The sequence below is a fragment of the Cajanus cajan genome, chromosome 5 (assembly GCF_000230855.2).
Source record: "Cajanus cajan strain Asha chromosome 5, NIPB_CcT2T_4, whole genome shotgun sequence".
NCBI lineage: Eukaryota > Viridiplantae > Streptophyta > Magnoliopsida > Fabales > Fabaceae > Cajanus > Cajanus cajan.
This window is the reverse complement of record NC_138521.1, coordinates 50,115,798-50,187,886: the sequence shown is the minus strand read 5'-3', so window position 1 is coordinate 50,187,886 and position 72,089 is coordinate 50,115,798. Positions and strand designations below refer to the sequence as shown.

At 31.0% G+C, this 72,089-nt stretch overlaps 6 protein-coding genes across 10 annotated transcripts; 4 read left to right on the top strand and 2 right to left on the bottom strand.

Annotated features, from left to right (window-relative positions):
• The first annotated feature begins 22,148 nt into the window (after window positions 1–22,148).
• LOC145958054 (uncharacterized) lies at window positions 22,149–24,014 on the top strand. The gene is made up of 2 exons (XM_083074508.1): window positions 22,149–22,944; window positions 23,032–24,014. The coding sequence occupies exons 1-2, from the start codon at window positions 22,149–22,151 to the stop codon at window positions 24,012–24,014; spliced, it is 1,779 nt and encodes a 592-aa protein (XP_082930634.1).
• Window positions 24,015–24,942: 928 nt separating this feature from the next.
• Window positions 24,943–27,612, top strand: LOC145958354 (uncharacterized). Its single transcript, XM_083075320.1, has 3 exons — window positions 24,943–26,751; window positions 26,849–27,124; window positions 27,197–27,612. The coding sequence occupies exons 1-3, from the start codon at window positions 26,731–26,733 to the stop codon at window positions 27,332–27,334; spliced, it is 435 nt and encodes a 144-aa protein (XP_082931446.1). The 5' UTR covers window positions 24,943–26,730; the 3' UTR covers window positions 27,335–27,612.
• Window positions 27,613–36,359: 8,747 nt separating this feature from the next.
• On the top strand, window positions 36,360–37,455 carry LOC109818898 (uncharacterized). Its single transcript, XM_020384437.3, has 2 exons — window positions 36,360–36,964; window positions 37,229–37,455. The coding sequence occupies exons 1-2, from the start codon at window positions 36,428–36,430 to the stop codon at window positions 37,310–37,312; spliced, it is 621 nt and encodes a 206-aa protein (XP_020240026.2). The 5' UTR covers window positions 36,360–36,427; the 3' UTR covers window positions 37,313–37,455.
• Window positions 37,456–41,486: 4,031 nt separating this feature from the next.
• Window positions 41,487–44,554, top strand: LOC109818900 (mitochondrial ribosomal protein L51/S25/CI-B8 family protein). Of its 2 annotated transcripts, none has more exons than XM_020384440.3 (4): window positions 41,487–41,644; window positions 43,186–43,271; window positions 43,756–43,862; window positions 44,254–44,554. In XM_020384440.3, the coding sequence occupies exons 2-4, from the start codon at window positions 43,192–43,194 to the stop codon at window positions 44,424–44,426; spliced, it is 360 nt and encodes a 119-aa protein (XP_020240029.1). In that variant the 5' UTR covers window positions 41,487–41,644; window positions 43,186–43,191; the 3' UTR covers window positions 44,427–44,554. The 2 variants fall into 2 exon arrangements, with proteins under 2 accessions (XP_020240029.1, XP_020240030.1); XM_020384441.3 differs by having other exon boundaries at window positions 41,504–41,644; window positions 43,192–43,271.
• Window positions 44,555–46,038: 1,484 nt separating this feature from the next.
• On the bottom strand, window positions 46,039–52,456 carry LOC109818899 (aspartic proteinase 36). The gene is made up of 12 exons (XM_020384438.3): window positions 52,087–52,456; window positions 51,872–51,992; window positions 50,398–50,825; window positions 50,133–50,289; window positions 49,930–50,012; window positions 49,749–49,845; window positions 49,561–49,633; window positions 49,199–49,405; window positions 48,891–49,015; window positions 48,473–48,574; window positions 48,311–48,405; window positions 46,039–46,740 (listed from the first exon to the last, which is right to left on the bottom strand). The coding sequence occupies exons 1-12, from the start codon at window positions 52,449–52,451 to the stop codon at window positions 46,569–46,571; spliced, it is 2,025 nt and encodes a 674-aa protein (XP_020240027.2). The 5' UTR covers window positions 52,452–52,456; the 3' UTR covers window positions 46,039–46,568.
• A 9,836-nt stretch (window positions 52,457–62,292) lies between these two features.
• Window positions 62,293–65,472, bottom strand: LOC109818901 (FRIGIDA-like protein 3). Of its 4 annotated transcripts, none has more exons than XM_020384443.3 (5): window positions 65,373–65,448; window positions 65,219–65,285; window positions 63,531–64,578; window positions 63,141–63,316; window positions 62,293–63,026 (listed from the first exon to the last, which is right to left on the bottom strand). In XM_020384443.3, exons 3-5 carry the CDS (start codon window positions 64,552–64,554, stop codon window positions 62,559–62,561), a joined length of 1,668 nt encoding a protein of 555 aa, XP_020240032.1. In that variant the 5' UTR covers window positions 64,555–64,578; window positions 65,219–65,285; window positions 65,373–65,448; the 3' UTR covers window positions 62,293–62,558. The 4 variants fall into 4 exon arrangements, with proteins under 4 accessions (XP_020240032.1, XP_020240033.1, XP_020240031.1 ...); XM_020384444.3 differs by having other exon boundaries at window positions 63,531–64,565; window positions 65,373–65,444; XM_020384442.3 differs by having other exon boundaries at window positions 65,219–65,472.
• Between the last annotated feature and the right edge of the window lie 6,617 nt (window positions 65,473–72,089).

Here is a 72,089-nt window from a genome sequence, read left to right as displayed (position 1 = left end):
TTTTTATATAAATATATTTCATGTATTACAAGAGGTAATTTCGAGTTGATGCATGTTAAAACATGTACACTCTTCTAATATTTAATATTTAATATTTAATATTTAATACAATCGTATATTTAGAATTTTAACCGAAAGATATCACTGTTTAAATCGGAAATATACAAATTAATACTTGTCTTTCAATGTTTTTAGATATTATTAGCTGAGACTCAGTGTCTTGTTTGTCTCCATTTTTTATTTCGGAAATGCTAATTTGTTCGAAATAATTATCGTCACGTTTACTGGAATTGTGCGTTTTATATTCTCTTAACCTTTTAATTTTAAAAATGGATATCCTTCCGCAGTAAAAAATAAAATAAAATAAACCAAGATATCCTTCCACGTTAACATTCGTATATTTTCCTGCGATTCATTTCTTTTTTTTAATCAAAAACTAAGTCCATGCTTTTTATTCCGTTATATTTTATTTGACGTTTTAGTATTTTTTATTTGTTTTAATTTAACTTTTTTATATTAATTTAATATTAAATATGTTTTTTCTATCACACTCTTAATTATTATTGATTTATTTTTAATTATTGGCAAGTGTCCAAAAGATTTATATATGTATATATATATATATAATAAAGTTATCCAATTTATTTTATAAAATTAGTTATATTAATTGTATTTTTAATATAAATATATTTATTTAAAAAAGTATTTTGAATATACATATTATAGCATTATATTTATTAAATATGATAAATAATATTTTATCAAAAATACAGTTTATTTATATAGTTATCAAAATATTTTATTAATCACATCAATTAAATAATATCTTGATAATTATATATTTTATTTAATAAATATACTTAATACTATATAATAAAATACACTTTAATTTAAATATTTATAGAAATATTACATTAACTACATTGATTAAATACTATCTTAATTCTCATGTTTAATTTTATTATATTTATATGTATATATATCTTTTTATTTTAATAAACTTAAAAAAATGTAATAATAATAATTAAAAAATTAAAAATATATAATTAATTTTAATAAAATTTATAATAATTTTAAAATAATAATTAAATATATAAATTAAAAAATAAATTGATATAACGTAAGATATATGTACGGGAGGTAAAATAAGAAATAAGGAGTACAAATATATAGACATAGTTAAAGTACATGTTATTTTTATAATGAGATGATATAAAAAGGAAGAGGGTTCAAATCACACATGTATAAGTGTTATTTTTACTAAATATTACTAGTAAAAGTTACACCAATATCATTTGAACCCTCGTGTATAGAAAAGAATTATATCTTATAATAATGAAAAATAAATAAAATAAGCGCCAGCAAGTGACTCTGCTGAGTGTTCAGTCCGTGGGAGGCAAGTTGCTTCTTCAAACAAACGGATCCAAAGTTGAAGGAATTTGAAGTGAATGCTCCAAAGAGTCTTAGAATAAGGCCAAGAGAAATCAAATATTTAATGAAACCCTAAAGTCCAAAAAAAATGTGTTAATATGACAGATTAGCTGAACAAATGTGGTTCCGAAATAATTAATTGGGCCGAACTCTCCTTGCCTATTAATTGGGCCGAACTCTCCTTGCCTATTAATTGGGCCGAACATCATCTGTCACTTCCCAATGATTTTCCAAAAGGGCTAATCCATTAACATTCACCTTGTACAAAAGTAGAGATGACAATGAAATGAGTGGGAAGGGTAGTAACTTTCTCTCATCTATTCTATTTAGTAAAGGTATCTATTTAGTGGATGACTATAAAATTTTTATATTTCCATGGATATATATATATATATATATATATATATATATATATATATATATATATATATATTATATATATATATATATATATATGTGTGTGTGGATATTTGAGAAAATTTAAATTTTTAAATAAAAAATAGGAAATAAAATAAAACTAAAATTAAATAATTTTAAAACATATTTATATTAAAAACTTGTAACATATATTTATATTAAAATAAATAATTATGATACATATATTTAGTGTAAAAATAAATTAAATTAAACTATTTTATATATAATTAAGATTATTTTTATATTTTTAAAGTGTGAGTACCCACAAATATAAGTATTTTACTATCCGTGTCCAATCCATTATTAAGTGGAAAAGAGACTAAGGATAAAGAGAAAGAGAAATAAAGTGATTAAATATGATAAAAAATATGATAAAAATAATTATTTGATATATATTTTATTTTTAGAGTGTATATGTGATCGTACAATATTTTCTTTTGTTTTCTTTTTTATGCTTGCATTTTCTTTTGTCAATAAACATAATTTCATCGTATTTGAGGAAGGGACATTTTCCTCAATTAGAGACCTTTGAACTCATGTTGTAAGCCCTCTTATTTATGGTTTATGCTTAATTTTTTTATCAATCTTAAAGATCGATCATGAGAACAAATTGTAAACCAAAGAGTAAAGAATAGAAGAAAGTAAATGAAAGTAATTTTAGTTTATTTTTATATATATGTAAATACATTTTTAGACATATATCGCAAGTAATCAAATATAAAATTAAACATTTAAACAGGTAAATCATATAATGATAAGAAAGAAATATATTAAAAGAGAAGACATAATTGAAAAGAGAAATAGTGATAGAAAAATATGAAGATTTTATCGAAAGAAGACAAAATATAAAATCACTTGAAAGAAATGTAAATTATTGAAATTAAAATGGTGATTGAAAATGTTATAATAAAATTAACGTTATGAACCGCAAACGTCAGGGACATTTCTTGAAGGATTTATATGGGAGTAAAAGATTATTTTTATTTTCTAAAATTATTCAGCTAATAACATTGTTATTATTTTTATATTAATAGTATAGTTAATAAACATTGTTTTATATATGTATATAGTGTAAAATTATTATATTGTGATATTTGCGTTAAAAAAAGAGTAAAATATTAAATGAAGCAGATATAAAATTAATTGGTAGGTTGATTATGTTATTAAAGAAATTCATAAATATATTTTAGGTTAAAACCCTATTTTGGTCCCTTATAATCTTTTTTTTATTTTAATTTAGTCCCTCATTAATTTTTGGTCTCAATTTGGTCCCAAACTAATTAATTGGTTTCAATTTAATCCTAAATTAATTAATTAGTTTCAATGTGGGACTTTCCGTCCAAATTACTTTAACGGTGTTAACTTTTGGCCACGTGGACGCCACGTAGATGCATACGTGGCGTCCACGTGGATGAAATTTTTTTGAAAACACCTGGACCCAGAACGTCCCGTTCTGAAACCGGAACGGGCCGTTCTGGGTGCACTTATGGTGTGTTAATTTTGCATCCGGAACGGCCCGTTCCAAGTGCAAAATTAACACACCCAAAAATGCACCAGAACGGCCCGTTCCAGTTTCAGAACAGGCCGTTCCGGTTTTATTTTATTTTATTTATATATTAAATATTAATAATTTTATAAAATATATATTATTAATTATATTTTAATTATGTTATTATATCCAATAAAATAAATATATTAATATTTTTTTTATATTTTATTTTATTATGTTTATCTTATTAATTTTTATCATTTTATTCTTTTAATCTTAAATAAGTTGCAAAAAATTATAAAGTGATATTCCTTTTATCTTATTAATTATTATATTTTTTAATAAAATTAATTAAGAATATTGGTTTAATTGCATTTTTTATCCCTCAAGTATTACAATTGTGCAGTTTTGTGATCTCCAAGATTTTAATTGCATAATTTTAGTCCTTAAAGAATTGCAATTGCACGATTTTGGTCCTTCAATTTTTAATTGAACAATTTTAGTCCCTCAAATATCATAATAGTATGATTTTTTTTTCTCCCATTAAAAATTAATAATTTTAATATATATATATATAATGTTTTAAAATTAAATAATTATTTATCTATTCAAATTAACGTATATTATAATTTTTGATATTATATCAATAATATTATTAATATATTTATAGATAAACTAATAATTTGATAAATATAACTTATTATATATTAATATACTTTTACAAAAATATAAGTATATTAATTAGAAATATATATCTAATCTTATATATTTATATTTTTGTAAAAGTATATTAATATATATTAAGTTATATTTATCAAATTATTAGTTTATTTATAAAAAGGGTAAAAATATTATTGATATTAATTTATCAGTAATATTAAAATACTAATAATATATAAATTTTATTTATTTAGTAATAGTGAATATATATCATTTGATACATTAAAAAAAATAATATACGTTAATTTAAATAAACAAACAATTATATAGTTTTAAAACATTATATATATATATATATATATATTAAAATTTTAAAATTATTAAATTTTTAATGAGAAAGACTAAAACATTATATATATATATATATTGAATTTACAAAAAAGAAGTTATTTTTTATTTTTATATTTATAAATAGTTTCTACTACCAGCAAAGTGTAACACGACAAATAATTTTATTACTTAACACTACTAGATTTTAATTCTTTAGCAACATTTTCTTGTTTACATTTGTTAAAATGTTACTAAATATTAAATAAATAGGTTATTTTGTAACACTTTTTTTAAAAATGTCATTATAAATAGTGTAACGTAGTAAGTTATTTCAGAAGGCCCAAAACCCCAATATGGGTGATTTAGTAGCCTAGAACGGGTCGTTCCCAAACTGGAACGGACCATTCCAAACAACTAAATTGACTTGTAAATCATAGTTGAGAACGGGCCGTTCTGGAGGGAGAACGGGCCGTTCTGGATGGAGAACGGGCCGTTCTGGATGAGTCCCAGAACAGGCCGTTCTGATTTTAGAACGGGCCGTTCTGCATGTGATTTTTGTACGTGATGAAGGGGTGTAGAACAGGCCGTTCTGGATTCAGAACAGGCCATTCTGGCCACTCCGAAACTTCTATAAATAAGGGTTGTGTGGCTGAGGAGAAAGTGAAGTTTTTAGAGAGAAGTTTTAGAGAGAAGGACTCTGGGTCTGTGAGCTCCTTTCTCTCCCAAATTTCTCTGTGTGATTCCTTTTCTCCTCTAGATCACTAATGCCTTCTGTCTTTTCTTGAAATTCAGATTAGGAAGCTTGCTTTGGGAGGATTGAAGTTCCAGGTTGAGCTTCGGAAGGGAATTCTACTTCTTCTCAGTTATTGGCTATTTTGAGCTAATCTTCAGGTGAGGGAAGCTAGAATATTTGTTGTTTAGGTTGCATGTGAGTTTAGAAACTCAATTGATGCATGAATGTTGAGAATCCATAGATAGATTGAAGAAAATCTCATTTTTTGGGGTTTTGGGAAAAAAGGAGGATTTTGATGATTTTGATGCATAGGTTGGATGCATGTGAGATTTAAGTTTGTTTTGTGTTGTATGGAGCCTATGCATTGTGTTTTTGTGTTTGCATGTGGTTGGATTTGTTAGTTTGGATGAAAGTTTTTGAACTCTTTGACTGGGATTAGGTTAGGTGCAGGTTGAGCGCGCCAGGCGTGGAAGAACTTAGGGCTCTCGGGTTGGATGTTGGGCCAGACGTGATTTGGTTGCGTCAGGCGTGGAGACTCTTAGGAGTCTCTGTCTCAAGGACACCGAGCGTGAGTTGAACGCCCCGAGTGTGAATGAGTTTTAGGACTCTCAGGTTAGGATTAGGCTGGGCGAGCTCAGGCTACGCTAGGCGTGAATATGTTTATGAATGAAATGATGCTAATGCATGTTAAGTTGAAGTTTTGGATCATGTATATATGATATATGATGTATGGTGAGGTGTGATTCAAATGTATGCATAGTGATGATATATATGAATGTTTAAATATGATATGACATGTGTATATGTTCATATGAGTATGTTTATTGATCATGATGGTGGGTAGACCATGTATGATGTATGATGCATTATTGCATGTGATGTCTTAGGACATGTGTATGATTGTTGATCATGATGGTGGGCAAACCATGTATGATGTATGATGCATTATTACATGTGATGTCTTAGGACATGTGTATGATTGTTGATCATGATGGTGGGCAGACCATGTATGATGTGTGATGCATAATTTCATGTGATGCCTTATGACATGAGTCTAGCCTAGGACTTGAGGAGAGGAAAAATATTTTCGAACTGGAAGAGCTCACATAGAGTCTCTTGAGAGTGGTGCTTGGATAGGCCACTGATATATGAGAGTGGTGCTCAGGTAGGCCACTAGATTTGGGAGAGTGGTGCTCAGGTAGGCCACTGGGTTGGGTGAGTCTCCTCTAAGTCCTTAGCTAGTGTTGGAGCGGGGTATGAGGTCGAGGGTTATTCCCTTAACCAAGTACTCAAGAAGGTGCGTGGATCCTTGCGGATAGTCGGTGGGCGAACTCCACAATTGACTTGGTTATGCATGCCAAGGTCGTGGTAAGTCCGTACCCAGCTGTGCTATACCTGACGGTGGATCTGGACTTCCAATTGTGTATGTGACATCATCCGAGTAAACCCGAGTGAGGATTATATCCTGTTTAGCTGTGACCGAGCGGGCGCATTGGGCATGAAAACGGTTGGGGTGGTTTCGGTAGGATGGGATGTCACTTATACAACTCTATTGCTAGGGAGATCTCCTAGGTGTATGCATGACGACACATTAGATGATTGATATGCATTGATATCTGTCATGAGATGCATTTATTGCATGATTATTAATATGATGAAGTGTGGTGTTTGACTTCATGATTGGTGGATTGTATTTTATGCATGAGTAGTATTGGATAGAGTGTATGGCGTGACTCTATGAACATGATTGATAGTTGGATGATGTGTAGTATAGATTTTATTCTGTACTTGTATGATTGGTTTTGAACTCTAGCTTACCCTTCTGTTTCCATGTGATGGGACTGCGATGATCATATTTGGTATGGGAGCAAGTCAGGGCTAGCTTGGAGTTGAGGTGACCGCTACGAGACGGGGAGTTTGATTCTCGTGTTAGAGTTATCATTTTGGGTAACGGTTTCATCTGTGCTTGACCGACACTAGAGTCATATTAATTTTTGGATGACTGTATATATATGGTGTTCTATTTTATAACCAGAAACTTAGTTATTTTCATTCTTATTTATACCTGTATGTATGAATTATCCAGCTTAATATTTCTCTTAGTTCACTAGTAGTAGTGCGATTCCACTAAGTGTAGAGACCATGGCGGGTCGTTACAGATAGAGTAACACTTGTATTTTAATATTATTCTTTCTAATTGTTTTCAAAATCAAAGTCCCATATCGAGTAAAAAAATTTCACATAGGTTATTTTGCAACATTTTTTTGAAAAAATGTTACTATAATTGCTTCTAAAATCAAAGTCTCACATCAAGTAAAAAAAAAATATTTCTCTTATCTTTAATTATTATCCATAATTAAAGTCCCACATCGAATAGATTAATGACTCATAAAGAGTATATATAACCATATAGTTATACTTAAGATAAATGAAATTTGATATTTTATATATAATTAGTGGTAACTAATTAAGAATGTCTTCCCCAAAAAATAACTAAGAATTCCTAGGAGTTTAAGAGGCATAAAAATATAATAATTAATAGTAATATATCTAAATTAAAATTAATTATTATTTTATAAATCAACAAAATATTAGCAACATCATTAAAATTTTACAAAAGTACTACTTTGCTAACATTTGAAAAATATTACCTAATTATATAAAAATGTTATTAAAAAGTCTTTAGCAACATAGACTGTATTTAACATTTGACAATATGTTGCTAAAGCAAATTAGTAACATTTATACATAATTAAGTAACAATTTTCAAATGTTACTAAAAGCTATTTGTGTTGTAGTGTAATACATAGCCAACTATTTGATCTCTAATTAATTGATATGTATAGAAAAATATTTATAAAAAGAAGTCAAGTATTTCAATAGATATCAATGTATAAGAGATTAATTTTTGGTTAAAAGATACTTGATTTATAAATAAAAAATAATATAATAAATAGTTTTCTATTATTCAAACATTGTATTGACTTTATTATATGGGACCAAAAATTTACACGACATAAGATCAAATTATATATATATATATATATATATATATATATATATTTGAAAAATTAAATTACTTAATGGCTTTTTTATTCAAATTTTGAAAATTAAAGGTTGTCTTTTTTTTAATTCGTTTAATTGGTGTAATTTTACAATAATAAATATGGTGAATAATTAAACACATATCTCCAAAAGAAAAAATGGCGATTTGAAAGTTTAAACAAATCTTTCTTTCTTTCTTACAAGAGTTTAAACAAATCTTTTGATACAAGAATAATAATGCATATTAAATTATGATAGATTTACATGCATATAATTATATAAATGTGCATGAGATTTTCCTTCTACCAAAAGTATGGAATGTCAATCTTCACCAATATACAATGAATATGAAATTATAATCATTATCTTGGAGTTAAAGAAAGTGATGTGTACGTGTATATTTCTCACTCGCTCTTTGATCGTCTTCTTTATGTGCCTTAATAGCCAAGAAATGAAAAGCAGTGTCTGTAAGAAAGTGAAGTACCATAATACAATAGTGTGATTAAAAGCTTTCAACATTTCATAATTGACAACTTGTCACTAATACATGGCTGTAAAGCATTATATATCATTGCATTCTCCCTTTTATGTCTTTTCTCCCTCACCCTTTTCTTAATTATTACTCTTACTATTTACATTTGCTTTTCATTCCTTCACTCTTATTCGGAGGACACGTTTTAACTTTAAGAATAAGCGTAAAGCACTTACATTGAAGTGAGAAGAAGCAAAAAAACCTTTACTTGTTTTTCTTATTTAAATTGATAGTATTCAAGTAAATAGAAATAGTGTTATGCTCGTGTAACTTTTTGAAACTTTACCAATCCAATCATTCACCGTTCCATTTGTTTCACCGTAACATGGTTTAATGGTTAAGACTAAATATTGACAAAATGCAAAGTCAATGGTTGCTGTGTGTATCTTATAAACATTTAGCATACTTTTAAAATAAATGATTGCCATAAGAATATATAATATATATTTTCTAATATGAAGTGTAGGGAGGGAAATTACCCTTTCTGTAAACAATGATCATAGACAAAATTGAATTCAAATATCGAAGTGAATGTTATTTAATTCTATCAATTATTAGTTAATGTTTATTTATCATTTATATTTATGTATAAAAGAGATACGTCGGTTTGTAATTATTTTTCGTTATCACATATTTTTTTAAATGATTTTATTTTTAAATTTTTAAATAAAAAATAATAATATTGAAAGTTATTTTTATTTTTATCACTCAAATAAGTTAACCATCCATAACTATTCAAAACTTTAAATTATTAATTACTTATTTTATTATTTAATCATAAATTTTTTATTTTAAAATTTTAAATAAAATATAAAGATATAAAGTGATTTAATTCCACTAATTTGTTATAATGCTAATCGTCATTCGTTATAATGATAACTAATTTATAATTGTTTTATACATATTAAACTATTTTTTCATTAATTTAAATATAAATTAAACAATTATAATAAAAGAAATTAAATAACATAAGTATAAACCATTCAGAATTTTTACTGAATAAAAATCGATTATTGAGATTAAACTCATTAAAAGATAGATCAGTTTGTTCCAATATTATTCAAGTATATATTTAATTTTTTTTTATACAACATTTGAATATTATGCCATATATTTAGGTAATTTTAATTATGGGATCAATATAATATTTGTCTAGTTATTTAATTGTTTTGTTTAAAGAAAAATAAAAGTGTAAGAGATGAAAATAGGTATGAAATCATGAATGCATTTCTAAATTTAAAATAAACAATGTTTCGTCAAGGAAAGCCACATATTATGAGTATATATTAGTTTTTTATTATCAAATTTAAAATATTACGTGATCATTCTTCATCAAAAAATAAAATAAAATAAGCAACATATGTAACTTCAAGGAAATAATTGAATGGAATAAGATGGGATCTAATATCTCAAATATCAATTTTTTAAAAAATAATTTTTACATCCATTTAGTGTATAAAGAGGTTATAAATTGTAGCTAAAGCTTAAAACATACAATAACAAATCTATTAATTCTAAGGTTATATTCTTAAAGTTCTTGATATTAAAACAAAACATTCTTATTGTGTAAACAACACAATAAAAGATAAATATTTGCTTTCAAATTGTTAGAAAGAAAATAAAAAAAGGAATATTGTGGTGACAACCATTTTCTTGAAAGTAATTCAACAAATCCTTGGTACAACTTGATTCTCCCTTCTTATGATTTACAAAACATTGTGTTTAAACTCATGCAATCAATGTCAAAACATGTTGAAGCTTCACGAATAAGGATAGGTATATGGTCCAAGGTTCATGGACCAACCTGTTAAGCTCGTGGCTCACATAGATACATACCCATTTTTTTTTAAATTCATATGGTCATAACAATTTTTTGGCTTGATTTGTGAAGTTTGCAGACTTCGCAAACTTAATTTGCAAATCTTACAAACTAGTATGTTTCACACTATGATAATATTTCATGTTTATTTTTAAGACATTAAAACTTTGATATTTAATTGGTTTGTTTTAATTTTGAAGATTTTAAGACATAAGTTTTGATGTATTTGGACTTTCAAATTTTTAAGACATTTAGATTTTGATGTTTTTGTTAAAATGTACAACATTGATATGTTAATACTTTAATTTTTTATTTAAGATGTTTCATGTTGTTTGCAAATAAATTTATATCCTTTTTTAAGATGTATTTTTTTCTTTCTCGTGTTTCCACGGTTTACAAATTAAGGAAAGAAAAAAAAATCTCTTAAACTTGACAATTATTTCTAAAACAGTTCTAAATTTTCATTAGGCCTACGAATATGAGCTTTACGAGCCGGATGCAAGCCAAGATGTTTTGGATTGTTTATTTTGTGAATTAAACTTGTTTAGTCCCTTAAAAATGTTTGCTTCATGCGTCAGGCCTTACGACCAAATCTGTATACCCAATCCTACTCACGAACAATGTCAAGAGAAAATAAAGTATATTGTGTACATGCAATCAATCTATTAGCAAATGACTTATATGACATTAGAAATTTTGTATAACAAATGTGTCAACGATAATAAAACAATCAATATATCAATGTTCACATCGTGGTCAATTTAGAATAATGTATTTTCCTACATTTGGCACAAAAGCATATCTAGATAGTTTTTGACTTTTACATCCTATAAGCACATCTGTGGCAAACAATGTTGAACCAAACATGTTAGCACTGTGTTTGGCATAGTGAAAGTTGGATGGAGGGTGAGAGAAAAGGATGGGAGTGAGTGGGAGTTAACTTTGGGAGTGTGAGTAATTTTTTGTTTGTTCCATGTGAATTTTAATCTTGTTGAAATGAGAGGATTTGTGTGGAGGATTCTACCATTTTTGTGGAAAAAAGAGAGACACTAGAAGAATGTTGAATAGTATCAATAAAAAATTCAACATTTTTCGAAATAACAAAGTAGTAGCAAGACTGTAAGAGTGTAAACGAAAAGTTAAGTAAGAAGAACACACAATCTTTTTATATTGATTCGTCTCAATCACTAAGACTATGTCTAATTCTTGATTAACCCAATCAAGTTTCACTATCTTTCACAAAGATACAAGTATTATTTCAGAAGTCACTTCTAGCTCAATTTAAGTATTCTTTGATTTGCCGTTTCAAACAACTGTCCAAGTATTCTTTCAACACAAAATCTCTCCAGGCTTCAAACAATCAAGTATTCTTTTAACATAAAGTCTCTCCTTGCTTCAAACAACCAAATATTACTTTACAAACAAACCTCTCTAAGCTTAGAGCAATAAAAAAAAGTTAAATTGGGTAACAATAATATTGTTTCGTCTTACTATTAAAACATGATATGACCAAATAAGTACAAGGTTTTATTTTACCGAAAGAATGCAATGTACAATTATTTTTGTGTAAGTCTATGTTTGTTGGGTGGCATCATTTGACTAAACATGGATTATAATACCTATGATAAAGTCATTTTTTTGTTTAGTAAACTTTATTAGTGACGATTTTAAAATAAAAAGTAAACTTTGTAGACATTAGTGTCAATTTTTTTTGTGACAAACATATTTTGGTCACTATTACTAGAATTGTAGTGATGACTTATATTTTGTCACTATTATAAATAATATTAGTGACAAAATAAAATTTATTCACAAAAAATATATTATTAGTGACAAGTTTTACTTTCGTCACTATATTTTAGTCACTAAAAACCTTATTTGTTGTAGTGTGTGTTTGATTCCCAACAGGAGCAATTATTGAGGGGGATATTGTTTGTCGGGTGCATCAATTGTCCTATGATGGAAGCCTAGGTGGGTCAAGTCACAGTTGAAACACATGGTACTTGGACTGCTATGATTAAGTAGAAAAAGTTGAATCCTGACTATCAACTATAACCACTACTAGAAAAATTAATATTTGTGACGAATTTTGTGATGGAAAAAATAGCATCGCTAATAGTGACGCCTTTTGTGAGAGAATTTTAAGTTTTGTGACGGACTAGAATTTATTGAATTTTGTGACGGATTTTGTGACGGAATATATTCTGTCTCTAAAAATCCGTCACAAATTTCGTCACTAAATCAAAAAAAAAAATTTGTGACGGAAAAATTTTCGTCTCTAAAAATCCGTCACAAATTTCATCGCTAAATAAAAAAAAATGTTTGTGACGGATTTTGTGACGGAATGGACTTCGTCTCTAAAAAATCCGTCACAAATTTCGTCACTAAAATGAAAAAATTTAGTGACGGATTATTCCCTCTCAAAATTCCGTCACAAATAGGTTATTTAAGTTAACATATACTATAATTTTTATTAATGTAACAAATGATATATATTTATTATTACTAAATAAATAAAATTTATATATTATTAATAATTTAATATTGCTAATAAATTAATATCAATAATATTTTTAGTATATTTATAGATAAATTGATAATTTGATAAATATAACTTAGTATATATTAATATACTTTTACAAAAATATAAATATAGTAGATATATAAGATATGTATATTTATATTTTTGTAAAAGTATATTAATATATAATAAGTTATATTTATCAAATTATTAGTTTATGTATAAATATACTAATAATATTATTGATATTAATTTATGAATAATATTATAAAAATATAATATATATATATATATATATTTTATGTATTTATTAATAATAAATATATATCATTTGTGTGATACCCTATACCCCACATACCATAACACAAATAACAAAAATTGAATAACATAATCTTTTTCATAATTGAAATACCAAACATGTTTAATTCAAATCAAAACTCATGTATTTGTGGAATTAAATAGATATTGATACATCTCACGCAACAAGGAATACAACAGAACAATCAAAAAGTAAAATATAAACTTACATAGTTTATTTGTTTATCTCAGGTCCTCTTAAGAACCCACAGAGTACTCTAATCCATACAATAAACATCTTACTCATATAATTGTCTCTTACAATTGCATTCCCTTATGGTGTGTTTGGATGAGTAATTTTACAAATTCAAGGAATTTGAAATTCTTGATATTTGAATTACTTTGATTTCAATTTCTATCATTGTTAAAATATTTTGTTTGGATAAGTCAATTCAATTTTTTTTAAATTTTAAATTGTTAATTTGGATATGATAATATGATTCTATCATGATAAAATTGCTTTTAAAAAGATATTTATATGTTGAGATTTTTAAATAAAATTTTATAAAAAAAATGTTAACCAATTTTTAAATATTTAATAATTTTAAAAATTAATTTAGATAATTTTTAATAATTTTTAAAGTATTTTTGAATATTCAATAATTAAAAATATGAAGATATAAGATAAAATATATAAGTGAAATAAGGGGAAAAAAATATGAGGAATTTCAAATTGTTACATTTTTTGGAGAATTTGAAATTCTACTATTTCAAAGAATTTCACAAATGCTCTGGTAATCAATTACAACACATGGTAATCGATTACAACGGTTTAGTTTCAAAATGATTGGAACGTTGTAAAGTTTAAATTCAAATTTTGAAATTTTCATCTTCTGGTAATCGATTACATGGAACGGGTAATCGATTACCAGAGCACGTTTTAAAGAGTGACTTTGAACATATGAGATTCATCCTTTGGTAATCGATTACATGTAATGGTAATCGATTACCAGTCTCTTAAAAACAATAATTGTCTTATTAAAACTTAAAATATTGAAAACCTTTATTTTCAAAACCTTATTAATATAAATCATATTTGGGTTTTCTTTGAAATTCTTTATTTTAAATGGCCAAGAACTTTATGCAATATTTCTAAAGATTTCTTTTTACATATTAAGCTAGGTTGACAAGACTTATCTAAAATATTTTGAGATTTTTGTTTCTTGGTCACCTTGCTTTAACTTGACCTCTTGTTTTCTTTAACTTCTTTGGCATCATCAAAATCCTTTAGATACGTTCTTCCACATTCTCCGCCTTTTTGATGATGACAACATACTGTAGATGGAAAGAAACATAAAACAGTGTATATCGATCACTCCCCCTTAGTCTCCCCCTTAATAAATCATTGTTTGATGTTAATTTTTATATTGTAAAAATTTGACTTTAAATAAACAGTTGTAATGATCAGATTAAATTGTTCAATTCAAAATATCTAATATTTGATCAGGACCCTTCTTTCTTTTTCTCTCCCCCTTTGGCAACATCAAAAGGAATGAGACAATATATAAAAAAATTTGAATAAGATAAACAAACACCATTCAGAAACAAAAGTAAAATATGTCCTATGAGCAAAATAGTCAGAGTCAAGCGAGCAGAATTAATCTAAAACATACTAATCAAAGATCCAGAAATTGACTAAAAAATAGTCCAAAACATAAGATAAACTAAAATAGCAAATTACAGAATCAGAGTCAACTAGCTACTCGGAAGGGCGTCTAAGAGATTTTACTTCCTCCTCAAGACGAGTCATGCGAGTTTCAAGAGAATCAAAACGTTCACCAACATAGGGAGATCTCTAATTTCATTGAGAACATCCGAGAGAAGTGCTGATGAAGGATCTTGAGGAGGTGGTGACGGAGTTCGATCGTCAATGTCTACTGCTTGAAAATCCCGCTTCCTGACCCAGGTGTTGTCCAGTGTTTTCTTGTACCCAAAGGAAGCAATTGCATTTGCTCCAATCTCAAAGACCCTCTTAACTGGAACCCAGGTTTCATCTTCCAAAGGAACTTTAAAATGTTCCAAAATAGTAGTTACAAAATGTGGGTATGGAAGAGAAGCATTAACCCGCAAGGCCTTCTTCATTCGACTCCTAATCAGATGAGCTCAGCTAAATTCCCGGCCAGTGATTAGAGCCCATATCAAAATTAAGTCCTCTTCTGAAGCCTGTGCAAGGTTAGTCGTGCGTGGAAACAGTACCCGAACAATTATGTAATGCATGATTCTATAATCAAATTTCATTGAGCCAGCCAATAATCTTCCAGTCATGTCAACATTATCCACACAAATCATACTTCGGGCATTGGGATGGGAATATTCTGCTTTCCATGTATCTGGTATCATTCCCTCGAACAGAGTACCTTGATCTTTTAATTTTGATAAATCCCGGAACAGAGACTGATTTATCACTATTGGAATCTTTTTAACCTCACTGTAAAGACTCCATTCCTAATTTCCAAATTGCTGTAAAAGACCCTAACTAATTCTGGATAAACAGGGTTTTTCATAGCCATAAAATCCACTAACCCAGAATTCTTAAAAATCGTATAACACTCAAAAGATTCATCCTCAAAAAAATCAATACTGATATATTTGGGATCAACAATATTTCTCTCAGAAAATAATTGGTAGTACTTATCTCGTTGTTCGTCTGTGGAGAACAGAGCGAGAGCACGTCCAGTGTATGGAATGGGATTCGTAGGAGTAGGGGCGTCGTCGGAGGGAGGCTGTTGGCGGCGCCTGGCGGTGGTTGAACGTGACGAAGAACCCTTATGACGCTTGGATGATTCCGCCATTTGAGTGATTGTTTTGAAAAATGCAATCGGTAGAGTTGAAGAGACTTGAAAACGAAGAAGAATGGAACAAACGGGGCTCAATTTGGTTAAGATTTGAGGAAGATATGGGGATTTGAAGATGTTAGGGCGCGAAGGGTTTTGGGGATTTTTCGTGAGGAAGAAGACGAACTGCACGAATATAAGTGCAGATGCGTCGTGTAATCGATTACATGTATATCGTAATCGATTACACCTTTTCAGATTATGTGCATTTTGCCACTGGTAACCGATTACATGACATGGTAATCGATTACACTTTACCCAGATAAGTGAATTTGCATTGGTAATCGATTACACTACTCTGTAATCGATTACATATATCAGAACAAGCAAACACGCACTGGTAATCGATTACATGACCATGGTAGCCACTAAGCCAAAAGCTATAGCTGATAGTCAGGGCGCAACTCTTTTTACTTAAGAGCGTAGAAGCCCAAGTTTGAGAACGGCCCGTTTTGGGCTACTTAAAAATCAAAATATTACAAAAATTAATTTTCATAAATATTCATTATTAAAATAGTAATAATTATTAAAAACCTTTAAAACATTCTATAAAAGTCATTAAAATAACTATAAGAAGATAATGTCCACAAATATAAAATAAACAATAATTAACTAATTTAGTTATTTATTGAAAAATATCTTTCTAATTTCATATACCTGAACAAGAGCTGTCAAAACGGGCCAGCCCGGCCCGTTTGGCCCTGCCCACCTCAACCCACTTTTTAAGTGGGCCAACCCGGCCCGGCCCACCAAGTTTATTATCTAAAATTTTCTAGCCCGGCCCGGCCCACCACGGGGTTGGTGGGCTAAACGGGCCGCCCACCAACCCACCTTATTTATTTAAAAAAAATTATAATTTAAAATAAATTTCAATATAAAATAATATTTAATCTAAAGTAAAAATTATTAAACTAAGTATCATGGGTACAACATTAAAATTAAATTAATAAGTGTGCAACTTTAAAAAATTAAAACAAAAAAAATAAAAAATCTTTCATGAGAGTGATTATTCATCAATATTAAATTTTATTAGAGGTTTGGATAGATAAATTTATAGTAATTTCATATTATTTAACATTGATTTTATCTTTATTTATAAAAAAAATGATATCTTATTAAAATAATGCATATATAATAATAAATAGTTAAGTGAGTTGTTAGTGGGTTTAGGGGATGGGTTGGTAAGTGGGTCAGGTGGGCCGCCCGGCCCACCATGGGTTCAACCCGGGTGGGTCGGGTCAAAAGTGGGCCGGGTCACATTTTTTGACCCATCATAAATTTTTTATTTTTTTGGCCCGGCCCGGCCTGTTTTCAAGGTGGGCCGGGTTGACCCACGGGCTGGAGCCCACTTTAACAGCTCTAACAAGCAGACACACACTGGTAATTGATTACATGACCATGGTAGGCCACTAGGCCAAAAGCTATAGCTGATAGTCAGGGCACAACTCTTTTTACTTAAGAGCGTAGAAGCCCAAGTTTGAGAACGGCTCGTTTTGGGCTACTTAAAAATCAAAATATTACAAAAATTAATTTTCATAAATATTCATTATTAAAATAGTAATAATTATTAAAAACCTTTAAAACATTCTATAAAAGTCATTAAAATAACTATAAGAAGATAATGTTCACAAATATAAAATAAATAATAATTAACTAATTTAGTTATTTATTGAAAAATATCTTTCTAATTTCATAATTTTTAATTTTAAAATTTAAATTTTTAGTTAAAAATTAAAAATTTCTTATTTTTTGTTAATAAAATAATATCCTTTAATTTCATAATTTTTATGCTTAAAAGCAAACTTATAAAATAATCTAATTTAGATTTATGAAAGAAATAAGCACAACCTAAAAAATGGAAATATATTACGTCATCTTGTAACTGATTTTTGTCTCCAAAATAATGGATAATATTATAACCCTCAATTCTTAAGAAATAAATAAATAAATTTTAATTATTAATTATACTTTTTATTAAAAGATTTAAAGACATGAAGTGTATATAATGGTATGTGATAACCTAATTTAATATATGAATAGGAATCCTTTTACTCCAACAGTAAGTTTACATAGACTTACTTCATTCAATAACTTATGTTCAACATTAAATTTTAACGATCAAACTGTTCAATTTAAAATTGTTAATGCATAGATCAAATAATGCATAGATCAAATAATATTATTAGTATATTTTTATAATATTATTGATAAATTAATATCAATAATATTATTAGTATATTTATAGATAAATTGATAAATATAACTTAGTATATATTAATATACTTTTACAAAAATATAAATATAGTAGATAAGATATGTATATTTATAATTAATATATTTATATTTTTGTAAAAGTATATTAATATATAATAAGTTATATTTATCAAATTATTAGTTTATCTATAAATATACTAATAATATTATTGATATTAATTTATCAATAATATTATAAAAATAATAATATATATATTTTATTTATTTATTAATAATAACTATATATCATTTGTGTGACACCCTCTACCCCACATACCATAACACAAATAATAAAAATTGAATAACCTAATTTTTTTCATAATTGAAATATCAAACATGTTTAATTCAAATCAAAACTCATCTATTTGTGGAATTAAATAGATATTCATACATCTCATGCAACAAGGAATACAACAGAACAATCAAAAAGCAAAATATAAACTTGTATAGTTTGTTTGTTTCTCTCATGGTTCTCTTAAGAACCCACATAGCACTCTAATCCATACAATAAACATCTGACTATTTTAGTAGTTTAGAACGGCCCGTTCCACTATGGGAACGGGCCGTTCTGTATTTGCGTATTGATCATAAATTTATGTGTTAGAACGGCCTGTTCCGCTTTAGTTTTAATAGGCTATTTTAGTAGTCTAGAACGGCCCGTTCCAGTTTGAGAACGGCTCATTCTAGCTACTTAAAAATCAAAATATTACAAAAATTAATTTTCATAAATATTCATTATTAAAATACTAATAATTATTAAAAACCTTTAAAATATTCTATAAAACTCATTAAAATATGTAATTAATTTTAATATATAATAAATTTAATATCAAAATATTTATTATAATTTTAGTTATGATTTATATAATATTTTGATTTAATATTAAATTTCTTTTGATTATAATATTTTAATATATTTTATTTAAAATATCAATTAACATATTTTATTATATTTTCATTTTAATTTATTATAAAATAATTAGAATATTTAATTTAACATCATTAAAAAAATAATCATTATAAAATTTATTCTTTTTTAATTTAATTATTTATTATAATACTTTTTAGTTACCGTATTTACCAAAAAATTATTTTTAATTAAAATATATTTTAAAATTTTAGTTAATTCATTATCATTCACTCACTTGATTAAAACGTGATAAAATATAATTAAAATTATTTATTATAATACTTTTTAATCACCGTATTGACTAAAATTATTTTTTTAAAAATATATTTCAAAATTTTAGTTAATTCATAAAAAAAATTATTGTAAAAACTAAAATTAAATAACTTAGATAAAAAATGACTATGGTTAATAAATTAATGTATAATTTGTTTAAAAAAGTGTTTTCAAAAAAATCTGAAAATAAATAGGAAAATAATTTCCCTCCCAAGCGCGCGCCCCTAAAACCCTAAAAATCTGAAGTCACCACTCTCCCTCCTCCTCCACGCTCTTTCTTCGCTCTTCTCTTCGCTTTCAGTTGTTGGCCCCCAGGATAGGCTACTTGCCTCTGTTGATTTCGCTTTTGAAGCCTCACTTTAGCACCACGCTTCCTCCTGGAGTTGACACCATTTGGTTTGAATACAAGGGCCTTCCTCTTAAGTGGTGCGTCTACGATGCTTTTATTACAACATTTTTTTGCTAGCTACAATCAATCTGTATCTTATGATTTGTAGGTACACTTTAGAGGATATCCAAGTAATTTGTTGCTTCCCTGTGAAGGTGAAGACAGCGTGAAGTGGAGCTTTATAAACTCATTGAAAGAGGTCAGTTGTGTGAAATGGAGCTTTAATAACATGATACTTTATGCCTGTTCCACCTTTCAAATAAGATGCCTATGCACTAAAACATATGCGTTTAGTTATTTACTGAAATTTGCGTTTAGATATCACTTGAGTGCTTTACATGGTTTATTGGTGTGGCATATAGGATATTAAGGAAACTACAATGTCAAGGGATAGGTTTATGGTTTTGGATGGATATCAGTAGTGGAACTTGGTTGTTTCAAGGTTTATTGAGCATGTATCAAGGTAATGATGGTTTGCTGGGAAGAAAGGAATGATGCTAATGGAGTAATGGACCAAAATATCTGTGATATTTGGCTGCTATAAAATGTGTTTTAATTATAAAGGTTAATGGATATATGTGTTTTGTGGAAGGACACAACTTAGATGTAGTTCCATAGGTACTTTTGGTGCTGTTGTCTAATAAGAATTGGACTTTTACCTTGGTAATTTGCATGATAAAGGTTTTCATTACATGTCAACGTGGATTATTGAGGTGAAATTTCAATTCTTATTAGAGAACAAAATCAATTGGACCTATGGAATTGCATACAAGTTTTTTCCTTTGTGGACTACCCAAGGAAGAACCTATTACTGCTTTCAAATAAGGAGTTCCCTATGGAATCTATGATGATTTATAGTCTCCAGATCTTGGAATAATTCTGAATTCTGATATTATTTACTACTAAATATGCATCTATGATAAAATTAATAATAATATGATGACGGAAGACATTTTGAACTCAGTAGTAGGTAAAATTAGTAATAGTATGGTAAGGTGAGGACGAAAACCAGAAAACAAAATATTGAATAAAATGAGTTTTGTTGAATTGAAGAGAGCTTGAGCTATTATAGAACTGAAAGAAAGAAACCAGAGCTTAACCTCCCCAGAGAAAACACTCTCTGCCCAGCAAAAGGCCTAACAAATTGTGATTTCCAATAACAGATCCCCTATTCTCCAATCAGCTTATTAAATAATCCTTTTCCCACATGATCTCTCTTCCCTCTAGTTTCCACCTAAGATAATTAACTCTCCACTAGGCCCTTATTCCATTTAGAATAAACCCTCCATATTGTAGGCCTTTTCTGACTCTGGCCCAGTATTGGGACCTCTACTTCCTTATCAGCCTTTGTACTGCAGGTTCTATAATAAGGAATGACATCTTTGAAAATTAGTAGTAGGTATACTACCTTCATAAGCTTCCCAAAATGTTTTGTTCCACTAAACCCTAAACTTTCTTACTTGCATTGCATGAGAGACAAAGAGACTTTGTTGGAATCAACACAGCGCCACTATGGCATACCCTGTAGTGGGCAGGGGCTGTTCTGCACCGATAGACTTTTGCTCTGTTTTATTCTGTTTCTTTTAATAAGTAAATTTCGAACATATAATTTTCATTGTCTGGTAATCGATTACAAGAAATGGGTAATCGATTACCAAAGAACCTTTTAATAAGTAATTCATTGTCTGGTAATCGATTACAATAAATGGGTAATCGATTACCAGAGAACCTTTTAATAAGTAATTCATTGTATGGTAATCGATTACAAAAAGGTAATCGATTACCAGACTCTTAAAACAATAGTTTCCTCATTAAAACTTAAGATACACAAAACTTATATTTTCAAAACCTTATTATATATATATATATATATATATATATATATATTAATATATATATATACTATGCCTCTATGTAAACGACTAATGTATGTGTTATTATTGAGTGGAGTAACTCCACTAAGTGTTATTGTTGAAGTGAACCCCTCATTGTCTCTATCTCTTTTCTCTCTCTCTCTCTCTCTCTCTCTATATATATATATATATATATATATATATATATATACAAAATTCATTTAATGCTCATAGGAGTGTCACAGGAGAAAATAGATTAAAATTGTTATAATAATTAATTTTGTCTTATTATATGCATCAAAAATGAATATTCCTGAAAATAGAAGGTGGATGGATAATAGAATGGATTGTCATAGAAGTATCACAGAAGAATTTATTGTCGGAATTAATGAATTTGTGAATTTTGCTTTGGAACACGATGAACATGATATTGGACAAGGGAAGATTAGGTGCCCTTGTAAGAAATGTAAGTGTAGGAGATATGAAACACCTAACTTAGTAAGGGTGCATCTTTGCAAGAAAGGATTCATGGCTAACTATTATCATTGGACAAATCATGGTGAACCAATACCCCCAATTCCTCCTATGGTTGCAGATCAATCATACTATGCTAGTAATGGGCCTAGGGAAATGTTTGATAATTATCAACAATTGGTCATGAATGTTGCTGGACCAGAAATTGGCACCCACCTTGACCAACATGATGATGACAACAACAACATAATGATGGAAGATCCAAACGTAGAGGCACAAAAATTCTTTCAAATGTTAAAGGATCCACAATCTCCTTTATGGGATGGTTGTGATAAATATTTTGTTTTGTCTGCTTCTTTAAGGGCTTTAACTTTGAAAACAGACTATGGTTTATCCGAAAGATGTTTTAATGAATGGATGCAATTTATGGGGGATATAATGCCAGATGACAATCGTTTTCCTAAAAATATTTACCAAGCAAAGAAAACAGTTGCTGAATTGGGGTTAGGAAGTATGAAAATTAATTGTTGTCCAAGTGGATGTATGTTGTACTACAAGGAAAATGAGATGCTCCAAAATTGTAAAATTTGTCAAAGGCAGCGATATAAACGTTTTACAAGACAAGGTAAGGACAAAGTAGTGCCACTTAAAAGTATGTGGTACTTCCCGCTTGTTCCTAGGTTGAAACGATTGTAATCTTCAATGCAAACAGCTCATGAAATGAAATGGCATCATACTCATCAAAGAGAACCTAGTTATTTGTCTCATCCCTTAGATGCAGAAGCTTGGAGACACTTTGATGAAACATGGCCTGATTTTGCTCAAGAGCCTCGAAATGTTCGATTAGGGTTGTGTGCTGATGGCTTTGCTCCATTTGACAAAACTGGTAGGACTTATTCTTGTTGGCCTGTAATTGTTACTCCTTATAATTTTCCGCCGTGGTTGTGTATGAGAAGAGAGTTCATGTTCTTAACCATTATAATTCCTGGGCCATCCAACCCAAAAAATAAAGTTGATGTGTACTTGCGCCCCCTTATAGATGAATTAAAAATGCTATGGGATGATGGAGTTATGACTTATGATGTGTCCTTGAAGCAAATTTTTTTGATGAAAGAAGCTTTGATGTGGACGATCAATGATTTTCCAGCCTATGGGATGTTAAGTGGTTGGATGACAATGGGAAGACTTGCTTGCCCAATTTGTATGGAAAATAATAGAGGGTTTAGCCTTGCATGTAGTAAAAAGACATCATGGTTTGATTGCCATCGTCGATTCTTACCACAAGATCATCCATATAGAAGGAATAAGACTTCATTTACAAAAGGCAAAGTTGAGGTTCTAACTCCTCTACGAAGGTTGAGTGGTGAAGAAATATGGGAAAGGGTACAACATCTACCAAGTATTGAAGAATCCCAAGAACAAAATCCATCAGGCTATGGGAAAGAGCACAATTGGACAAAACGAAGTATTTTTTGGGAATTACCATATTGGAAGACAAATCTTCTTCGACATAATCTTGATGTGATGCACATTGAGAGAAACGTATTTCTCAATATTTTGTTCACAGTCATGGATACCAAAGGAAAAACAAAGGATACTATCAAATCTAGAAAGGACTTGGAAGTTCATTGTAAGCGTAGAGGTTTAGAACTACATGTTGGCAAGAATGGGAACCTTGTAAAGCCAAAGGCATAATATACATTAACCAAACAACAAAGTCTAGCTGTTTGTCAATGGGTTATAAGTCTCAAGCTTCCAGATGGTTATGCTTCCAATTTGAGTAGGTGTGTTGACTTGAGGGAAGCAAATTTATTTGGCATGAAAAGTCATGATTGTCATGTGTTTATACAACGTTTGCTTTCAGTCGCATTCAAAGTGTTGCCTAAGCCTATATGGAACACTCTTACTGAGTTTAGTCAATTCTTTAGAGAAATTACTTCGTCCTTGCTTTCAGAAGAGAAGTTGTGTGTGTTACAAGATAACATTCCAATCATAATGTGCAAACTAGAACAAATATTCCCTCCAAGTTTTTTTGACTCAATGGAACATCTACCAATTCATTTAGCATATGAAGCAAGAGTTGGTGGCCCTGTTCAATATAGATGGATGTATCCATTTGAAAGGTTAGTTATTGTTAATATTAAATCTATTACAACATCCTTATTTTTTTTTTGCTTGAATTTTAAGACTTACTTTTTTCATAGGTTTATAGGATCGTTAAAAAAGAAAGTTACAAACCAAGCTTATGTGGAAGGCTCAATTTGTAAAACATATTTACTTGAGGAGATGTCCACATTTGCATCATATTATTATCCTTCCCATATTCCATCAAGGAGAACAAGAGTGTCACGAAATGATGATGGTGAACAATCTTCTTCATATCCTCCATTGTCAATTTTCAATTATTCATGTCATCTTTTTGGGAAACGTATCAATTCTACCTTGGAAGAGAAGGAAATGGAAGTTGCACATTTGTATGTGCTTTTAAATTGTCCAGAGGTGGTTCCTTACTTAAAGTGAGTATATTTAATATAAACATTGTGTTATAAATTTAAATCAAACCTAAAAATGATTAAATCCTAATCTTGGATATGCAGTATGTACTCGCATTTGTTACGGGAATTGGACCCTGAGATAAATGAAGCCAACCTACACAAGGAAATTTCCATGAAATTTTCTACTTGGTTTAAAACACATGTACGTGAAATAATTATTTTATTTCAAACAAGGTACCTTATTTTAATAGTTTTGACTAACAAAGTATCAAATGTCGGTGCTTAACCCTGATAATGCAATTGATGATGTGCTTTTAAGGAGTTTGGCATGGGGCCCTATTAGAAAAGTCACAAAATGGCCTAATTGTGCTATCAATGGATACAAGTTTGTAACTAAATCCCAAAATGAGGGAATGAGTACAACAAACCATCATGTTTGTGTGCGAGGAGGCCAATATGAAGTAATGGAAAATGATTATTATGGACTGTTAATTGATATTTGTGAATTGGAGTACACTGGGTGGCCTAACAAGAAGTTGGTTTTATTTAAATGTGACTGGTTTGATTCCAGTTCTCAAGGGACAAAAATAGATATTTATGGCAATGTTAAAATTAAAAAATCTAGGAGATATCATACCTATGATCCTTTTATACTAGCTCAACAAGCAGAACAAGTGTATTTTACATCCTTTCCTGAGGGACAACAAGGTTGGTTTGGTGTCATAAAAACCAAGGCACGAAATATAATTCAATCATTAGAAAATGATAAATTTGAAACAAATGTTGCTTACCAAGATGATGATCTACAACAAGTGCCTTTAGTTGTTTCAAATGATGATTTTCAACAAAGTCTTGTTGATAGTATGGGCATGGTAGAGGAAGTTCCAAATGACATAGAAGAAGAAAAAGAAGAAGAAGAAGACATACAATTGACATCAAGTAATGAAGACGATTATGATGAAACTTATGAAGATATAGATTCAAATTAACTTAATCTCATGTTTCATATTGACTCTTTTATGTAATAGAAGAAGAAGAATTAACTTAATTTCATGTTTCATATACACATCAAGTAATGTTGTAATTGTTGTTGATATGTGTGCATTAATAGACTTTGATGTCATAATCTTGTGGTTGTTGTGGATATGCATATATTACTATATAGTAGATATTATTTGTTAATCTTGAACTTATTATTGATGTCTTAATAAACTTTATTTGTTAATGTTCTACATTGTGTGTATAGATTATGAGCAATAACATGACTGATAGAGGAAGAGGGAGAGGCACTGGTAGAGGTATTAGTAGAGGTAGGGGAAGAGGGAGAGGTAGAGGTACCACCATTGTGCCACCACCTTCTACTTCTCAGCCAATACATTCTATTGGAGAACCCTCTCATTGTACTACACAACCTACACATGGTTCCACCTCCCAAACACCTACAACTCCCCAAAGTAACCAAGCTACACCTACCCCTCATGTTACTTCCACTTCCCAACCACATTTAGTTCCTCAAACTAACCAGTCTATACCTACCCCTCATGTTCCTTTAACACAATTCCCAAATATGATTGAAAGACCACAAACAAATCCCTCCATTGATGCTACTGGTAGTCCAATTGTTGGATCATCATCCTCTATTGATCCATCTTTAGAAATTGGAAGCTTTGACTCTGATGGACGTATTTGGATTCGCCCAGGTCCACAAAACATGTAAGTATGAATAATTATTTTCTTTTAGATCAATATAAACATGTTTCGTGTTATAAGTTATTTTAGTTCTTCTATTTTATTTTTATAGATTCGACCCACCAATTCACCCTACCCGTGAAATTTCAAGAATAATCAAAGGAAAGTTTGAAGGGTCATGGGAATCATATGGAGAGGTTAAAAGCACTAATGAAGGTGTGGCAAACATGTGGTTTGAAGAGTTTCAGGTATAAAGAACTACAAATATTATAATAACCATTTTATATTTTTCATTGCATTAAATTGCACATTGTTTAAATAATATTTTAAAAAATTTTGATGTAGAGAAAGTTCAAGTGGCTGCCTGATCATGATGCACAAATAAGAAAAGCATTTGACCATAAAGCATCTGAAGGGCTTTCAAATGCTATGTATAGGGTGCGACGAGGCATTGATCAAGGGAGTTGGATTCCAAAGCAAGAACTTGTAGAACTTCAACAAAAATGGAATGATGAGAATTGGAAACATAAGTCAATGACTAATGCTAATAATAGAAATTCTTCTGATGGTTCATTGCATACTGGAGGATCCATTCCTACTTCTGAGCATTTTAAGAGATTGGTAAGTAATATTTACTTATTCTTTTCAGGAGCAAAATTTAAAATTAAACTATATTACTCTTTGTTCCTTCAGAAAATATCTACAGATATGACTCCAACATGTTGGGACCTATTCCAAAAGACCCATAAGACAACAAACGGGAATACATGGGTGTCTTCCAAGGCAGAAAGGATAACGGTAAGTTATAATTTTATATATATTGAATTATGAAGAACTTGATTGATTCTGTTAGAGAGATAATAATGATTATGTTTGCAAGACTTGACATATAATGGTTATATTAGAGACAGAACAATGGTTATGTTTCAACAATGGTTATGGTACTGTCAAAGTTGTCATGTTCTGTCCTTCACTGTCGACTTGACATATTAAGATAGGTTACAGTTAATGGTCTCAAAATTGCAAGCTATACCATTTATAGTATGTAATTTTTTTATATGATTTGAAATTTTTACTGAATTATGTGAACATAGAATCATTTCACCTTATTGGTTGTGCTCAATTTTAGTTTCATGTAATGTGAAGTGCTATCATCTCTACATCTTACTTTACTAATTGCTAAATTCAATGAGAATCATGTGTATGTGGTGTTGCATCTAGGTTTACAAGTTACTAATTTCATTGCAATTCATACTTATCTAGTGATGTGTTGCTCATAAGTTACATCTTAAACTTTTTACTAAGTATTTTTGTGTGTTCTTCTTGCATGATTCTTTGCATCATTCATGACATTCTTGAGATCTTTTATTGTCATTATTAATGTTTATATACTTTTGTTTCTTACTTTTCTTTTTATAGAATGAGTATGAAAGACGGTTATCTGAAAGAGAGTCACAACAGTTATCGGGAGATCATGCTGCCTCTAGTGTGCAATCTGAAAATAGTATTTTCTATGATGTTGTTGGTGGTGTGAACGATAAAGGAAGAATATTTGGTTTAGGTTCAGAGGCTGGGAAGTATAAACCTTCTTCTTCTACATTCTTAGAGGGTATCTCAACTCCTGAGTATCAACAAATGAAAAATCTTGTTTCAAATTTGTCTGAAGAAAACAAATCATTAAAAGAACAATTGCAAAGCCATGCAGATTTGATTCGTGCTTCACAGGAAGAGTCTCGGTTGGTTCGTGAGCAGCTGAAGCAATTTATGGAGATGTTTTCTCAATCTTCTCGTCCTCCTCAACCTCCTCCTACACATGATGCTGACACAGTACAATCTGATGATAACGAGTTAGATGATGATCATGATATAGATGTTTAGGGATGCATTATCTTTAACTATTATGTTTACTATGCTTTAAACTTATAATTTGTTATGTTTAAGTTTTACTATAGTACTTATCATACATTAGGGATACTTTGTTATATTTGGTGTTATTTGTATCTATGGTATGCTTGACTTTCTTGTATTTGTGTTTAGTTACATGTTTTTATAGAATTGAGAAATTTTTCTTAATTATTTATTTTGTTAATTTTTGTTAATTTTTTAAACAATTACACAATAAATTCAACTTCTTTGATTAATTAATAAATTATTTGTTAATCACAATTATAGGAGAAAAATATATTCTTTACAAATTTACGAAAAAATAATTTGCAATTTGTGACGGATTTTATTTATCACCGATGGATTTCATTCTGTACAACAGTTTGTGACAGATTTCGCAGTTATTCATCACAAATTTAGTCATCAAAGATGCCCAGTTTGTGAGGGATTCAACCCAGTTAGTGACGGATTTTATCCGTCGCAAATTGTGACGGATTTTGTGACGGACTCACATACCTCTCAATCCCTCTCAAATAGCGAGGGATTCTTTCATCACAATTTGTGAGGAATTTTTTGTCATCACAATTTGTGACGGACTCACATACCTCTCAATCCCTCTCAAATAGCGAGGGATCTAATCCCTCTCAAATAGCGAGGGATCTAATCTCTCTCAAATAGCGAGGGATTTAATCCCTCTCAAATAGCGAGGGATTTAATCCCTCTCAAATAGCGAGGGATTCTTTCATCACAATTTGTGAGGGATTTTGAGTCATCACAATTTGTGACGGACTCACATACCTCTCAATCCCTCTCAAATAGCGAGGGATTTAATCCCTCACAAATTGCGAGGTATTTAATCCCTCACAAATTGCGACGGATTTTTATTAATTTCTAAGCATTTATTGTTACAAATTAGTGACGAAAATTATATTGTTTGTGATGCCTTAATTCCGTCACTAATTGTGACGGAGAAAATAATCCATCACTAAATATTTTGTGACGCCAAATTTTGTGACGGAATCATTTCCGTCACAAATTCCGTCACTAACTTATTTGTGACGGATTTTATGAAGATTAGTGACGGATTTTTTCCCTCTCTAATTTTAATTTTTCTAGTAGTGAACTTTTGGCTTAGTGGTAAGCACTCAATCCAACAATCTATATCTCTCCTTTCTGAATCTTCAAGTTTCTTTATATATGAGCTTCATGAAGATGATCAATTCTAATCATTGAGTGTCACTCATAATCTTGCTTCGTCTGGTTTCATTTTCGCTCAATGTAAAGAGAAGTGTTTTTTGATGTAATAAATGCATTTAACCAAATTGTCACTACTTTTTATCTAATTGATGAAACTACTTATCATATTTTATGTACCAAAAAGAGAGAAATTGTCACTACTTTTTCTAAAATTTTTCGTGCTTCAAGGGATATGCTAGTTCTTTTTCTAACGTAAAACATGTCTTTTGTTCCTTTAGTAAATTATGAGTATCAAAGAAGCTCTTTCCATTCGATCTATTAAGGAATCATGTAGACAAAAATGATTATGTTATCAAACATCATAAGTGATATAAAGCATTTTTCTTATAGATGAAGTGATTCATCTATGAGACTTAGTGTCAAAATAACCAATCGTCTTATATATATTGGTCTTAATGCTTGATCTGAAAAACTTCTCTCTTAGAAAAATGTTTATGTTTGTTATCATTAAAACTTAATGCCTAGATCATTTTTTGACCTCATAATCCTTCACCACTCACTTTTCCATGTGTATCCAACTACCCCAACAATAGCAACCCATACACTTACTCACTGAAGCATGTTCTAAGTGAAAAATATAATGATGTGCAACAAAATAGGATACACAAACCTAGTTATGGTGATTATTGGACAAAATAGGACACACACTCACTCATTGCACTTGTTATGTAATCAATTATGTTGATTACATAATTGATTATGTAACACATCTTTAAAGAAAAAATCTCATATTTGCTCACATAATCAATTATGTACACTAACATAATCAATTATGTGACTTAATATATAGTAAAAAAAATCACAGGTGTCTCTTAGGAGAAAGGGTAATTATGTAATTTTAGTTTCTCTACTCAAAATATCGTTAATAAGTTTGTTAAATAAAACTCATTTATTATTGAATTTAACATACAAATTTCTCTTAGTAGTGTCTTTGTTAGTGAAAATATTACATTAAATCAACTAATATTACATAATTTTCTCAATATTTGCTATCAGTTATGCTATATGTGACCCTGAGAGATGATAACAATATTTTTTGAAATTACAAGGTCTAAAAAAATAAAATTTAAATTTGAAAATCTAAAATATTAATTTTTATATTTTAAAAATTAAAAACACAAGTTTTAAATTTAAGAGACCAACAAAAATATATACCCCAAATTTAGAGTACTAAAAACCAATTAACCCCAATTATAAAATTTATTTTTCCTCTATTTCTTTCTTACTCCCCTCATACTAAGTAATCTTAATTTGCATTCTATTTTCTATCTAGTTTTTTTTTTCATTTTTCATCTACTCTTTTCTTATTTAATAAATATAATATAAAAGTCAACGATACTTCACTTTCTAGGCATCCTTGCCAATGTATGGTTAGACTCTTAAAGTGTTATTTTCTACATTTATTTAGCCTCCATGATGAAAGGAAACTCAAATAAAAGAAAATTAATAATATTTTAAAGGTTTTACAATACAAATCATAGATTTAGAAATTGGACTAGATCAATCGTTTGATCAGTTGAACCAAATATCGATCTAGTAACTAGTCTAATAACTACTAAAAATCAGAGCATTTTAGAAATGATCAAAAACCAGTTGAATGTGGAGAAAAATCAACCAAAACCAATGTGAAAAATTGGTTTGAACCACTCTAAATTAAAAAAAAATGTTTTTTAAAAAATTAAAATTTAATTCAGATTTTAATAAAATAAAAATACATATTTAATAAATATTATAAATGAGGATAATTTTTTTTTGTGTAATTTGTATTTTTTATATTTCGAGTTTTTACTATTTAATTAATTTGATGATTTTAACTTGAGATGTAACTTATTATTATTAATAGATATATTTTATTAAATTTTGAATTTAAATATTATATTTAGTTTAAACTTTTATGTATATATTGAATGTTAACGTCCTAAAATAATTTAATTTTAGTTTTTATTATTATAATTATTATATTATTTATACTAATTTAATTATAATTAAATTATTAAATCTTGAACTAATACATATATAGATCGGTATGGTCTGATTTTACAAACATCGATAAAAAGATAACGATAACTAATATTTGTGAACAAATATTTCTAAACTAGAAAAATGAAGTACTTTTTGCAACAACAACAATAATAAATAGTTTGATCTTTCATTAATTTTTCGTATATATGATGATATGAGTAGTTATATTACTCAACATTTTTTATTTATTTAAAGAAACTATGACAATTGAGTTCGGAATTAAATTTTGTATATAATACTTGAATCTTTATTACTAAATTAATCTTAATGGTTCTGATCATCATTTTTCTACTTACTGTTGATTAAGTTTAGAGTTGTCTTAAAGAAGATATGCCATTGTTAAAGTCACGTATTTAATGCAAAAGAACATTGTTTTGATTTTTTGGCAAAACAACTATTTTTAAAGTGAGTTGATAACTATATTTTTCTATTTTATAGCCTTTATAAAGTGAACTTTCCAGTCTCAGCTTGACATACTTTAACAAGAAGTTATTTTGTTATCTCTCCAATTTTAGACAAATGACACATTTTTCAAGACTTATCTTTCCTAGTTTGTTGATTAATCTTTAAGTAGCTTATCTATTTTATCTTTTGATATGTGGAAGAAACTTTGTTGTTCAGAAGAATTCAGACACATGAATCAGAAAACAGTTGGTTTCAACTTCAAAGCTTTTTTAAACGCTTCTTAAGTTCTTATCAATCACCCAATTTGGTAAGATCAAAAACAGAATATTACGCATTTAAATTAGTTTTCACAAGAAAAAAAATCATCTAAATTTCTAGTATTTTATTATACATAAAAAAATTATAATAACCTTATAAAAATAAATAACGTTATACATAAAAAAAATTATAGATATACTCTAACAAGTTTATTCATTATTTTTCAACACATGACAATATGACAAGTTTACATATTTAAGTCCAATATGCTTGAGTGCAAAGACCATTCTTAAACGGTCGAGTCATATTATTCTTGACAGAAGTCGTATTATTTTTATAATAAGTTTTACGATCTATTTTTCTTTTTATAATATATCACTTATTTTCTAATTTAAAAAACTAAAAAAAAAATATTAGAGAAAGTTTCTCAACGGTAAAACCTGAACTTAGTACTTATGATGCGATGGTGGCATGTCCTACATTTCCATGATGTGTTGCAACACCATTATATCTGCAAGGTTCGTTGTCGTAACATAATTCAACTGCTTCTGCGATATGATATCGTTACCCATCCATGGCACATTGACACAACACAACACAAGCTCCTGAAGTTGAAACCATTCCATTTTTATCACCATTTGTTCTTAGTCATGTGGTCCTCAATATGTGCTATATTTTTACTATAATTATTTTGTATTTGAGATCAACAATGTTACAAACACACAAGCAATTTTAGTTTCAAATTCACTGATATATTAATATTATTTTTTGTGACAAATTATTTTAATCACATTCGCTTCAAATATGTATTAGTAAATAATTTGTCATTAGTTATAGAAAGTAAATAATTATTTTGTAATTGTTACTAATATTATAAATTATATTTCGTCACCAATATATTAATAAAATATCTGTGATGAATTGTTATAAACTAAGATACTTCAAATTCTAAGTGACAGAGAATATGTTATTTGTAATAGAAAATAAACGAATATTTAGGTATTTATCACTTATGGTGTAATAATTATGACAACGCGTCATTTGAATTAACTTTCTAACAAATGCTTATACGAGAGAGTAAAAAAAAGTCAATATTTTACATTAATTAAAATCAAGTTTCTATCTCATTCACTATATATATATATATAAAGTTTCTTAATTGCAAAAGCACATGTAAACTTAATAGAGTTTAGTATTAGCGTAAATTATTTAGATATATCACAATTAATAAGAGTTTGACTTGCATTAGATTTTAAGTTTAAATTTTATTATTATAATTATTAGTGTAAAAAACGTATTTTGTGTCTCTATATTTTAAAATAATAATAATAATAATAATAATAATATAGTTATTTAAGAAATAAGAATGATGTGGAAATGAAATATAAATGAGTGAAGTAGAGATGATAATAATTTATAAAGATAAACTAGTCCAACAATTATGTACACATGTGAAATCACTTTTTTTATATATAGATATGAATATACAATTTAACTTTTTTGCTATCAAATTTGTTTTTTCTTGTTTAACAAGTTTTTTTATTAGTGATATGTACGATTTTTATTACTAGTATTTTGGTTCGTTGATTTTCCGTCAAATGTTTTGTGATTCCATGGTTGTAAAACTTCACTCGTTTAATGAATCATTTAATGCTACAATAAAAAGGTTGGATCCGACAGAGTGAATCAAACCAACCACTTTAATTTGGTTTGAATTTCGTGAAAGAAGTCACTAAACAAACCGAAACAAATCTTGTCGAGTAATTTTGATCAGTTTTTTTTTTCTTTTTCCTTAAAAAAATAATATTAAGCGGACCGTTCTGAGTAGGCTCCAGAACTGTGATTAAAAAAAAGAAAAAAGAAAAATATTCAATATTTTGTAGTTAAAAAAGAAATGTTATATTAAAAACACGGTTGTTAAGGCATTTTCACACGGGCCCACAAGTTGGCGGTGGTGCTAGTTGTGTTATGTTGCGTTTCTAATATTTGCATTTTGCAGCGTCAAATTCTTGGGTCTCTGGGAAATTATTGCATGAATCGTGTCGTGGCGTGGGCTTATTGGTTCCATGAAATGGGCCTGGCCCACCTAAGCAAACCAGCTGTACCTGCAACACCAGCTGGCGGTTGGTCCCGCAAAACACCAAATCAGAACCAGCAAAGAAACAGCACTCTACTAACTGCAAAATCATACATAAGTTTAACACATTTAGTAAATAGTTGAAATTTTAGTGTCAAAATTTCAATTAATTTCTGATTATGTGTACGGAATATATTGTTAATAATCTCTAAATCGGTAAAGAAAATTATTTGCGATTATAAATTAGGTTATCCTTATTAAAAAAATTATATTTGCAAAAGCAGTAATAAAGCTAGAAACCAATGCACATTAGCTATATTGAATGTTTAGATGTCACATGCGCCTAATGTCCAAATGGTCCCCCTCCAGACTGGATCATGCGCAATGCCACTGTGCTTTGTTTTTTCTTTTTTGTTTTCATTTCAATAAAAAGAAAGTTTAAAGACTTAATAATTAAAAAGGACGGAGGATCGAAAGAAAATATAACACAATCCAATATATTGAGTAGTTAAGTGGTACATAGAATAAACATAAAATAATTTACTAATTATTAATATTTGTTGAAAAAAATCAATATAACTAAATTGAACTATCTTGTTTTATTATATATATATATATAAATAAATCAGAAGGAATTCACTTACTATTCTACTTAATAATTCATGTTTTACATTAGCTTTTAATTATTTGATATTAAATTAAATGTTCTTAAAGTATAAATTAAATTTATAAATTTTTTTAAAAATTTTAAAAATCATATAGTTATCAAATTTTTTAAATTTGATAAAGATTTCTCTTTTGATAAGGATCAATAGTGACTAGTGTGTTATTTTCAAATTAGGGAATGAAAATATTTTTTAAATTTGAGACAAAAAAACAAACATGATTCAAATTTGAGAAAAAATATTTAACCCATTTAAAATCTATTTGACTTAGTCTATTTAATAAAAAATTAAGTCTAAACTTTTTGATAATTTTTTTAGAATAGTAGATTAAGTCGTAGGATTTTAGAAAAGCCATATGACTTATGAGTTTGACGAATCGGTCTGTTTATAAGCCTTGCATTAGTTTGAATATATACATTAAAATGGTTTGACCTTTTTGAGGAATGTAATCCGCAGAAAATAAAATTTAATATTAATTATTAATTAAAATTGATATTGAGATAGTCATAATCTCTAGAATTTATTATATATATTTAATATTTAATTTCATCACAATTTTTAATCATTAATATTATATTACTCTCAAAAAAACATAAATAATTTTATATAATTAATTATTGTAAGATCGTATTATTTCACAACCGCACTTCTCAATTTAAAGAAACAAATCTCTATAAATGTAATTTTCTTTCATGATTTTAACCATTTTTAATATGACAAGTTCATTCTATGAAAACATATTTCGTAAGCAGATTAATAGGTGAAATTATATTTATAATAAATAGTAAATTAACATGTCAAATTTTGCACTGAAAGATAAAAAAAAAAGAGAGATAGAGAGAGAGAACATGTTCAAGTAAGGTATAACTTGCGTTTTTATTTTTTTTTGGTAAAGAGGTATAACTTGATTTGATCGATTTTCACTCCATCATGTATTTCTTTGTAAGCTTTAAAATTTGTCAATTTTTATTATTTGATTTGAAGTAATTAAGGCAATGGCAATACTTTAAAAAAAAAAAGTCATTCTTAATTAAAAATATTTATGTTAATCGACCGTTTTAGATTTTTTTATGAGGGAAAGAATTAGAAAAATGATAAGAAGATAGAGTGAGAGAAAAGATTTGAAACGCGGTGTAGTCCCACATGGAGACACGTTGATCCAACGGCTAATGGTGGTCCCTGATGAGAAAAACCAGCGGTGACGATGAACGCGCACGTATCTGTTCTAAGGCATCATGAACGACACAGAAGGAAAAGTAGTTAGGTCCTATATAAACCCTTCGCCACATCTCTCATACCATACTCTCTCTCTTTCTCTTATTCACTCATTCACACTCTCCACACTGCGATTCACAGATGGATCGCAACGGTGTCCTCGCTCTCGCATTCCTCTGCATTGTAGTCGCCGGCGTCGGAGGCCAGTCTCCGGCATCAGCGCCCTCCAAGACTCCCGCCCAACCGCCTTCCACGCCCAAATCACCCGCTCCCGCCGCCGCCCCCAAGTCCTCTCCTCCAGCTTCGTCTCCCAAGGCCGCCGCCACCCCCGCCTCCACCCCCGCGGCACCTGCGCCCACCACCAAGCCTCCGGCTGCCTCCCCTCCGGCGGCGACTCCTCCAGCTAAGGCTCCGGCTAGCTCCCCGCCGACGCCTGTTCCGGTGAGCTCTCCCCCTGCTCCTGTTCCGGTGAGCTCTCCCCCTGCGGCTGCTCCCGTGGCGGCGCCGACCACCCCTGTTGCTCCTGCTCCGGCTCCGAGCAAGCACAAGAAGGGTAAGAAGCACAGTGCTCCGGCGCCGTCACCGGCGTTGCTTGGTCCTCCTGCGCCACCGACAGGGGCTCCTGGACCCAGTGAAGATGCTTCTTCCCCTGGACCTGCGTCTTCTGCTAACGATGAGGTATGTTTTGTCTCTTTTTTCTTTTTTCTTTTTTCTACGCTTTTTTTCTACAATGTGCTTCAGATCTACAATTTCTTGTGACAACTCAACTCACTTTAGGGTTTTACTGTAAGTTAACTCAGATGTAACGTTACTGTTGGGCCACGCGCCACCTTTGACGCGTGGATTTGGTTGGGACAACCTTTTACTTTTTAACCCTGGAGGTTTTACTTTGGTTTTGAGTGTGTTCAATTTGGATCTGACATATTTGGTTTGTGTTCTCAGAGTGGGGCAGAGACTATGATGTGCTTGAAGAAGATTCTAGGAGGCTTAGCTTTGGGTTGGGCTACCCTTGTTTTGGTCTTCTAGACAGACCTTTGCCTTTGCTCTTGTATTGTATCATTTATTTCCTTTTTTTCTTTTTCTTTTTTCGACCCTGTTTTGGGTATACATTACATTTATTTACATTGTTACCTTCGGACCTTATTATTCCATTCATGTCCTAGTTATTACTGCTGTTTCGCCTTTTTTTTACAATGTTTTGGATTTAGATCGTTATTGCTCGTTACAACTGCTTGAGGGGATGCTATTGCTGATGGATTTTCTGTTCGTCGTCGATTACTGCAACTAATTACACCTGCCATTCTTAAAATATGGATTATGAACTTTTTTTAACTCTATAAAATCGATAATGTATACACTTTTTAATTATCTCATTTTTAGGTGACGTGGGATTAAGTTCTTTTATTTCAGTTCATCTCACATCTGCCAGCGATTGAGATTTGGAATTTAAATTATACCTCAAAATTTAATTATGTTTGGATTTTCTATTAAAATGGATACTGCAAATCTTAATGTGATTTATATATTAATGATGTAATTAAAGTTAGGGATTCTTAATTTCCGATTCATACCGACAACAATAAACATACATGTTTCCTTTTACGATTCACTTGCATTTATTTTTTTTTCTTGTCTATATTTATCTTCGAATTATATTTAGAGGAGTGCTACCGACATAAGAAATTATTAGGTGCTTCATTACTATGTATTTATTTCTTGTCTAGTTTCAATAGTCTTGATTAATAATCACGAGATATATTTAAGTGTTTTAATTTATTAAAAAAGTAAAGTTATTTGATTACATGTTATAAAAAAATTAGAAGAAATTATACGTAGTTTAGAATCACTTAATATTTTCCCCTCAAGAAAAAAAAATCACTTAATATTTATTTTAGCAACACATTTTCTTAAATGTATTTATTTCCGTCGATTAAATTATAAAATTAGAAAAAGTTATTAAACAGTGTATGAAATTTATTAAATTTTGTTTTAATTTTAACAAATTAAAGAGTATATTTAAAAGAATAGGTTAGAAAATTTCTTTTACTTATCACTTTTATATTTTATCTCTTTGAATCCATTCTTGGTCACACCTTTATGCGGTGGAAATTGATTCTTGGACACATTTTGGATGTCCACGCCATGAAAAAGATTGAAGATTTACCTTCATGCGGTGGAAAATGATGCCTGGACACATCTCGGATATCCATGCCTTGAAAAATAGAAAAAGAAATAAAAAAAAATTAATGAGAAGCGATGATGAAATATTAATTTTTTTCCTTAAATACATTTTTTAATAATTAAATTTTTTAAAAAATTATAAAATTTGGTGAGTGAGATCTTACGTCCACTATAAAATTTTATAATTTATTAAAAATTATAAAATTTAGATACAATAAGTGGGAATTTTTTTCTTTTTAAATCAATTTTGTATTAAATTTATACCTATTTTGTTAAGATGTTATCAAAATATATATTAGTAATAATTGTTCAGATTATCGAGTTATTTTGCTATCAGACATTTATTATATTATATAGATGTTCAGTTTCGTAAATCTCATGTTCTAGATATTTTTGATATTAAAATATAAATTTTATCTAATATAATTTTACAAAATTAATTTGTAAGTTGAGTTTTACAATTTATTTAATAAACTTTTTATTATAGTTAATAGTTTTTAATTTATTTTAATTAATAAAAATATATATTAAAAATAAATTACAGTTTTGATTTCTTTATTTTTATTAATTTATAATTTTGATATTTTTATTTTAAAATAAAGATATTTAGTCTTTTATTTAATAAAATATGATATTTTAATTTTTTTATCAATTTGATAATTATTAATCATTAAATTTTGATGTTATTTAATGATTTGTAACTATTAAATAATATAATATTTAATGACATGACATACATGAATAAAAAATAAAAAATAGTATACAAAAAATCTTTGTTTATATTTATTTTTTATGAATGATTAATATTTATTTTATTAATAAATAGTATATATATATATATTATTTTTAAATATCATATTATTAATATTACTTAAATATGAATAAATATTAAAATTTAGCAGATTAGTAAATGTTAATATGATGAAAGAACTAAAATTTCATATTTTAAGATTAGAAAAATTAAATATTTTTATTTTAAAATAAAAGATTAAAATTATAAATTGATAAAAATAGAAGGTGAAAGTATAATTTTATATATATATATATATAAAAAGTACTAGAGTGTCTACTCCTGCAAAGATTGTTTATTTTGTCATTGAGTGATTAACCATCGCGTTAATGCCATCTGCACCACTCCTGCAACTGTTTGTATCTATTGCAACTGTCTCCTTCTAATTACCATCATTATAACACCAAACCACCAACCTCTCATTACTATGATTCTTTGGAAACTTAAAATAAATAATAATAATAATAATAATATATCATACGGCGTATATGTTTTTAATTAAGTTAAATTGACGCATGTTCTATCACTAATTAAGAGACGTAACATTATATTTATAAATAAAATATTAAACTTTATAATGAAAGCATTTTAAAGAGCTTCTTTTCGATGAGAGTTTTTATAAATTTATTTAACTATAATTTAGTTTTTATCTATCATATTTATTTATAAATTAAATTTTAATTAAACAAATTTTTAATATTAAAAGTAATTTTATATCATAATATAAATTATTTATTATAATTTAAAATATAATTATATATTAAAAAATATCTATTTATATAATTTTAAATATATTTTATAAATTTAAATATAATATTTATTTTTATTTAAATATAGTATTCATTTATACAAATTTTATTTATACTTAAGAAAATTTGGAACTCCCATGTTAACTGTTAAGGCATGCAAATGAGATACGATTGGTAAGAAAAACGATGTGATTCCTGACTTGGGTGATGGTTGTGGCGACACCGCGTAGTGGCAATCAAAGGTGGTGGGTGTGGGAGGAGAATGAACTCTTGTACAGTGTTTGAGAATTAAAAGCTTTTGGTTTGGTTGCTATGACAATAAAGAATCATGGGTTCTTGAATATAGATAGATAACAAATTAAGTACCAAGGAGGAAAAAAATTTGAATGTTGAGAAAGTGAGATATGTTAGACCTAGTATGTAAAATACTAACTTATGATGAGTTAATATATTTAGTCACATTCACTCACTTTGACATCTATATTATTGTTTTTTTTTTTATCTATACACATACTAATATTTTAGTATGTACAATACATAAATTTAATGATCATATATAACTAAAATTTGAAATAAATTATATATATAAATAAATATTATGTTTGAATATATAAATTATATTTAAATTTTAAATAAGTAGATATTTTAAATAATTAATTATATTTTAAATTTATGATAAATAATTTATATTTAATATAAAATTATTTTTACTTTTTAATAATTTATTTTAAAATATTAAAATTTAATTAATAAATAACTATGATAAATAAAACATGAATTAGATATAAAGTTAAAAAAATCTTAAAAATTTCATTCTCAAAGAAAAATTTCTAAAAGCATTCCCATATAATATAGTCGTTTGGATTTTATATAGTGTTGATTTAAAACAAATTATATATATATAAACAAAATATAAATTATATTTAAATTTGAATATGTAGATTTTTTTATATATATAAATTATTTTATGATAAAATAATTTATATTATAACATAATTTTTTTATAGTCTATTTAATATATTAAAATTTAATTTATAAATAATCGTAAAAAATAAAGTCAAATTAGATATAAAATCAAAAAAATTATAAAAATTGTCAAAATATTATTACACATAATAATCATTTATATTTTATATATAAAAGTTGATTAAATTAAAATTAAAATTTTATTTAATAAATTAGATTGGGTGGGACTTTCAACACTAAAAACCAATACACAACCCAAGAAAACATCTTATTTAATTGACTTAAGTTGAATTATGTAGGATAGGTATCATAGTATGCCGGGACATTTAACAAATGTCAAAGTATAGGTATGAAAATATGTAAATAAAATAGAATTAGGAAATGTTTAAAAATAATTTTCACAAAAAGTGACTATGTATTTGGGAATCACGTACGGTCAGCATATAAAAAGTAACTCAGTCTTAGCCGTTGGATAAAGATCAAACAGTAAGATTTTTATGGACTAGGCCGGGTGTATCAATGTTGAACGCACCGAATCCAAACCCGCGCGAATGGGTTTAAGTGTTTTGGATCACTTTAGGGTTTAATTTTCCCATTTTCCTTCCAGCTGAGGTACTTCCCGCCGGCCACCGCACGCGACGGAATCGAAAGGTTACTATCCACTTAACGCCGGTAATTCCCTCTTTTGTTGAATTAAACATACATATTTGCAATTGAATCTATGGTTGTAATTTAGATTTCTGGTCGTGTTAGAATGTGAAGCTGAGAAAGCTGAAAATCCATTTAACGCGTGGTTTACAAATCATGATTCTGGAATTGAACTTGTGAATATCATTGAGCAACAAACCCATCCAACTCTCGTATTTTTTTAAACAGTATTTTTCTGTTCTCTATGTATGGTTTCAGAAAGAGGATTTCTTTAGAACCTTGTACTGGACCCGAATCCAAGAGCTTAAGCTTGCATATATTTCAGATTTCCTTGAACTTTGAAATGAAATTTTGGATTTTAAGCTGAAAGTTATAGATTCTGGCATGCACAGGTTTGTTGACTCGTCATGATTATTTTTCAAGAGATTTGGTAGTTTGGTGTATGTACGTGCTCTTGCTGAATTGGAGGAAATGTTCTTTCTTTCTTTACCTGCTTCTGTGGATGAAGAAGGCTAAATATTTTTTTTTGGTTGAACATTTTAGTTTTTGATCGGCTAAACCTGCGAGTTTGAAGTTCTTTCCACAATGGCGTTCTAAATTATTGAATATTTACAGTTTTTAACTGCCAATTTGATTTGAAAACTTGCCACGTGATTTCAACTCAAATCATTTGGGATTTAATGCTGGGATCTCATAACTGTACTTGGTTTCCTTCTGAGTTCCATATAATTCTTCCATAAGATTCCAGATTTCAAAGAAATCAACCATATGATTACTACCTACAAGTTTGACTGTGTTAGGATTTTTTACCACATTATTATGGTTTTCTCTTACATTTTGTCACAAACAAACTGAACATTTCTCTTGCAATTTTTTCATGTCAAGATATTCATTTTTTTTTAATGATAGGACAAGGATAAATTAGTTGGTTCAGTTTCAAGAACTTCGATAAAGTAGTTGAATAAAGTAGCCTTATTTCATAAATGATGCATGTCTTTATTTGACTCTCCTGGTTTAACAGAATTCTCTGTATATACATTATATACGCCTCCCTTATTTCTTGTGTATTGCTTCTGTAATTGTAATTCTATGTTTTAACTCTATGAGACCATGACTAAGTGACTTAGAGTCTTTATTAGTGTTTATTTTTCTTCTTTATTCTTAATTACTAATTTATTTAATGTGATGTTTCAATTATTATCATATTTCTACATGAGAAATGTTATTTTTTTTTAATTTATATTCTTTTATCTTTTTTTTTTCCCTCTCCATTTATTCATTTTAAAATTATTTAGGCAAGTAACCACCAACATTGAAAAAACACAGGGTGGGTTAATATTTACAACCCATTTCCAAAAGTCTCCTTTTTGGCAGGTTGGTGGGTCAAGGTGGGCTAACTTGCCTTGCTAATGTCAATTATAGTTAATTTGCCTTCATTTCCTTGAGACACTCTCACTCACATTTGCAGAAGATTATGATTCCTCCCGAGTTTCATATTGGCAATTTGCAAAATTTAATTCACATCACATTTCTCTGAAGCCTCTTTTCTTTTTCTATTTTTAAAGGATCAGATGGCTTTGCGAGGGGTTTGGCAACTTAACAAGCTGATTGTCAGCTATTGCGACTGGGGTGGAAGTAGCAGAGGTATAAGGTACAAATACAGTCTTACATTCTTACTGTGCCTTCAATTTAATGAAGTTTTTATGCCTATATTCATATTTTTTATTGGGAACAATGAAGTTTTTATTTTTATATTTTAGGTATCTAGTTTTATAGGTTATCTAAATTTCTATAGTGCTCTTTATTTGTTTAAAACATTGCGAATTTGTAATCAATCTCTGAAGGCATATTTGTGAGTTTTGGAAGGATGGAGTGGAGTAGTTCATAAATGTTCTTGCTATTGTGGTGCTTTTGCAAACATCTTAGGTTTATATTTTATTTTTTGGGTGCCTTATTGGCTGTTACTTCATGCCAATCATAATCTTCTATCAATTCAGTTAGAGAAAATTTTAAATCAACTGGACTTCTTGATAACCACATTTCTCCTTTTGATGGCCTTGCATTATACCTACTATTGAAGGCTTGGAACCAGAATGTTTGAGTGGATTCTCACATTAGTTTTAAATATTTGACAGGGCATTTATGGAGTCTCATTTGCCAGCGTTCAAGGAGAAGAATCCTCAATTAGAAGTGGTTACTGAACTCATTCGTGGTCAACATCCACATCTGAAGGGTTTTTACCGTGAGATTCTTGTGCTCTTTTTGTGCTTTTGTTATTAAGTTTTCGTAGTTGTAATTGATGATTCTCCTATGCATAATGTTGCTTGGGACTCAATGCTGGGTCATGAAAAGAAACAAAAAGTTTAGTTCTATATTGTTACAATGGATGAGTTTTTGGACACGCTAGGCAAGATAGGATTAGAAACAAAGGAATGCACAGAGAGAAAATTAGGATAGCATCTATCTTGAAAAAAGATTGTACAATCTCTTAGGGGGTTTGGGTGCGGGTGGCGAAGTTCAATATGGTGACTGACCTTATGGTGTCATTTTCACATTTTGTATTATGTAGCCGATCCCACCTAGTGGTAATCTGTTTTCTTTGTTGTGATTGATGATTCTCCTATGAAATGCAGAGAACAAGAATCAGCGAGTGATATGTGTGAAGAATATGGATCCGGAAGATGTACTTATGCATGCAACCAGGCTAAGGAATGCATTGGGAAGGAAGGTAGTGAAATTGAGGACAAGACACGTAACCAAACACCCTAGTGTGCAAGGTACTTGGACAACTGCAGTGGAGTATTAAGATAGAAAACCAGGTGTATGAGAAAGTTCCTTTTCTTTTGGTGAATTAATCACTTTGTGAACTAGTGGGTATAAGCTCTCATGTATCTGGCACAGTTTCCAGTTTTTCAATAATTTTTTATTTAGGTATGCATTGTTTGCATCCCAATGATGAATTTGATTGTTAAGGCCAAGTAGTCACTGGTTCCACAGGTTAAGGGTATGACTGGCATTTCGCATGGTTGTGAAATCTGATGTTTGACATTTTGGCCATTATTTTTACAAATCATTGTGAAGAATCCATACTACTGACGCTTTTGCACGAGTAACTTGTAGTCGAGGCTAAATTTTTGGTATTTGTCCCACTAAGCATGCCAAAAAATGTGACTAAACCTAACACAACTGTATTCTCCGATCAGTTGATTATGTTGGCCGAGTTAAGCTGACTGCAAAACAATGATTTCCTTGTTGATTAGGCAATTTTTCTAAGGGAAGGAATTTGTTCCACAGTGGTAAAGAAGTTTTTAAGTTATTCCAGAAAACACTTGTAATGAAATTTGACCAAATATGTTGAGAAGATAAACTGAATTATACGTAACCATTGAAATTAAATGAAAGTAATTGGATAATAATAGTAAAGAATCAATAAATAAATATATAAAGTTGTAAGAAGCTTGAAAGTAAGGAATGAAAGAAAATAGGGATTTATTTTTGATTTTTGTGTTAAAGTCCTTTACAATGTGTTGTACATTTTGATATTTATTTGTGTCTTTCTCAACTCGCCTTTACAATAATGTTAGACCATGACTAATAACAGTATTGGAGGTAACTGCCATATCAACAAACTTGGGTACAAAAAATAGTGATCGGCTAATCCACTTAAAATGTCTTAGCTGGACATCTCAAACACATCCTATCTTCTAGGGAGGTGGGTATTTTCATCTTCATTTCATTTCCCTTGGACGAGTGTGACTTTAAATGTGCACCTTCCACCCTTGATTCGCAACAAAATTGCTCGATTTGATCTTGAACCCTTTTCCTAAGAGTTTAATGGATATGTACTTACGGTTTAAATGATCAACTAATTAGATATAAATTTTAATATAACTTTTAGGGTAATTATTAATAAAATTAGTAAATTTACAATATATAGTGATTTGCGTGTAAAAAAAGCTTTACTTTGTTAGTGCATATACTTTTTTTTTTCTCTACCTGGAATATAGAAAGCAATTACATAGCTGCTTTTTATCTGTTTTACTTTGTTAAACTTCGTGTATCCATTATATTCCATTGCAACAATTGAATGTCTTAGGAATACGGTATGCTTCTAGAAGTTTTAGGGACTTTTTCTCATAATCTAGGCCCTTAGAACTATTTTACATAACAAGTAAACCCTTTAATTGATTCTTCAAAATTATACACCGTAACATTTAGCTTTCAAATACTTTTAGTTACAGAAATTAAAATTAATCCATCACGAGCAAATCATAAATGAGAGCATGCTCTCACGAGAGGAATTAACTTTCCTTTCATTTCTAGCATAGGGCACACTTATTAGATATGTCCCTAAATTTGTGGGACAAAAAAATATATTTAAGTCTAACTTCAAATATAATCTTAAAGACACAAATGAAGACACTCACAAACACATATGTACAAGATTAGAAATGCCATTTATATCGAAATGGCAGATTGTTTTATCTTTTCCAACTATTCATTTTAGGCAGATGAGTAGCAATAAGCCTACTTTGAAACTTGTCAGAAAAATACAAGAATGAAGTGGAATAATTTCTTAGACATTGTCTCCTATTGAGAAGAGTAGAAACAGAAAATAAGAACATAAGTCAGTAAAATAATAACAACTGAAATGAAATGTAAAAAATTACAATTACAATATATGAAATTGTATTTCAACCTTATGCTGCCACCCTCTGATTCATCTGTATATAACAATATTCACAAACAAAATTGTGTTTACAGATGATGACATATCTAGACAAATCTTTATGTACCTCTATCAGGGTTCAATGATCGCCGAATATTGTGACAACCTGATTTCTTTGAAACAAAAAACTTGATCATTTGACTGGCTACGGTTTGCATAAATTGCTCTCTTGATAGCAGTTAAATATGCTACTGACAGAAGCAGTAGCATGAACTTAGCTCATAGTGGCTGAAGTTCTTGCTCGGGAACAGCCCCATCCACCGGCTTGTATGGATGCATGTTCTGCTGTCTTTTTTTCCAGATTAAGAACGTTCCTAACATGGACAATCCTAGAAGCAACGCGACCAGAACAACTAAACTCACGACCAAGAAATATTGCTGCCACCAACTTCTGCATCATTATACACGTGTTAAAATATCTGAAGTGGTTATATAGATAAGGTGAATTCAATAATGAGATAATTTTAGATTGGCACTGGTTACCAAGGGCATTCGGTTCAATATTATAAAACTTCTCTCTTAATGCAAGGTTGCTTGGATCATGTTACAAAATTTAACTTTGAACAATGCCCTTGCACATGCCAATTCTATGGAATGCCTACCTAGGAATTTCTCATTACTCATTATACCCATAAGAATTTCTACTAAAAAAGTATGCATCATACACATCTGTTGTTAAAATGATAGCATGTGGCAAAAAATACAGCAATATATTGCCAAGACCAATAAGCCTACAGCAACGGAGAGAGAGAGAGATAGAAAATTCCTAAAGTTAGCTTTCCAGGGGAAGAGAATATTCTGTTTATAAAGACTACCACAACCACCAAAGCCAGAAGAAAAGACATCATTCTCGAAAAAGTCACAGGACAAAGAAGACCTAATCACCTTTAGCTAAAGCCTAGCCCTAATCATAAATAAATAAAATCTGAAGGACTGAGCAGTAGGTGACTTTAAACAGAATAATGTGTTATCTAATACGAGGACATATGATAGAGATAATCCACTTCACTTATCGTGACAAAAATTTCAAAGCTTATTTATCTCATAAATTTTCCAATAACTAAACTAATAGAGTTATAATGTTATAAACTATCAGATTAAAATTAAAGTTCCAACTAATTACATTTCATTTTATCTCTCAACTATATATAGAAAAAGGCAAACAATAATGTCACAAACACCAGGACAGTAAAACCCAAATAGGGATAAAGCACAGAATAGACAGGTACATAAATTAGTCGAAATCCATATAATATGCACAGGCATATCCAGAAATAGCATGAGAGGTAAGGGTACATCTTTTGCATTTGGTTTACATGTATGGTCAAAATTAATCCTCTTAGGCTCTTACTTGATACGACTTATATTATGTGTGCTTGGGTGGGTAAATTTGAATACATGAATACGATTACATAAATATATACAGGCAAGGAAACACCAACAAACTAATTTACATGAAAAGAAATATACAATTGTCCAGTGTGTTAAATATAAAACATGTACAAAAAAGTCTCTTAATACTTTTATATTTATGAGTACTATTCAGACTGTTTTGATGTGTTTCATAGCTCTCCATCCTTATATCCAATACATATTCTCTAAGCCATATCTCTTTTATCTCACTTTTGTATTCCTTTCACAAAAGTATCTTTCAACTCTTATGCAGGCACATCCTATTTTCTAGTTAGAAGGAAAGACAACATAAAAAAGTAAAAGGACAGTATCTAAAATCCAAACACAAAAATGTTTTCATAGCATCAAATTAAGAGAGTAATTTGTTGTAACAAGCACCCAAACTATGCATTTGCAAAATATTAGACATGCACAACATAAAGCATGAATTATGTTGAATTAATCCATTAAACCAACCACCGCAAATACAATATAACAACAAATACATAAGGTATTGAACATATAACATTCCAAATTTAAGGCCTTTTCTATTTCAAGAAAAAACTTACTTTAATGGGGGCTCAACACTCCAATCAACCAACTTATAATTTCCAAAGGTACCAGGCAGTTGCATGCGATGTTCAGCAAGCCGGGCAATTATACTCTGCATAGAAAGTCACCATCAGATGGGCAGCCTTCATAAAAATGTAGATGCACAAATGTCAACTTACCATTGCAGTAGTGTTAGAAATGTGATGGGCATATGGTTTTGGGGTTATGGCCCATTTACTGAGGGAATCATTTCCATTAGATGTAAGATTCAGTAAGTGAACCTGCAAACATCCATCATAAAGTAACAAAAAACACATTAGCAGTGTAAATTTGTTGAAAATGGATAGTTTGTTTGGATACTTTGGAAAGCTATCACCACAAATTATTAGAGCCTTAAACTTCTGTCCTCAACCAAAATCCCCAACCTATCCTAATTCCTAACCACCCAGGCTAGCCATGTTATACATGTATATTTTTAATCAAACACTTTAACTTCACTAAAATCGTTAATAGAAAGTACACCAAAAAAAATTGTTAATAACTTAAATATAGAATTATGCAACAAATATTCATGAAATATAGTAATCATTGTCTAACCTGGGAAGTATTAACATCTAACCCATGAGCAAAGTGTCCAGCCAATTCTGTAATCCGAGGCTTCAAATCCACGTAACTGATGTTAAATGAAATTACAACCGTTATTTGGGCAATTTTGACTTCACCTGTGTATGAGTTTATTAAAGTATATTAGGCATATATACATAAAAGAGAAATTGTACTAATTACTGAGACATAAAAAGCATGACGAAATATGTTGTGATATATACAACTTTTGATATGATCCATGTTAACACACAAAGTCTCCGTTTATTCTTCTAAACACATTAAGACCAACAGTTTGATACCTATAGGAGCTTTATGTTGTGACACAGATGGAGCAATTGAAGGCTCTAATGCTTCAGTTGAATTTCCTACTCCTGAATTTGTAGGTGATGGTGATGGGGCAACAGATAACTGTAATCTTTCCCACAATTCTGCACAGTTTGTTTTCCAGAAACCAACTTTTGTCTGTTCACGATCATACATTACAAGAGTGTTTCGGACAATGATACCTGTGCAAACAAATATGACATGGGGATGGTCATTAAAGAATTGCAGAAACCTATAACACAGAAGCTAGCCATGTAATAGAAAATTAGGAGAATAAGACTTCACACCAAGTATAAAGCATGAAATGGATAAAGTTCCCAAAAATTAAATAAGTTACCTCCCAACAGAGTAGTTGGATCCTTTCCATTTTGGAAAACCCCCAAACAATATGCACCTCGTACTTTTGAATGCTTCACATAGAAGGTCCCCATGAAAAGTAGGGATTATTGAATCAGTAACATTTGATAAACAACGGCATCAACATGTAAACAAACCTAAAGATACTAGTGGTCTTATATAACTAACCCGGAACATGTAGTTTTCAGGTGACAGTGAGTACTTTTGACCATTTCCAAATACCATATCAACCACAGGAAAACTTTTAGAGAATTCAGAGACATCACTGAAACACAAGTAAACCCAAGCTGTTAATTAAACTGTAATAAATGAAGGATGTGAACATTCTTAATTAGTGAAGCAGACATACATTCCAGCACCAAAAAAACATATATCATTATAATTTGGATCTGGACCATTGATTTGCTTGAAAGATTGAAGTTCCTTCAAAATCTGCAAGACAAATAAGTACATAATCAGAGCCATCTGGTCTATAAAATGCACTTTTGTTGATAAAACTTTGCGTTGGAAAAACAAGAAATTAAATGCAAGAATATTTATGAAAGAACTTACCGCATCTTTAAATTCAAGAAATGCCACTTCTGGTAAGTAAGCATAAGTTGTACCACTATCCAAGACAGTTCCATGTTTCCCATCAAAAACATCTGAGCGTAGAGGTAGTCGCTTCCCCGCAACATGTATCTCCTTCAAATCAATATTGTAATATGGACTGTCGCCACCCCGAAACTAGAGTAAATGTGTGAGATTAATAAAATGCATTTGTTAAGAAAATGCATTACATCTCATGTCCACAAGATAAGAATTTTGAAATACACACCTACGAACAGGATCTGAATATGCGAAGACCATGTCTGATGGGGGAGATAAGCCACCGAGAACCATTGCACCGCCACCAACATCCATTCCGCCATAGCATAGTGAGAATGAATCACTTATTACATTTTTGTCAACAAGTTGATCCATGATACTAAGATCTCCGCGGCCCAAACCCATGATGCCATCAGCATGTTGACTATAAAGATCACCAGTCTCAACATTTTCACAGCCAAAAACAGCACGCTGTGGAGCAAGCTCACTCTGATTTCCAAAGGATATGACATCCTCACCAAGGACGCCACTGCTTGTACTCATTTCAGCATACTGTCTCTCATACACACACTGCATCCTGTCACCATCACAATTGCAATCAATTGTACATTTGACAGGTTGATAAGTGCTTGAAGATTCTGGCTGAAACTTTGGATCCTGTTAAGATAAAGTGGATAGACTTACACACATAGATACAAGAAGTTTTAAACAAAATTATTCTTTTACATCTCTTTGGGTCATGTTAAAACAAAATTGAAAAAAAATCCAATCCACTTGACATAACTTGGATGGGTAACAACTTAAACATGCAAAGGTACAACAAGTTTTAAACGAAGTCATTCTTTTACATCTCCTTTATATGAGAATGATTGTATTAGAAACTTGACCGAGGCATCTACTGCATTAATAGGGATGGAAATCAAGTTGGTTAGAGCAATGTTTGCAAAGCCTTAGCATTGCCTACTAGATGATGATATAGACATTTTTTTAGGCCTACAACTTCAAGGTCTCAAATGGACATGGACCTCAAATCAATTTTTTTTGTATTGTTTATAAAATCAATAAATACTTCCATCTTAAACTAAATATAAATATAATACACTATCTCTCAGACACAAATGTCCTCGTGCTAACCTAACTAGGTCTTTTCAATGTCATAAATATAACCTTAACCAAGCAAAGCTGAAAGCTAAAATGTGTTGCCACTTGCGAGCTTCTTTCCAACCCCTAACTACTACACTAAGGGTGTGTAGTGTGCTTGCTATTAAACATGGAAAACAGAAGAATGAAACGAAGAAAGTATTCCATTATCAGTATCAAGACTTCATCATATCCAAATATCCTATTAATCTTCACTCCCTAATTGACACCTTTCCATTTTTACTCTCAACAATAACATGTTGGCTTGTAGCGCATCAATACTCACAAAATCCCATACCACAAACCAAACTGTCGAATCCTATGACACCCTAGGCACGCATTTTCACAATCACGAGTCATAAACTCATAATCATATCCACAACATAACAAAAGTTCTTTTCACATAATTTAATTTTCGCTTTCCACTTGCAACAAATAACAAACGAACTTAACTAACGCAAGGATCCATCTAAAAAAAGTAACAAATAATCAACCTAAACACACATCATTCAGATACGTAACATTATTATTACGAACGCAAAAATAGCACAATGAAGCAGTACCTGGTGCCTGCCACATTGTTCGCAACTGGAGCAAGGAACATACGTAACAGTGCTCCCCGTGTCAACAATAAGTGCAAACATTTGAGGAGGAGTACCGATCCAAAGCCGCGTCGTGTAATACCTAAACCATTAAATTCCGCACATAAATCTCGAATTTGATTAAAATGAAAGAAATGAAAAATGAAGTGCGTGAAACGACGACGTAAGGTGTTTACCCGTTGAGCAGGAGATCATCGTGGAGTCTCATGCGCGCGTTAGGGTGGCGTTTAGACTCGGATCCGTGGAGTTGGCGACGTGGATCAAGTGCTGACATGGAAGAATTCGGTGCGGAGAGGTACAACGGAAGGACCATGGCAGGGCGAGAGCCATGGTTGCGGTTACGAAGGAGCTCGGAGTCGCCGGCAACGTCAATGAGGTGGAGGATTAGGGAGAGCGTGGTGCAAATGAGGTAAGTTGGTGCCCGCGCCATGAGTTGCTGACTCGGGCTCGTGCAACGAGTCGGGATCCAAGTTATGGAACGAGAGAGAAACGGAAGGATGGTGGACAGTGTCTCTGTAAAGGAAAGGAAAGGTGATAACATTAATATTAATTGAATTCAGTTATACTTTTAAGTATTTCAAATTTAGCTATTTACTTTTTTTGGTTTTTTTATTTACATATCTTTTTTTATCAGTTAGAAAGAGACGTATATGCATTTTAATGATTATTTGTTTAATTTTTTTATTTTATATTTTTAGTCAAATAATAAGAGTTAGATTTTTATAGAGTGCGTACTACTATAAGGGGAAAAATTAATGCAAAGGACTAGTTCAATTTTTTGGCCATAATAAATAATAATAATAATAAATTATTAAAATAAATTAATTAAAAAATAATTTATCAAAATAAATTGTTTTGACCACGTAGGAGAGAGGGAACAGAAAACGTCATTCCATTTGACACTTTCTGCATGATTGAACAATGAACACAAAACGTTAACATGGTTGACGTTTTATGCACATGCAGCAAGGATGAACAGGGATCATGCAGGGATGAACAGTAAACAACAAAAAAAAATGTCATTATAATTGATGTTTTCAGCACATGAAACTTAAAGTTGCATCACTTCTCTAACTACGCATGAAGGTGAATTCATCATCCTTGACTACCCGTGAAGGTTCTCGGTAGAAGTTTTATTATATATAGATGAAGGAACTCTTCTTTTCATTGTGCATTCCGTAACTCTTCGGTTTACATTTTCATTTCGCAACTCTCTAGTTCATTTTGCATATTTGTATTTCTTGATTCTGCATATTTCTACTTTCATTTTCAAATTGTCTTTCATTTACTTATTAATGGTAGTAGAATTAACAATGACGAAGGTTATATTTTTACGGATGACACGAAAACAATTCGTATAAATCGTGGATTAAATTTTGAATCCTTAAAGAAAAAAATTCATGCTAAGTTGAAATTGCATTATAATCAAATTGTTTCTAACATCACTTATAGGTATTTAAAATCTCCGAATCATATTTTTTATCTAGTTGGAGAAATTGCATACGATGAAGATGTTGTGCGCATGCTTGATAGTTTTGAACAGTAAAGTTAGAAGACTATGGTAGAATTATATATTAATGTTGATATTGTTAGCACATCTTCTTTTTCTTTACAAGATTTAACTACAATAGAAGAAACGCATCAACCTCCAATTTTAACACATTCAAATGTAATGAGTAATCACCGTAACAATTGAAAAAACTCCAGTTTTTAAATTTCAATTTAACAAACAAATTAATTAATTTCAATTAAATTATATTTTATACCACTTAAGAAAGTTAATTCCAAATTAAAATTATAACTAATGATAAAAAAAAAATTCACAAAAATTTCACATCAACAAATTTATATCCTAAAAATATATATGAAACAAATCAAATATTCTTATTATTATTAGAATCAACTTAAAATTAAACATAACAAATTCTAAACCATAAAACAAAATATTCTTATATTATTAAATCATTATTATATAATTATAATCATACAAACAATGATATTAATACTTTATTTTAATTAACAACACATTTATTTTTACATGCATAAAATTATAATCATCACCAAATTTTCCACATACAACAATCCTAAACTTAAAAATATACATCAAATTAACAACATAAACATTATAAATATTATTACTATAAATAAATTAATACTATAATTAAATAAATATCAAATAAAAATTACATAAATTATTAATATACCTTTCCTTTTCTCCTTTTCTTTCTCTTCTCTTCTTTCTCTTTCTTTTTCTTTCTTCTTCTTCCTTCTTCGCTCTTCACTCTTGTCACTCTCCCTCAACAATGCCTCTCCCAGTCACCCTCAATTCCTTTTAAAGTGAAGAAAACCTCTTCCCGAGAGAACCACGTTAAAGTAAAGAATAGCCTCTTCCCGAGAGAACCACGCTGCAAACACAACATGCAGTGAACTCGTCAGCCTGGCTGACATTTTTGGCTTACAAGGAAGACGTCAACTCAGGTGACGCTTCCTTCATTTTTTGAGTCAAACTTCACTGCAACCCCTGCCAACCACTGCCATTCCATGCATGCAACAACTGAACCACTACCACTCTTGCATGCAACAGATGACACAGAAACTATTTTCGTCAAACAACAAAGACTCGTCAGCTAACCCAGCATTTTTTGAATGCACGCATGTCTGCACCACTGGTGACGCCTTTCGAACTCACCACCAATGTTGGCGTCTTTTATACCTTATGTGGCAAAAATTATTTATTTTAGTAATTTATTTTTTATTTAATTTATTTCAGATATTTTAATTTTTTTTTTGTTTATTCTGAATTTTAAGCTAACTAGTTCTCATAACATGATGTTCGATGAACCAAATTTGGATTCCTACTTGAAGAGGTATTTACATTAGTGTTTTTAACAAAATTGTTTAAGAAAAAAGTGCTTGTAAGAAAAATAAAAAATTAACTAACATCCATTAAGTTTTTTTTTTTTTGATGATCAGATCCATTAAGTTTTTAATATAGGTAAAAGGAAAGTTTTGAAATAACTAAGAAAAATATGATCAAATATTTGTTAGTAGGTAATTGCTAATTAACATTTCATATAATTATTAATTAAAATTATTAAGTGTTTGTTTTTAATATATGTAAAAGTTGAATAGAACTTCTTTTGATAAAAATAAGTTAATCTGATTTTGTGGATACATTGCGAGCACTTTGATTTATATGGAAGTAACCATCACCATACGTTAAAAGAGGAAGGTGGAAATCCACTCTTTTTGTTGAGTATGCATGAAGTGAAGAAGTATAAATATTCTGCTAGTGCTAGCTGAATTATCGAACAAACAAGCCAAATTATACTTCAACGCCATTATTTGTTGTGTGTCAAACTGTCAAGGTTCGGGCATTGAATGCGCACCTAGTAAGATGGATAATCCTTAAGTATCAGCAAAGTATTATATTTATTAACTTGCTAATCTTTTTTTTATTATTTACAAAAGATGAATATTTTTAATTGATGGACGAAACTTAATTCTTTTCAATACCTAAAAATCACCAAGTGAAATTTACTTTTTCAACATCTTAGAATAGTGGATTTAAGTCTTACTCAACCATACAAAACCTACTTGTAAGGTGAGGATTACACTCCACTTATATATGCTATTTAGTTGCTTAATCTCAATTCTAATAAACACTTATTTTCAGTGTCTACACTAATGCTCACTCCTGCTTCTGACATGTCAGTAGCATTAGGAATGTGTATCACTAAATCTTCATTAGTCCTAGATGGCCGCCTTTCAGGAGGATGTTGCAAATAAAAAGTTCTTATCAAATCCGTAAATTGCAAGTGCTCAAGGCCAATTTCATCGAAACTCAAGTGGGATCTATTGAAATAGTCAAAATAACGAATCGTAAGCGTTATAAATAAGGGGATGTCATCATTGGATCTGTTCTGGAAGAACTTATCAAAGAGACTTTGAAGAAGAGAAAAAGGAAATTAGTTTTCAAGTAACAACAAATCTATTATTATAGAACCCAGCAATGCCTTTGTCAAAAAATTTCTATTATAATTTATGCAAAAGAGCTCAAACATAAAATTGGAATCCACAAAGATCATCTTTATCAATTCAACTTTGTTGAACTCTTCAAGGGTGTTTGAATAAAAGCGATGAAAATGGGGCTCACCTCTTCTATGTAACGATTCCAGCTACCAGAAGTTGTTTGGGTTCTTCGAAGAAAGGCTTTGCAATAATTGAGTTTGTATCTTTCCATGTCACTGAGATGAGGATGGTTGTGGTGAAAAGGGCCTATAGAAACAACCATTGGAGTGTACGCATCTTCTTTGTGTCTGTGAATACAAAATATTACTTTGTAGATGCAACGCTCCAGTATCGTGTCAATGTCTATCACCTTCATCATTTCAAATGTATCATCATCATCTTCAGAAAGGTGAGAGTTACTTTCCACTTATATACTCTTTAATTGCCTTATCTCTAATTAATGTGGGACTTGAGTTTTTTCCAATACACCCCCTTACGTCCAGCACTATTGGGCTTGGTACGTGGATAAATGGTGGGTGACCTTTTTGAATGATCTAGGATTGGCAAGACATGATTTTTTCTCAATACACCCCCTCAAGTCCATGGTGCATGTATCAATGGTAGGTGGCCCATTTAGAGTGGATCTAGATAGCTCTAATACCATCTTAGAATAGTAGATTTAAGCCTAACTTAATCCTACAAAACTGGCTTGTAAGGTGATGATTACTCTCCACTTATATGCTATTTAGTTGCTTAATCTCTAGTTGATGTGGGACTTGAGTTTTTCTCAATACAACCCCTCACGTCCAGCAGTATTGGGCTTGGTACATAAATAAATGGTAGGTGGCCCTTTTGAATGATCTAGGATTGGCATGACTTTTTTTTCTGCATAAATGTAAAAAAAAATGGTATTACTATTGGAGGTGCCTTCGTACACAAAAACAGTACAACACACCTATCAAGCCAACAACAATACTTACAGTGGGGTCTGTATCCATTTAGAGACATTTAGAGAGAATAAGGAGAAGAAATCCAGCAAAGGATACTATAGTTTGTCAAAGAGTCTGGTAAGCAATTTACCTTAATCTTCGCTCCGATTTCTGCCTAATTAATAGCACTAGATAGATGTGATGTCTTCCCCATGTGTTACTTCTATGAGAGCACAAACTGTTTGGATCACAGCCAAAATTAGAAGAAGAATTCCAGCCGTTGAAACTGCAATTTTCCAAGGAGTATCAAAATATTCACGCTTTAGAGTCGACATCTAACAATTACAACGAATTCCATAAAAATCATTCAACAATTTGAAGATTCGAGTGTACTCACAAATTCTATCTACTACCACAATACCTTTAAAAAGACCAGTAAAAAGGTTAGCCATAGAATCAGTATCCCCTAACCAGTTAATCAATACTTTCTTTTGAATCGGTATATCCACATCTCTGCTCATGTTTATAAGAATGTCCATTACACCAATATAATCCGTAATGTAAGATGCATCAAGATAGTGGCACTGCTCCAATGCCACCAAATTCCTAAACACAATTTCTGTCCTATCTTCCACTACCAATAATGGAATTACGAGATCTCGTCTTGCAAATGTCAAGTCCAATAAGCACTAATTTTCAGTGTCTACCCTAGTGCTCACTCTTGCTTCTGACAAGTCAGTAGTGTTAGGAAGGTGTACCAATAAATCTTCATTAGTCCTGGATGGTTGCCTTTCAGGAGGATGTTGCAAATAAAAAATTCTTATCAAATTCGTAAAGTGCAAGTGTTTTATGCCAATTTCATCAGAACTCAAGTGGGATCTATTGAAATAGTCAAAATAGTGAATCGTAAGTGCTATAAATTAGGGGATGTCATCATTGGATCTTTTGGGGAAGAACTTATCAAAGAGAGTCTGAAGAAGAGAAAAAGGAAATTGGTTCTCAAGTAACAACGAATCTGTTATTACAGAATCCGGCAATGCCTTTGTCGAAAATTTTTTGTTATAACTTCTACAAAAGTTCTCAAATATTAAACTAGAATCCACGAAGATCATTTTTATCAGTTCCTCTTTGCTGAACTCATCAATGGTGTTTGAATAAAAGCGTGGAAAATAGGGCTCCACCTCTTTTATGTAATGATTCCAACTACCAGAAGTTGTTTGGGTTCTTCGAAGAAAGGCTTTGCAATAACTGAGTTTGTATATTTCCATGTCACAAAGGCGAGGATGGTTGGGGTGAAAAGGGCCTATAGAAATAGCCATTGGAGTGTATGCATCTTCTTTGTATCTTTGAATACAAAAGGTTACTTTGTAGATGCAACGCTCCAGTATCGTGTTAATGTCTATCACCTTCATCATTTCAAATGTATCATCGTCATCTTCAAGAAGGTGAGGGTTGCGATCCAATTATATAATCTTTATTTGCCTTATCTCTAGTTGATGTGGGACTTGGATTTTTCTTAATACACCCCCTTACGTCTAGTACTATTGGGCTTGGTACATGGATAAATGGTGGCTGGCCCTTTTGAATGATCTAGGATTGAAGGGACTTGAGTTTTTCTCAATACATCCCCTCGTGCCCATGGTGCATGTATCAATGGTGGGTGGCGGGTGGCCCATTTAGAGTGGATCTAGATAGCTTTAATACCATCTTAGAATAGTGGATTTAATCCTAAATCAACCCTACAAAATCAACTTGTAAGGTGATGATTACTCTCCACTTATATGCTATTTAGTTGCTTAATCTCTAGTAGATGTGGGACTTGGGTTTCTCCTGATATACCCTCTCACGTCCAACACTATTGGGCTTGGTACATGGATAAATGGTAGGTGACCCTTTTGAATGATCTAGGATTGGCGGGACTTTTTTTTTCCTACATCAATGTAAAAAAAACATGGTATTACTCTTGGAGGTGCCTTCGTACACAAAAACAGTATAACACACACCTATCAAGCCAACAACAATACTTACAGTTGGGTCTGTATCCATTTAGAGATATTTAGAGAGAATAAGGAGATGAAATCCAGCAAAGGATACTACAGTTTGTCAAAGAGTCTAGTAAGCACTTTACCTTACTCTTCGCTCCTATAGTCGCTTACTTAATAACACTAGGTAGATATGATGTCTTCCCCATGTGTTACTTTTATGAGAACACAAACTGTTTGGATCACAGCCAAAATTAGAAGAAGAATTACAGCTGTTGAAACCACAATTTTCCAAGGAGTATCAAAATGTTCACGCTTTAGAGTCGACATTCAATTATTACAACGATTTCCATAAAAGTCATTCAAGAATTTGAAGATTCATGTGTACTCACAATTTCTATCTGCTACCACAATACCTTTAAAAAAAACCATTAAAAAGGTTAGCCTCAGAATCAATATCCCCTAACCAGTTAATCAATACTTTTTTTTAAATCAGTATATTCACATCTCTGCTCATGTTTATAAGAATGTCCATTACACCAATATAGTCTGTAATGTAAGATGCATCAGGATAGTGGCACTGCTCCAATGCCACCAAATTCGTAAACACAATTTTTGTCCTATCTTCCACTACTAATTATGGAATTACAAGATCCCGTCTTGCAAATGTCAAGTCTAATAAGCACTTGTTTTTAGTGTCTACCCTAATGCTCACTCTTACTTCTAACAAGTCAGTAGCGCTAGGAAGGTGTACCACTAAATCTTCATTAGTCCTAGATGGTCCCTTTTTAGAAGGATGTTACAAACAAAAAGTTTTTATCAAATTCGTAAAGTGCAAGTGCTTTATGCCAATTTCATCGGAACTCAAGTGAAATCTATTAAAATAGTCAAAATAGCGAATCGAAAGCATTATAAATGAGGGGATGTCATCATTGGATCTGTTGGGGAAGAACTTATCAAAGTGAGTCTGAAGAAGAGAAATAGGAAACTGGTTCTCAAGTAACAACAAATTTGTTATTACATAACCCGGCAATGCCTTTGTCAAAAAAATTCTGCAAAAGAGCTCAAATATAAAACTGGAATCCACGAAGATCATCTTTATCAGTTCCTCCTTGATAAACTCATCAAGGGTGTTTGAATAGAAGCGGCTCCACCTATTTTATGTAACGATTCCAGCTACTAGAAGTTGTTTGGGTTCTTCGAAGAAAGGCTTTGTAATAACAGAGTTGCTTTGTAATAACAAAGTTTGTATCTTTCCATGTCATGGAGGCAAGGATGGTTGCGGTGAAAAGGGCCTATAGAAACAACCATTGGAGTGTACGCATCTTTTTTGTGTCTGTGAATACAAAAGGTTACTTTGTAGATGCAACGCTCCAGTATTGTGTCAATGTCTATCACCTTCATCATTTCAAATGTATCATCATCTTCAAGAAGGTGAGGGTTGCTTTCTACTTATATACTCTTTAATTGTCTTATCTCTAGTCGGTGTGGGGCTTGGGTTTTTCCTAATACACCTCCTTACGTCCAGCACTATTGGGCTTAATACGTGGATAAATGGTGGGTGACCCTTTTGAATGATCTAGGATTGGCGATACTTGAGTTTTTCTCAATATACCCCCTCATGTCCATGGTGCATGTATGGAAGGCTCATTTAGAGTAGATCTAGATAGTTCTGATACCATCTTAGAATAGTGGATTTAAGTCTAACTCAACCCTACAAAATTGGCTTGTAATGTGAGGATTACTCTTCACTTATATGTTATTTAGTTGCTTAATCTCTAGTCGATGTGGGACTTGAATTTTTTCCAATACAACAAAATCTTCTATATACAATTGGTCATAAAATCACTTTTTTTTTCTTTTTGACCAAAGGTAAGGAAATCACTTAAGAAATCTAACTATTTAATAATTATGTAGGTTAAAATATTATTATTTGAAGAGTAGAAGAATTAATAAGGGAGTTATTAACATAATTTATTTACAAACAAAAAAATGTCTATAATTAGTTACAAAGAATTATATAAGTTAAACTTAATGAGTAATTTTAACCAATCCAAATACATCACCTTGATAGCAATTAAGGTTTTTTATTTCCAAATAATATCAAATGAGATTGAACTAATACCCTGTTGAAGAAAAGTAGTAGGAAAGAGAAAATAACTCCGAAAAAAATAATGTTTTGTATGTCGTTTTTTATAGATAAAAATTAGTGAAGATGTAAAAAAAATCCGCACAAAATCAAAGAGAATTAGGAAGAAGTTGTACATGTATTGTTTACATATATATATATATATATATATATATATATATATATATATATATATAATAAATAAGTAAATAATAAATAAATAATAAATAACAATAAAAAATAATCCATTTATTTTAAGAGTAAAGTAACTCTTAGTAGAATTGTTCTCCTTAATAATTCATAATCTACATTAAATTTTTATTATTAAATTAAAAATTCTTGATAAATAAATTAAATCCATAATTTTTTTTAAAAAATTTGAAAACTATCACATATTTTATTATATTGATTCAAATTAATATATAATATATTTTTATAAATAAACATTAATTTATTAATATATTTGATAATTTGGTATAATAGGTTTCATTAATTGTAAATTTAGGGTTCAGTGAAAATAAAAAATTCTTCTAAAAGACTAAAAGAGCCGATTTTTTCAAAGTGGTCATATCTAACCAACAATCAAGAAGTTGTTGCATCACCAAACTGATGAATTTGATATTCAATTTAAGGGTTCAAATAAAGATATTAACATGTTAAATTATTTCAATTTTCTTAATGGTGGTTTGAAAGGACAAACTCTTACAATGTAATATATAGAGAATAAAGTATAATATAATATGAGGTATTAACTCAAATGATTTATAGTTTTTATTTTTAATAAATACATTTATCCCTAAATCCATACCACACTTTATAATGAAATAGTTTCATTATGGTTTCCCTAACTTCTAAAATATAAATAAAATCATTCACTCCCTCCCATTAATTTGTAACCAAAATAAATTAAGAACCAAAAATGTAAATGCACCGCTGAAGATGCTCTTACCAATTATAAATCAAATCCTCACGTTTCAATGTCAAATATACTATAATATAAAATTTATAACCGAAATCAATTTAAATTAATATCAATCATATTTGGGGATTCAAAATTAGTTCTATCTAAATTTAAATTAAACAAGTCCAAAGATTTAATAAAAACAACCAGCGGTGCATCTTGATTGCATCCACAAGATATTAGACTGAAGTGTACAACGATCCTACTAGGGTAGAAGTTTAATAAAAACACCCAGCGGTGCATCCACAAGATATTAGACTGAAGTGTAAAGGTCAGATTTATACTACTGCTTGATTGTTTCCAAAAAAATATCAATACAATGGCCACTCTTACTAACATCAGATAGAGAAATTTTCATACCTCTCCAAAAATAAAAAATATAACAAGATACCATTGGATGAAAATGTAAGAGTGCACCTGCCCTTTGGCATCATAAGAAGCTCAAAAATAAAACAAAAACATAGAATCATTAAGTTTGATTTTCCATTAACACATCCTCGAGCACGCGAACAAAAAGTAACTAGTTGCTTTCTGATAAACATACATTAGGCTCTATTTCAATGGAAAACCAAACATATACTAATGAGTTGATCGCTCTATTTCTGTAGTCTTTCCACTAATACTTGAATGCAATGAATCAAAGGTATGGCTGGTGCGAGGATTGCAAACTAGTACCCATATAACGACCATAGTTAGAAGGAGGGGCATTCGCTGTTCCAGTGTATATAGATTGGCCAGGTACTTGATAATCGTATGTTATTGTACCAGCATGGGGATACCTATCAGGATTTCCAACAAGGGGATACCTATCAGAACTTCCTGCATATGGTACCCTAACAGGGGGAACTTGCCTACCCAAAACAACAGTTGATGCAGCGCTGCCACCAGATGAATGGAGCGAAAAATATCTCTCATTAGGTCTTGGCCTCTTTGATGGTGGGCGCCTACTAAACTCTCCACTTCTCTTTTTATCACCCTTCGATTTTTCTAGCTGAATAACCCTTTTTAGAAGTGTATCAAGTGGGTAGTCAGACTCCAGTTTGTATTCTTCAATACACTTAATTACAGCTTTTAGAGCTGCAAGCTCTTGTGCATTGGCATCATTCTGCATATGAATGATAAAGCATGTATGACAATACAGCCACAGGCAATGCAGAACAAGAGAAATCCAGAATGAAGACATACTTTATTGAAATTGCAATCAACCAACAAAGCATACCTTTGCACTAGCAATATCACGCACATTTCCGGTCTTTACTTGAGAATTTCTCCTTCGATTCTTGAGGTATACCTTCAGAAGGGGCACAGGGGGAAAGCTTTCTTGAAGCTGGAAGGCATGAATAAAATGTACAGCTGCTATTTGCTTCTCATTATGGATTAATGATTCTACAACAGCTGCATAAACAGTAAAGATTAGAATAATGAATAATCAACATCTGACAATCATATTAAATCTTAGCATGCAAACCATATGTCACATGTGTCTACTCTTTGTCGAGTTAGCCACACTGCACCTACAGAAAACTACTTATCTAGCATGTGGATGATATCTGACAGGACAATCCTTCATTGCAGACTTCACAGGTTAGTTTATTAAAAGAACACCAACCTGGCATTTTGTGAATTAACCCAATAGAGCGGCAGAGCTCAGTTGTCTGCCTAAGCTGAGCAACTGCAAGTACAAGCTTGCAGAGTTCTTCTTCATCAAACTCTGAAGCAATCCTAAAAGTTGAAATAAGCTGCAAGAATGCCTCTACTTCCAATGAATTTCCATTGGCAGCATCAATATCTGCTCTAGCTAACTTGGGCCTCCACTCATCAGCAATTGCTTTGGCTTGCTGCTTGGTTTCAGGGTTCAGAAGGTGATCTGCACCTGGGTCAGCCCTTGCCAATAAGGTGGCCATGGCTTCCAAAATTATAATACAGGATTTGCGCATGCCCTGTAGGGCAGCACCCATTTTATCTTTAGTTTGGGAAGTTTCATTGGTGGGGTAAAACCCCTCCAGTGAATCCAGCACCAAACGTGCTGGATCAGTTGCTTTTTCTAATGCAACAGAAATTTCTTCACGAATAACAAACAAATTTTTTTTATTCTCCACAATATAATTCAGAAGACCTTTCGCATCCATTTGCTCACAAAAATGTGTCAGCGCTGGATGTGGCCTAACCTCAACAGCCACGGCTTCAGACTTTTCACCTGACTTATGAGGAACATCGTCCTCTGAGGAATTTGTATCGCCAAGAGAGCTGCTTACCTTGTTATCTTTATTCTCCTCATCACGCACCGAATCCAGAGTTGCATGAGCCTCTACAATGGAAGCTACAGCAGCATCTTTAAGCTCCTGCAACCGATCTAAGAGATCTTGCTCTTTAGAAGCAACTGCTGCTTTCCTCTCTGCAAGGATTGTATCCACTTCTAATTGTTTTGCTTCATACTTCCTCTCCTTAGCTTCCAGCTCTTCATGTTTCTTATTCAATTCTGTCTCAAGGTCATGAAAATATTGCTTAATTTCAAGCCATTGAATCTTATTCTCAGAATCACCCTTCTGAGCTTCCAATTCAAGAAATGCCTGAGCAAGCTGCTCTATCATAGACTGTACATTAATCTCCTCGCCTTGCTCCTCGACACCCATATTCACACAGCCTATCCAATGGCACTTCAAAAAATAGTTCAATTTAATGGTTAAAAAACATTGCAAACATCATAATAACATGAGAAAGACAATTAACTGTAGTAGCTGTCAAACCCCTCTAAATGGAACAGACCAAAGAACAAATTATTATAACCCGGCATTTAAAATCATAATTTTCAACCTAAGGGTACCAACCACCTCCCTCTTCACACCTTCCTCGACCATTTATCCAAACCAATTGTGTTTGCTTTTGCATACAAAAGCACAAAAATACCAATTGTTTAGTTTATCAAATTACAAAAATAATTTGGCAATATTTTTCATACAATATGTCTCCCGCTGGTTAATGGAAAAGAACAAACTTCAGACGTTAAGGAAGTAACAGATAATATTATTTAAGGGTTTTAATTAGGGAGCCAAAATAACCCCATTGCAGTATATTAAGGACACAACACTGCACCGTTTGTATCAGAGCGCATTTGCAGTTTTGTTTACGATTACAGTCATAAACGAAAATATCCACCGAAAAGAAATAGCGAATCCATTCCTTTTCAAACGGAACATTGAAATCCATCTACTGCGGGATGGCATGAAAACACGAAATCCAAACATTGAGTAAAAAAAACATAGATGAAACAGAGGTGAAATAGGTAAATAGAAATACCTTAGTTCTGAATTATGACGCGAGAAACTTGTTGTTTTGCCAAAACAGCAGAGTTTTTGTTTAAACCCTAATTTGAAAATTCAGGGCCTGGTAAGTGGAAGCTCGGAAGTCATGGAAATGAGGCAGGGTTCTGAACAGAGATTCAAAAACTTACTAGGAGCGGTACTTGTTGGAAAAGAAGGACCATGAACACCGAAGATGAAAGAAAAGTAGAATAGGGATAGGGAAATGCGGTTCAATACTCGAATATTCTAAGTGTAAAAGAATTGAATTTCTGAAATAATATAGTATTTATATTTAAGAAGAAAACTATTTTTAAATAATTTTCTCATTTTTTTTTAAATGTAATGGAAAACTCCATTAAAAGGTGACACACCAGGAGGTTATATATATATACAAACAAGATATTAGACAATTATATAGTTATTTAAAAAGATATAAAAATTATTTTTTTAATATATAATAATTCACTAAAAAATAAAATACAATTATCTACTCTAATATTTCTTTTATAATATATATTTTCATAAACATGTTAAAATTATTTTATATTAATAAATTACAGATTTTTAAAATCATTTAATATATTAAAATCTATCTATATTTTGGTTTGTAAATAATTCATCAATGCACCATTAATAAATTAAAAATATATTCAATGTATTTTTTTTTAACTGCTATTCTCATGTGCGAGTCTTTTTCTCTAAACACATACAAAATAAATATAAATATAATAAGTGTTATATTTTGAATAAAATGGACATTGACTTATTTTCTTTATTTTAAATAAATGTAAAATATAATAATTAATTTATAAAGTTTCTAAAATTATAGTAATATTTAATATTAAAATTATATTTATTACATTCTTTATATATGAATATTATGTTCAAGTGCAACCCTCCTCTCTAAATTCATATAAAAGTAAGTATAATAATAATAATAATAATTTAATTTCTGTAGTATTATTATTATTATTATTATTTCTGTATAATTAACTTATATGTTAATTAAACATATTTAACTTTTTTAATCTTAATAAAAACTTATATTTTTCTTATATTATGTTTCATTATAATTTAATATATATCCTTGTTAAAAAAGGATTTGATATGTATAAAAAATAATGATGTCAAAATGAGTCATTCAACCAAAAAGTCATTCACCAGTACTAAAATTGGTTTTCTTAAATATGATATTAGATATGAGTTTTGTTTATGACAAAAAAAGTAGTTTAAATAGCAATTTTTACTAAAAGTGATCAATCATGTTTTAGATAGAGATTAGTCTTTATCAAAATTGATTGATACTTTGCATCAATAACATAAATACTAAAAGATTAGGCCACTCGATCGAGTGTTAGATACAAATTATTCAAAAGGAGGATTAACCCAAACTAAACTCACTTTTAGGTGAGTCTACAAAAAATGAATTTAGGGGAGTGTATTTGTGAGGACCCTATTTTCATTTTCCATTTTCACCCTTACTCATTTTTCAGCCCCACTCACTCTTCCTCACACAAGACTTTCTTTCCCTCTAAACCCTCACTCATTTTCTCTCAAATTTCCTTGTGGTGAATCTTGGTGACCGTAGGTGCAAGTGGTGTGAGAGCTGATTCCTTGTCCGAGGGCTGATTCCGCAAGCTTGTTCTTCCTCTCCGTTCAAGCTCTTTTTCACTCTTCTTCACTCTTCTTCTCCGTTCAAGTTCCCAGAGCTCGAATTTCTTGATTTGAGGTAAGGGAAGCTAGTCCTTTGCTTTGTTTGGCCGAAAACGAGTTCTAAGAACTCTTTGGTGGTAGGGTGTTTGCTGCATTTGAGTTGAGAACGGTTGAAATTGCTAATTTGGGGGCCTTTCGAGTTTTTGGGGTTTTTGGAGAAATTTCGGGAAATTCCTTGGATTGTGTTTGCATATTGAAAATGAGGCATTTTTATTGATATTTGATGAGATTGGGAACTTTTGGCTGGATTGCATGCTGGTTTTCTGTTAAGTTTTGCAGGTTTTGGGCAATTTTCGAACTTGGGGAGAGTTACTGATGAGTTTGCGCTGGGCGCTGTTCTTCGCGCTAGGCGCGCGACCACCAGGAGACTCTGTTTAGGCAAGCTCGCTGGGCGCAAAGCTGTGTGCGCCGGGCGAGCTTGCAAATGGGAGTCTCTGGTTGGCCCGCGCCTGGCGAGACTTGGGCTGCGCCGGGCGCGATATCAATGGTGACACGTTTGGGGTACTATGGTGTCGCGCTAGGCGCGCGTTTGGACTCGCTGGGCGCGAAGGCTCCTTGGGGGTCTCTACCGAGAGGGCGCTGGGCGCAATGCGAATTGCGCCGGGCGCGAGACCTTGGTAGGTCTCTGCTTTCCCCACGCTGGGCGCGGGTTAGGCCTCGCTGAGCGCATGAGACTCCTTAGAGTAACTGCTTGACAGGCGCTGGGCGCAATTTGGAATTGCGCCAGGCGCGTGAGAGCCTTGGTGATGGAAGAGCATGGGCTAAAGGCCCAACCACTAGAGCTATGGCCAGGAGGTTACTTGAAGATTTGACTGCTTCAGAGCTTAGTGGGCCCAATGGGCTTGGTGGGCCTAGGGTGCTTCTCACTTGGGCTTGATTGATTATACACCATGTCTAATTGTACTTTCTTAGTATAGGAATCTATTTTCATGTTGGTCTTGTATTTTGACCATAGATTAGGGTTTAGGTGTTTTGGGCTTAATTTTGGGCTTCTTGGGCTTTGGGCTTTTGATACCCAATATTGGGCTCATTCTTCTTCTTATATTTTTTTCTATTCATTGTATTCATTAGACCAATGTATTTCGGTCATTAGAATAGGATTATATGAAGAAAACATTAATAGGAGAATTAGGTTTCATTTAGACATCATTTAGAAGTAATTTGAGTTGAATTTGAGTCACATGGTTTGCATGGGATGGGTCCGGCCATGTGAGCTCCAAATTCACCTCAAATCACTTCCAAATGACACCTAAATGGAGGTAGCATCCGTGTGATTAAGAGAAGTGGCCAAAGTTTGAATTTCAAATTCAAATTTGAAATTCAAACTTGGCGCCACTTTTGTTCACTCAAGGTGCCGCCAAGTAGCTCTAGTTTTCTCCTATATATGCAACTTCCTACAACTTGTAATACACTTTTGAATATATGAATTTTCTGAACTTGTATTCAGCCAAATTCCCTCAAGAGTCACCGAACTCATCCAAGAGAGAAAACCTTAAGAGAGTGCCTTCAATCCCCTTAGGAAACCTAGCTTCCTACTCTTTGAAGTGTGCAATCCCTTGAGAATTGTGCTTGGATGCTTCCGTCAATGGATTAGAGCTTCTAATCCTCACGAATTCCTCTTCTAAAGGTGTTCAAGTTCTCGGTCCTATTTCCTTGATTGAAGATCCGTGCATAAGGAGAGCTAAGGAGAAGCTACATCTTCCACTTCTTCTAATCTCTTCCATCAATTTTGGTATCAAGAGCAAGGTTCTTCAAGGAGATAAGTTCTTCTTCTTGTGTCCGTCTTCTTCTTGTGATTTTGTGTTGTTCTTGCTATTCTTATTGTTTTGTTAGAGTTTCAATTCGGATCTATATGCTTTGTCTCACTTTTTGTTCCATAGATCCATTGGTTGATTGTCTTTGAATTTCTTCCTCAATCAACTTGTTTAGGAACTATTTGCTTGTGCTATTTTTGATTTTATTTTGAGTCTCTCCATTCTTGTATGTGTCCGTGATTGGACCTCATGCATTGCATTTAGATTTTGGTTTTGAATCTATGTTTTGTCTTAGAAGTTTGTGTTTAATCCTTACATGTTGCCAATTCCTTGAATAGCATGTTTAACCTAGTTTTATTTTGATTTTTGTGTTTACATATTGGTCTCGGTCATTGCTCATTTGTGCCTACCTATATGTGCTTTTTCTTTACCTTTTTGTGTTCATAATTTGCTATTAGTCCTAGCAAGTTTCTTTAGAGTTAGATTTCTATTATGTTCTTAAGTTTTCAAATCACATTCCATTGAAAATCTTATAAAAATTTTTGTGACTCAAAATTTCAAGTGTAAACCTACTTCTAGTGCACTCTTCTTGTGGATTCAAATTTTAAAAAAATTAGAGGCTGAAAACAGAGATAAAACAGAGCCTAAAGTGTTCAAAAGATCAAAAAGAAAAGAGTTCAAAAGGAATCCAAACCAAAAACCTAAAGACTAGTGCACTAGTTATTCAAGTTACTTGAAATTTGACCTAATTTTTGGCTGATTTGTATTCTCGGTTTCTATAGCTTGGAATCATTGAAAATTTTGAAACAAAAGGCAAATATACTCTCTGGACTCTTAATTTGATACTGGAAAAAGAAAGAATTAAAAAAAAATAGAGAAAGAAAATTAAAAGGAAAAAGCTGAGAGGTATACAAGTTGAAAAACCTACTTGATTCCTTGTTATTGTTTTGGCTACTACTTTTTCTATACTTGTCCAATTGTCTTCAAATTTTTTTTGTTTTGTTCATCTATTCTAGTACCTATCTAGGAACTCTTCTCTCTGAGTGCTAGCTTTTATTTGGAGTCTTAATTTTTAGTTTTAACTTGTTGAACCTCTTTGAGTCTTGTCATATACATCTATTACTCTTAATTTTGGTATAAGCTTTTCAAATTGTGCTTTTATTGCTTGTCTAGTTTTCTTTCAATAAATTCCTGTGCTGGAAGTGGCCTCAAATCCTTGCTCAAGGATCAAGCATTGCTCAACAAAGATTAGGAAAAGTTTGGACACTAAGACCTAAAAATTTGACCTAATTTAGTGGCCAAAACTTATCCTAAACTTCCTTCACTTGAGTGACCTTTTCCTTCACCTTGTGAGGCAGCCACCCTTAACCTCTTGTCGTGTATCTTTTGCAGGTCCAGTAGCATCCATTTGAAGGATTAGTGGTGGATTAAGACACTTAAACAAGTGTTAGAAAAGTCGAACACAAAACCGCCACTAATTGGTCACCAAAGCCGCCACTTTATTGCTTTTTAGGCTAGTTTATTTTTTGTCAATTCTCTTGTATTTTTAAACCAATTTGTAAAGCTTGGAGGGAGTATTAAGAAGCTGGTCAGGTATATCTACATCCTTGATAGACTCTCACGTGTAGTACTAGTGGAAGTGGCTTGGAAATTTCATATGTTTCAAGCTTCCACTTAGGATATCCGACTAGTTGCTTAACTTGCTTCTTTTTAAGTTTTCTTGTACTTAATTGCTTTACTTTGTTGCCTATAAACGTCTAGAATTGTGTAGTTTTATTTGCTCACGCTTAGTTAAGTGTCAAAAACAAACAAATTTGTGAAAAGCATACAAAATTTTTGTGAAAAGTTTTGGGGAAATGAAAATACCACAAAGGAGTTTAGTGATTTCCACTTGAAAATGCTTGGTTATTAAGTGGCTCTTTGTAGCTCACCTCCCTTGATAGTGCAACTTGTACACTTAGACTTCCAAGTGCTATTTTCATTCCTAGAAAATACCAAAAACATTTTATAACTTTTTGCATAACATACAAATTCTTTTTGCTTAACCATGAGTCATCATTCTCAAGGTAGTAGTGACTTTGATACTCCTAAAAGTTTTGAAAGAATTGTCAAGGAGGTTGAAGCACTAAAACTTTGGAAAAATGATGAGATACTTCAAAAACAAAAAGAGAAACTTGAAAAAGAAGTACAAATCATGGCTTTGGAACAAGAAATCCAAAAGATTAAGCAAAGGGAAGAAAAACTTTTGAAAAGATTGAATAAAAATAAAAGTCCAAAAGGTTCTTCTAGGAGCTCAACCAAGAGCTCCAATGATTCTCAAAACCAAGATAATGATGGTAGTATGCATATGGATGCTTACTATCAACCAACACCTAGGAGAGTCATTAAGGAACACAAAGTGAGGGAATCAAGGGTTGATCTCCCTTACTTTCATGGAAAAGATAATGTGGACACCTACTTAGATTGGGAGATGAAAGTGGAGCAAATTTTCACTTGTCATAAAGTAGGTGAGGAAAGAAAAGTTCCTTTAGCCACCCTAGCTTTTCAAGGACAAGCCATGTATTGGTGGACATCCTTAGAAAGAGAGAGAAGACTTCATAATGATCCTCCCATCACTTATTGGAATGAGTTAAGGAGTGCTATGAGAAGAAGGCACATACCTTCTTATTATAGTAGGGAGCTTATGGATAAGCTCCAAAGGCTCCAACAAAAGGGTATGAGTGTTGAGGAGTATAGGCAAAAGATGGAGTTATATCTCATGAGGGCTGGGATAAGGGAAGAAGAAAGATTGACCATTGCTAGATTTCTAAGTGGTCTTAATTTTGACATAAGAGATAGAGTTGAGTTACTCCCTTATAGGGACCTTGATGATTTGGTCCAACTTTGTATAAGGGTGGAACAACAAAATTTGAGAAAATCCTCTTTTAAAGGTAAAACTCAATCTAGCTCTTATGTTAAGAAAGACTACAAGAGGGAGGGTCACTTTGATTCCTCTAAGAAATTTGGCAAAGAAAAAGAAAAAGAAAAAGAAAATGAGAAAAATAAAAATATTGTCACTTCTAGTAGCAAAACTAGTGATATCAAATGCTTTAAGTGTCTTGGAAGAGGACACATAGCCTCTCAATGCCCAACTAAAAAGGTGATGATTTTGAAGGGGCAAGACATTTATAGTAGTGTTGATGAATCTAGTTCCACTACTTCAAGTGATAGTGAATCAAGTAAGGAAGACCATTCCATTGAAAGTGCATATCCTTGTGATGGTCAACTTCTCATGATTAGAAGGCTTCTAGGAAGCCAACCTCATGAGTCCCATCTTTCACAAAGGGAAAACATTTTTCACACAAGGTGTAAAGTTTTAAACAATGCTTGTTCTCTCATTGTGGATAGTGGGTCTTGTTG

What these genes read in the sequence shown, in the direction of transcription:
- LOC145958054 (XM_083074508.1), top strand. Translation starts at nt 22,149, where the DNA reads ATGAATATTCCTGAAAATAGAAGGTGGATGGATAATAGAATGGATTGT. An exon ending in TAAACGTTTTACAAGACAAG is followed by an intron (nt 22,945 to 23,031) that starts GTAAGGACAAAG and finishes CAATGCAAACAG; the next exon opens with CTCATGAAATGAAATGGCAT.
- LOC145958354 (XM_083075320.1), top strand. Translation starts at nt 26,731, where the DNA reads ATGTGGTTTGAAGAGTTTCAG. An exon ending in TGTGGTTTGAAGAGTTTCAG is followed by an intron (nt 26,752 to 26,848) that starts GTATAAAGAACT and finishes ATTTTGATGTAG; the next exon opens with AGAAAGTTCAAGTGGCTGCC. An exon ending in CTGAGCATTTTAAGAGATTG is followed by an intron (nt 27,125 to 27,196) that starts GTAAGTAATATT and finishes TTGTTCCTTCAG; the next exon opens with AAAATATCTACAGATATGAC.
- LOC109818898 (XM_020384437.3), top strand. Translation starts at nt 36,428, where the DNA reads ATGGATCGCAACGGTGTCCTCGCTCTCGCATTCCTCTGCATTGTAGTC. An exon ending in CGTCTTCTGCTAACGATGAG is followed by an intron (nt 36,965 to 37,228) that starts GTATGTTTTGTC and finishes TTGTGTTCTCAG; the next exon opens with AGTGGGGCAGAGACTATGAT.
- LOC109818900 (XM_020384440.3), top strand. Translation starts at nt 43,192, where the DNA reads ATGGCTTTGCGAGGGGTTTGGCAACTTAACAAGCTGATTGTCAGCTAT. An exon ending in GGAAGTAGCAGAGGTATAAG is followed by an intron (nt 43,272 to 43,755) that starts GTACAAATACAG and finishes AATATTTGACAG; the next exon opens with GGCATTTATGGAGTCTCATT. An exon ending in ACATCTGAAGGGTTTTTACC is followed by an intron (nt 43,863 to 44,253) that starts GTGAGATTCTTG and finishes TATGAAATGCAG; the next exon opens with AGAACAAGAATCAGCGAGTG.
- LOC109818899 (XM_020384438.3), bottom strand. Translation starts at nt 52,451, where the DNA reads ATGTTATCACCTTTCCTTTCCTTTACAGAGACACTGTCCACCATCCTT. An exon ending in TGTTTTTTTGGTGCTGGAAT is followed by an intron (nt 49,846 to 49,929) that starts GTATGTCTGCTT and finishes CTTGTGTTTCAG; the next exon opens with TGATGTCTCTGAATTCTCTA. An exon ending in ACAACATAAAGCTCCTATAG is followed by an intron (nt 49,016 to 49,198) that starts GTATCAAACTGT and finishes ACTCATACACAG; the next exon opens with GTGAAGTCAAAATTGCCCAA.
- LOC109818901 (XM_020384442.3), bottom strand. Translation starts at nt 64,554, where the DNA reads ATGGGTGTCGAGGAGCAAGGCGAGGAGATTAATGTACAGTCTATGATA. An exon ending in GTTAATTCACAAAATGCCAG is followed by an intron (nt 63,317 to 63,530) that starts GTTGGTGTTCTT and finishes CTGTTTATGCAG; the next exon opens with CTGTTGTAGAATCATTAATC. An exon ending in GTGATATTGCTAGTGCAAAG is followed by an intron (nt 63,027 to 63,140) that starts GTATGCTTTGTT and finishes ATTCATATGCAG; the next exon opens with AATGATGCCAATGCACAAGA.